Below are 72089 nucleotides of genomic sequence, written 5' to 3'. Positions count from 1 at the left end.
TACCCCCTTTGCTTCTTCTTTTCTTGCATTTTGCAGTAGATTTCCTTCATTTTCTTCATACTTTCTAGCTCGCGCCCTGACTGTTAAATTTGTTAGCGGTGGTTGAATTTTTGATTGCGAATTTATCTGCCGGTAAAACCGAAAAACGTTATGAAAATTTTAAAATAAGTGTGTGCGAATTATCGTGTAGCGACTTCCGCTCTGAATAAACTCTGTGTGCGTGTGGCTCGCCAAGCAGAACTTTCCATAATTCGGGCTTCAAAAAAACTTCACCGAAAAATAAAATAAAAATAAACTTAAAAAAAAATCATTTGAACAAGAAAATCGCGGTAAAACCATTAATGTCTCATGCACGATTGCGGACGCACTCACTAAGAGTCATCACCAGCTCAATGACGTTGATGTTGTTGCTGCTTTGACATTTGAGCTTTTAATAGCACAGCAGCGTTTTAAAGTCATTAGCATCATTTGGTCATAAATTTTAAACGGTTTCGGCAGCACATTCCAGCTTCAAATTCCTGCTCAACTTATAAAGTGCATGTCTACGTTTTTATGCATATAAGTATGTAGATATATACAGGGTTCCCGGAATGATATTGAGGGATATTATTATTGAGATAATTTTTGAGATATTTGATTGTAAATGTTATTTTTCAAAACTAATTTTTTTTTATTTGCTTGTAAGTCCACCTTTTTGAAATATTAGTTGAGTAGGGTCTGATTTGTTTTATGCTTTGAGTTGAAGAGTTTGTGATCTGCTTGTACTAAAAATCATCAACAAACTTTTAATCAAGCCCAGATAGTTAAAAATGGCTGCTTGGTAAGTTTTGAATTTAAGACTTTTCGCTAAGTGCTTCCTACTTCACATTACTAAAGCAGGGAAATTTTGAATGGAAGCTACTCTACAAAGTACATCGAAAGTTACTACCTCTTTTTAGCTATTCAATATTCAAGAAGTAACCCATAGACGTATTGCGAGCTCAACTTTCAGAAGAATTTCATAATCATTGCTTTTCAATTTGACTAGGAATGAATGTGAGTATCAACGCGGATTCCGACCTGGAATTTTTCCTCTCAAAACAGTGCATGGAGAAATGTTTTGAGGACAACATTGGGCTGCACCTGCTGTTTATGGACTTTAAGCAAACTTTCGATAGCATCAACAGGATGGCTATACGCACCATATTTTATAAATGTAAAACCGCAGATAAACTAACAAGAATAGTGATGATGAGTTTGAAAGAATTTATATCAAAAGTGATGGTCCAGGATAATAAATCTGAATACCTCAGAGTTAAAACTGGAGTAGGATAAGGGGATACACTCCCATTAACAGTATTCAACCTTATGCTATGCTGTGCCATCGATGACGTAAGTGACGCATAAAGAATTGGATTAAACAGAACTACACAATTATTCGCATATGCGGATGACATAGCAATTGCCAGCAAAAACATCCAACGCCCTATACAAAACCTTCGCGGATATTGAAATTGCAGCTGGTAGAATTGGCCTTAAAATAAAAGAAGGTAAGTCGAAAGACATAAGTTTGAAGACTGTTAATGGGAGTGTATCCCCTTATCCTACTCCAGTTTTAACTCTGAAGTATTCAGATTTATTATCCTGGACCATCACTTTTGATATAAATTTCTCACTATATATGATGTTGTCTAGACAAAATAAGTCAACATCGGAAAAATTGCAAATTAACGATCTTTCTTTTGAAATCGTCGAATCTTTACCCACTTAGTCTTCAAACTGAGTAGAGACAATTCAACAAGCCTCACCATCGATGAGAGAATCCAAGCAGCTAGCAGATCATACGCGTCACTAACGCAACTCTTCATGGAAACAACTAAATGAAGACAATGCAAATTGATTCTGTACAAAACCATCATTAGACCAGTCTTATGCTATGGAGCTGAATCGTGGACGCTAATTGAAGGAGATAAAGCAAAACTTCAAACTTTCGAATGAAAGATGCTCAGAAATTTTTTTTTTGGAGTAATGAAAGATTACGGCAAGTGGCGTAAAAGATGGAACGGCGAGCTAGATGAGTTTTTGAATGGCGAAAATGTTATACGTTTCATTAAAGTGCACCGGTTAAGCTGGCTGAGTCATATAACAAGAATGAATGGTACGCGGGTGCCGAAGAAAATTGTAGAAGCCAGAGCGTTCTACACTAATGCAAGAGGAAGACCGAGCAAAAGATAGGTCGACGAACATCAATAAACTTGGGATAAGGAACTGGAAAAATGTCGCAAGCAATCGAGATGTATGGAGGTCCCAGGTGCAGCAGGTCAAAACTCGCAAAGAGTTATAGTGCCGAAAGCTGATGATGATGATGGCTGTCAAGATACTGTCGCAGATGTAGAAACCTGTGGGATCCCACGTGCAGTCAAGTGAAAGGAAATAGACTAAGTCTACGACTATTTCAAATCCCCTGGGAACAAAGTAGGCATTCTAAATTTCTGAAAGAGAGTAAACAGATTAGCTCCTTAGCTGAACAAATTTGTAGTCTAGAATTTTTAAGCTTTTCATTTGCCTTCTAGCGATCGCTATGGTCCTTTTTACTGCAAATACCTACTAAATTTTTAACTGCTCCAGCTTTCATGGCGAGCAAAATATCAACGCTCGTATTAAAGTATATTTACCATGCATACGTATATGTACACACAAATGTGCCACAATAAACTTAGGAGCATATTTAATCAAAACCAAAAAACTGCATGATTGAAGTTTTCGAAAAATTCTAGTTTTTCCAACTTTTTTTTTTGTTTAAAATTTTACCATAACATACATGCCCCACCTATTTTTCCATGATGAATATTTTTGCCGAAGACACCATATAGTTGTTGTGAATATTTTACCTCGCATTGTTGCTTTTTGAAAACAATTCACAAAAATCTTAAAAATTATAGGAGAAGGGGAGATGGTGGCGGGTGGAAGTGCAGGTACGAAGTGTGTATGTAGGTTTTTATAGGCAACAACTTTTGCTTGGGCATCAAAGTTCTTGTAAGTCTTTCAAGTTTTAAACTTGCGATACACAAAGCGATTATGACCCCTTCAATGCAATTTGAAAGTAGCTCAGATTTGCTGAAATATAACTTTATTTGGTTCAAATACTGAACACAATTTAACTTCTTTCTTTTATAAATGTCATCGAAAATTACGCCAAATGGACTGTTACTCATGAGCCGGCCATTTACCAGAAATTTATGTTCCATACATCACCTGCCCTTTTTTTCAAGTTTCTCAGAAAAGCGATTCTAATTGAATATCCCCTACATAAGTATACAGTATAGTTCAGTTGCTCTGTATGCGCCGAAGTTCAAATTATTTTCCGTTGTTTCCCTATTCTACCAAAAATTCAATTTCCTTTTCCTTGTTCTCTATTCTACCAAAATTACTTCATTTTTTTTAATAAAATTTTTTTAAATTGCATTTATCAAAGCAATTCGGCCAAATATCGCTAAATGAATAATTTTAAAGTCTGTAGGACAAAATGTTTCGCCAGCTGCAGGAGCTCCGAATACTTCGCATGCTCGCCCTTCAGAAGAATTAGGAAGACTTCATTATAATGAAAAGTGAACAACTTGACCGACATTATATGTCATACGTAATTTTAAATGCCATTTAAGTCTATTGTTTGGAATATAACACACACCCTGTTTATTGTGAAGCAGAGCGTGTGTGCGTGTGTATGATTGCGGCATTGTCGCTTCAATAAATCGTGTCCTCAACACCTTTTGGTGCTGCAGAGTTTTAGTGTCGCCTAAGCGCCTGTTACATTCCCGTTAATGCTTCTCTTCTCTTACATAGTTCGCACTACAGCACGCCAGCAGACGCTATGTCACTTGCCTCTGCTCTACTTGCCGCTCAATGAGCGGAAAGCGCGACAACTTTGCGAATATGCAGTTAAAAAGTTTGCGTAAATTTTTTTTTTTGTGAAGTCTCCCTCGCTGCCCTTCATCTTTTTCATTTTGCAGTGCACCATCGCAATAAATATATGTGGGGTGTTTTACTAAGGCTGCGTCTTTTCAAATAAACGTGAATTTTCGCTAGGTGTTGTTCCACAAATGGGGGGGGCCTACAGTTTTAAGAGGAGGTTAACTATTGGTTGCCGAGGGGCAGCGGCTATGTCATTTGGTGTTTCATGCACGGAGATTCGAACCTACGTACTCCAAATGGTAGTCACGCCCCAACCCAACGGCTACGGCGGCCGCCAGTAGAATAGTGAAAGTCTCACAAAGAAAGTTTGATTGCAAAAAAACATCTTCTCGCCCAAATAGTCGAGAAATTTCAATTATGTAGTTGGATTAATTGAAATTCACCCGAGAGCCAAGATTGCATGAAAGCATTTCAGCAGTTAGGGAGAATGCTAACCAAAATGCTTTCATCTCGATTCGTCATAGTTTTCATCATTTTGAGTCGAATTTTTGTACTACTAAATAGCTAATGACAACAAACAAACTTATAACATTCAATGAGGTGGGAACCTAAGTGTAGGTACCCTCTAGCGTCCAACGCAAGCACGAAGAGTTTTTATTTGGCAAGTATTTTGGTCTCGAAGACCGAATAGACCGTTCATCTCCGAGAATGATATAGGTATTTCGATCATCATAAACACAATTCGTTACGATGAGATGATAAACGAATTCTTCTGGCCTCATGTGGTTGAAATTAATCTCGAAAACATATTGCATAAATTGCCCCACAAAGAACACAAAGAAAAAAAAAGAAAAATTTCATTGTTGAGGAGCAAGGTTAAAGTACGAGTAAAATTGTGAGCACATGAATTGGCCACCAAAGTTATTTGTTTTGACTCCCTGCAATTTGCTGCTCCAGTATTCTTTTTGAAAAGCCAGATGTGTGTACATATGCTAATAACTGAAGAACAATTTTCGAATTGAAAAGCAAAATTCAAACATATTTTTTGTAATTGCCACTATGAAAAAATACCATCGAAAATTAAGCCAAATGGACCATTTTTCATGGGCCGGCCATTTATCAGATATTTAGTTTTCATACATCAACTGCGCTTTTTTTCTTTTCTTTTGTCACGTTTCTAAAGAAGGCGATTCTAATGGAATATCCCATACATATGCATACATTGTCGCTCCTCCAGTTGCTCCTTTATTATGTGCCGAAGTTCAAATTCTTTTCTCTTATTCCACCAACAGTGTTGCTTTTCAGACTAGTGCAAGCGTTGCTCGTAAATCTCGCACTGCAAATTCTTTAGAATAACTTTTAGCGCCACTTTACATATTGACTTTTTCCCATGATTCCTATAACAACTCGTATATAGACTCTCACCTTTTGCACCATCCACCCATTTATGCATACGCGATTCACTCAGGCACACGTTTTTTGTGATATATTGCAGCGTAGCTTTTACATAAATAGATATGTGTGTATGTATGCGGGATATTAAGCGGCTTACATAGTGAGATATTGAATATTTAATGTTTATATATAAAGGTTCGTTTTTGGTGTGGATAAAAGCGGAATTTCAGCAACTATTAAATATAAGTTGGTATATCGGATTTTCTTGAGTCATGAATCTTGTTTGTGTTTTTTTTTTGGATGAAGTTTTGGTAGTTGACCTCAGTTAATTATATTTAAATAGATATTGGTGAAAAATAAATCCATTATTTTTGCGTATATTTTTTGAGAAACTGGCGTAACATAAAATTGTTTCATGGTCAATCTTTAGCTCCTGGACGATGCTATGACTATTAAAATGTCGGTCAACATGGATTCTTTCTGTGATTTTATCGACATTTTTTTCACATCAAAAATGACTCAACAGAATCGATGGCACCATAAGTAGTACCATTCACAATTTCAGCGGTCTGACTTGCATTTTCGCTTTTATCAAAGAAAAACTGTAAAATGTACCGAATTGTCTCTTTTTTTGTCTTCCATTGTTAACGCCCAGTAACTCACAACTGAATGGAACAAACAAAAAAAAAAGCAAAAAGAATGGTTTAGTATGAAATGTCACCTTCACAACGAACATAAACTTTAAATTGTTTGAGCGATACTTAACGAGTTATCAACCACTGCAGTAATCTACCGAGAAAATAATGAATTTATTTTTCCCCAAACTATTGTATTCAATTTTGTTCTATTTATCGTGCGTACGGATGGTCGGACGGACATAAAGGCATGGTGAAATCGTGTTGAATTTTTAAATCGGCGTTGCTCATCACTCTGGTATAAATTTGCCTATATCTATCGCGATTCCGTTACGCTGTAACACACAACCATTAAGCGCATAAGTGCGCGAATCTAATAACTAGTCGTGTTGGGAATATTTTTGAAAAAAACAGAAAATCAACCGAAATGCCATCAAGTTTCAACCGTGGATCTGACTTTATTGCTGACTTCATTTTCATTTGTTTGATTAGATTAAACTTACTGTTTGTCATCCAAACATCCATTTCTACTAATTGGGCTTAAAATATATTTTACAATTTTTTCTTACTTATGCATAATGTTGACATTATTAATATACTTAAAAAAAAACGTTCGAAAGTACCAAAAAAAAAAACGCTTGGCGCTTGATTCCTCTGTTTCCCACCTCATACTTTCTATCCGAATCCTTCCTTGCTATCACATACACAAACTACACACGCATATGCACATGAATTGGGAATCCCAAAATCCTACAGTAAAATTTTAATGAGTAAAGTTTCCTCGCAAGCGAGTATGCATAATTTCAATCGTTTTTTTAACACTTTTTGCTTTTGTCCTCACACTCAATTTCGTTTGGCTTTTGCCGGTTGATGCAGTTTAATGCAACTTCATGTTCAACTTAAGTCAGCTATGCTTGTTGTCGTTGCGGTTTAGCAAAGTTTTGTGCTTTTGTTGTAGTGAGTCACTATAGGGTGTTTCGCTAAGTTCACACATTGCTAAATTTGTATGGAAAAAAAATCTTCTAGTAAAAAGTTTTATTGTTTTCCTTGTACTACAGTGTAGGCAGTGACCTATAAATGGCCACCTTTTTGGCTAAATTTTTGATAATACATACCTATTATGGTATACTTAGGGCCAATTTCATCTGGTTTTTTATGATACTTAGAGATTAAACAGAAGTTCAATAATTGTTCTTGAATTCCTAGCCAAAATACATTTTTCTTTTGAAAAATCCCCTAATAAAAAATAAAAGAAAAATACTAAACAAGCGGTCATAATGGAACACCCTTTGGTATGTGAATTGCTTTCAGCATTGTTGTTCTTACTTAACAAGCCCTCAAACTGTGCAATTTCGAGCCGTTTTTTGTTAGTTTTTCGTGACTTACTTTCTATTTCCAGGATTTGTTTGGCGAAGGATTTTCGGCGCAACTTAATCGCATAAAATATGAGATCTGGGGCATATGTAGAGTTTAAATAGAGGGAGTGTGTTATTGCTTTCGAATGTTTATTTGAGATTTTCGGATTAAGTTTGAAGTTCGGTGTATAATTTTGAATGAAGGTGATAATTAAGAATATTTTTTTAATTCAGACTGGCGGTCAATTATGGCAAAATCTGAAGTATTAAAATACTGGTGGATTTTATAGCTTGATGTTTATGAGTGCAAATATTCGTAATAAAAATAATTGTAATATTGCAATAATAATTGTAATACCGCTTACTGTATAAAAAGTGAAAATTTTGTTATTCACTTATACTTCTATAGAAAAATGCAAAACATGCAAACTTCTATCAACGTCAAAAGAAAGTTTAAACAAGTTTTGAATATTTGTTTCTTAATTTTTAATTATTATTTTACAAAAAAGAGTTTATACTACAACAAAACCCACATAAAGCAAATATTCGAACTTTGTATGAAATTTGCCAAAATTCGGCAAATTTTCAGCAAATTACTCAGAGTTATAAGAAAATGCAAATTTCAAGTGGTTGAAAAATTGCATTGACTTTTGACAATGTTTTCTGCTGGCGGTGTTGGGTGTTTTCTTCCAAATAAAAAAATGTGGCATAGGCGTTAAATGGAGAAAATGCACAAGATCGCGACCAAACAAATTCTCAAAAATCAGTGTGAGGTTTGAACTATTTGCAACTTGCACTCTACTGTAGCAAAATTTATGAGCTATAAAATTGCGAACTAAAATTTTTTTCAGAAATTTTGAGTAAGAAGTTTAAAGGTTTGAACAACAATTGCCAAATTCCTACAAATTTTGCAAAAAGCTTAACACTTTGCTTTCTATGGGTGTTGTTGTAGTATGAACTGTGTTTTTATATAATAATTATTGAAATTAAAAAGTAGATAAGTAAGTACTCAAAGCTTGTAAGTATATGTTGTGCATTTTCTTTTGACGTTGACTGTATCTATGGTTATATCATATTTTTTACAAACAATTATGGATAGCAATAATATGAACTAAACTTAGAAGCGAGTTTTTGTAAAAACAAGAAAAAACGGTTTGTCCAAAGCGAATCGCCTTTGATTGGTGCATCGTGGACAATGCCAAATGAACGATTTCATGCCAAGTGACCAAGTATTTTGACCTAGATCTTAAATATTACTGAAAATTGGTTTATTTATTGTTCTTTAAAAACAAACCATTTTGAAGAATTTTTTTTTAAATAAAAATTGAAAAAAATTTTCCTTTTTTGTTAAAATTTTTTTGGAATTGAAAAAAATAAAATTTGAAAAATTGTTCCTTTCTTGCTATAATTTTTTGGAATTTAAAAAAGGAAAAAAATTTGGAAAGAATCTTCTTTTTTTGTTAAATTTTTTTTTGAAGAAATTTTTTTAAAAAATAAAAATTAAAAAAAAATTTTCCTTTTTTGTTAAAATTTTTTTGGAATTGAAAAAAATAAAATTAAAAATATTTTTCCTTATTTGCTAAAATTTTTTGGAGTTTAAAAAACAGAAAAGTTTGGAAAGAATTTTCCTTTTTTGTTAAAATTTTTTGAACGTAAAAAAAATATTTTGGAAAAAAATGTCCCTTTTTGTTAAAATTGTTTTGTAATTTTTTCTTTGTTATATGTGTAAAACATCTACTTCCCACATTTTTTCTTATTTTTTTCTTTGACATCGATTTGCTTAATTGACGGACGGAGTACTGCTTTTGACAGCTGAATTGGTCTACTATCTTTAAACTGAAGCTGGCGGTATTCTGGCATCTAAGAATGTTGGGGTGAAGATCAAGAAAAATCGTATGATAATTTTAAGATGCGTTTTCCACACCCATAGTCGTTAATTTGATGATGTAGGTGTGCTTGAGATGGCTTCCGCCCTTGCAAAAGGCCTCGCTTTGAATGCGGGCCTCATAACGTCAGGCGTAGACTCTCGCTTGTTTCAGCTGGGTAGATACAGACACATTTAACAATTAGGGGTGACCATATATTAGGAGTATAGAATGGCGGCTCCGAGTGTGAACTCAAATTGGAACTGAAAAATTGTAGAAAAAAATCTGAAAACACTTAAGTCGGCAATTAAGGCGCAAAACAATCACATGCGATAAAGGCTGACTGACTCTTTCATCACGTTGACGAGCTAACATATGCTTAGATTCCCCTGCAGCAAACACTCTCCGTCAGCCTCCGTACAATTCTGAATAGCTCCTTGCGACTTTTTGGCTGTTCTCAAGACTACAAATACCACTACAACGATAAAGAAATTGTAGTGAACTTCTACGATAAAAATGCTTTACCAGAAAACAACTTCAGGGCTGTCTTTGAAAAAGGAAAGGACTAGAGGACTACTTTGTAACAGATCTCCCAGGTTGTTGTTGTTATTGTAGTAGTAGCATGAACATTCGCCATACTACATGTACATATACGGGGAATCCTGCTGAGGTGTCAGTCCTTGGCCGGATATAAATCCGGATCGTTCCGGTTACGTCGAACCGATAGTCGTGGGAACATTCTAGCAGATCTTCATCTTTGGTGTGGAACTAGAATTATCAGTAGTATAATCTCTGCTATCAGCAATACTGAATCAGGCATAGCGTTCTTTCATGTCTTCACTATTCTGCTCATAATAGGTTAGGTAAGGTTAGCCAGGTTAAGACAAAACATTTGGTTGCTTCAAGGTGAATTGTAATACCTGTACGTGATTTCCACCACCTAACTAAGTACTTTAAGCTACTTAGATCTTTTTAAGGAGAAAACTAGTCCCTCCAGTGAGATATTTTGCAAATTTCTTAGGACTTCAAATAAATCATCGCCAAGATATTTGGCACAGCTTCTTTGCAGTGCAGGTAACTCACAGAAGAAGTGTTGTATCGACTCAATTTCTTCTTCATCTGCTGAACTCCTGCAGAATTCATTCATTCACCCATTCTACGGGCTAGGGTGTCAATAGTGCAGATACCCTTTATAACACCTGTGAGGACGCTGGTAGTTGATCAATTAAATCCAAGCAGACATTTTGTCCTTTCCAGATTCAGTTTTGGGCAGAGCGCTTTGGAGACCCCGCAATTAGTAATCACCACCTTCTATTGGTTTCCGTGATTACGCTCAAGTTAATGGCAGTGTAAAGCTCGTTTAGAGGAATGCCTATGTCTTCACTGAAAGTCAAGATCCTTTCCTTGTAAACTCATCCGCTCTTTCATTTTCCACCACTCCGGAGTGGCCGTGAACCCAACAAGGAGTGGTGTTGTGTAGTTGGATAAACGAGAGTGACCCCCTGCATTCTTTTTTGCTCCAATTCTTCTCAAACAAAATTTTGCTAGCGAGTGCAAAAAGCTACTATCCAATCCAACTGGTTGCTGCCCTATGTAATTTATAAACAAAACTTTATTCGACTACATATGTATATATATATAATTGGCGCGTACACCCTTTTTGGGTGTTTGGCCGAGCTCCTCCTCCTATTTGTGGTGTACGTCTTGATGTTGTTCCACAAATGGAGGGACCTACAGGTTCAAGCCGACTTCGAACGGCAGATATTTTTATGAGGAGTTATTTGATGGCAGAAATACACTCGGAGGTTTGTCATTGCCTGCCGAGGGGCGACCACTGTTAGAAAAATGTTTTTCTTAATTTTGGTGTTTCACCGAGATTCGAACCTATGTTCTTTCTATGAATTTCGAATGGTAGTCACGCACCAACCATTCGGCTACGGCGGCCAACTACTATACATTAATTTTCGAATTTATTTTCTTTTCCATCAAATTTAAATACTGAATACCATTTTTGGTATTAATTTTCACATAACTGTATATAGCAGTAGATCAAGTAACAAACATTCCTAACAAAAAACTGAAAGAGTTTCCACCATCTGCTTACACCTCCACGCCTTGATGAAAAACACATTTTTTTTGCTGTAGTGAAGTGTGCTTTTCAGCTGAGTTCCATTTGCATGAGAATGCATGCGAATGAGTTTTGCATATAAAATGCGCTCAAGTTGATAAAGTGAACCAAAAAAAAAAAAGAATCGAAGATACTTTTGCTGTCATACGTTCAAAAGCTATGAAATTTTTATCGACACATGCACACACGCACATGCTTAATAAGTATTGGTAACATTTTCGAACCCTTCAACTTCTTCATTTTTTTATTATGTGAATTCTAGTTTTTTTTTTTTTTTATTTTTTCTTTTTTGTCACCCAACACAAATTACAATACGCAGTTGAGCAGACATGAATCACCACCTACACCTGAATGCAAACAATTTAATCTACGATTGTTTGTTTCTTCTTCGCTCTTCTCAAGCTATTTGTGTTACCTGACTCGACAGAGTCAGTTGAGCAACACCGGCTGCCGCTGCCTGTCACACTGGCGAGCGGCTTGGTGGTAGTGGTGGTAGGCAAATAGATTGGCGCAAGTGTTGCCATTCGTTGCATATGTTTTGGCGCTTGCTGCTTAATGCCATTTTGACATATGTATATGAGCAGCCATTCATCGTTTTTTGCGCCGTTGCTCTTGCATACAAGAAATGTCAATTGCAATAAATAGCAGCTTGAATTCGACAGGAGCAGTCGCTGCTTATAAAAACTGGAAAAGTCGCAAATAAAAACTATGAGCGTGTGTGTGTGTGTATGTATGGTACATGCATGTGGGTCGCAAAAAGCAATTTGTTGACGACGTAAATTTTCGAAGATTTTTCATTTCACTTCAATTTACATTTCCCACTGTACGCGCGCTCGCTCCCCTCTTACAGCCTCATATCGCGCGCTGCTTCCTGCCAAGGAATTCCATTTCATTTTACTTCATTTCACTCCCGCTTCACTTCATTTCATTTCATATGCATATTCGCAAATGCAAATGTGCTTTTCGTTTGCCTTTTTATTTCATTTAACTTCACAATCATATCGCTTTATACATACGTACATGCATACATACATATGTCATTTGCTCATCTTTGGCCTCCTCGTTAGATTCGTGTGTGTTTGCTGTTGTTACTTCCATGAGGACATGACTGCTACTGTTGCTGCTGCTGCTGATGATGATTCAATGAAATTTTGATTTGATTTCATTTCGTCAATATGTTGCAATTCACACCTGTGTACATATTTCGTTATGTTTTTATACACACACATATGCATATATACGATCTCATAAATACACAACTACTCTTGCGCGTGTGTTTGCCTAGTTCCATTTTATTTGCTCATTTTTATCTTTGGCTCTCGAGCTCGTGAATGCATTTAAAGTTAATGGGTAGGCAATACTTGGCAGTTATCATAACGACCACACAACACTACTCGCAACTATATTCGTCAAATGCTTGTCGGTGCTCATCATTACCCAGCAGGGATATTCACTTGTGATGGCGTTGCGCGTTTGATCAAATTGCCGATTTTTCTGTGCAAAAGTGAAAAAATTCAGCGTGTGGATTTGACTACTACTGTTGTTGTTATTTCATTACTTCCAAATAAAGACACATGCTTTTTGTTTATGTTTTTGTAAAGTATCACTGCCGGGCTTAAAATGGAAATGCAGGTGCACACTTACTTTTTGATTCTGTGAAATCGACACTGAAAATTCAGAACGCATTTTTTGGAATGTTCTGCACGAGGTAGAAAAATACTACAGCACCTTGGGGGTATTACCAAGCATTCATATAAATTGTGGAACAATAATGGATCTCTTTATCTCTTTTGGTGGCAGTGGGCAGTAGCCTAATAATAATAATAATAATGAATATATTTTATTGATTATTTTATACTATTACGAGGCGTGCCTTTTGTATTTCGGGATTAGAGAACAAAAACAAATTTTAATCATCGAAAATCACTTTATTGTTTTTCAAAATATTCTCCATGAAGATCTATACACTTTTGCATGCGTTTGAACCAATTGTCGAAGCACTTTTGCCACTCTGAATGAGGTACCTCCAAAACATGCATTCTGAATGCCGCAACCGCTTCTTCAGGTGTCGAAAAACGTTGACCTCTCAGTTTGTTTTTTACGTACGGGAATAAAAAGAAGTCATTCGGTGCCAAGTCAGGACTATACGGCGGATGACCTATTAGTTCGATGTTTTGGGTTCTCAAAAATGCAGTTGTTTGAGCCGATGTGTGAGAGCTCGCATTGTCCTGGTGAAGAGTGATCCGTCTTTGGCGATTGGTTTTCCTAATTTCTTGGAAGACAACTGGCAAACAAATGGCTGTGTACCCCTCAGAATTTACTGTTCTGCGTTGTTCTAGTGGTACAGTTGCGACATGTCCAGTTTTTCCTAAAAAACAGGCGACCATTTGCTTGGAAGTGCTTCATGCGCGAACAATTTTTGTTGGATTTGGCTCAGCTTGAAACACCCATACAGTCGACTGCTGTTTACTTTCGGATTCATACGCGTAAATCCATGATTCATCACCTGTCACAATGTCATAGACGTGTTTCGAAGCCCTGCGATCGTATTTTTTGGGCATTTCCTTCGACCAATCGACACGAGCTTTTTTTTGAGCGATTGACAAATTGTGTGGGATCCACCGCGAATAAATTTTTTTGACAGTCAAATGTTTATGCAATATTGAATGTATGCTGGTCCCACTAATGTCTAAGATTGTCTCAATCTCATGATAGATCACATGACGATCTTGCAATATCAGTTCGCGCACAGCATCAATGGTTTTCGGAACAACAACTGATTTTGGACGACCTTCACGAAATTCGTCTTGGAGTGAACTACGACCACGATTGAAACCACCATACCATCCTTGATGGAGCTTCATCGCCAAAAAATTAATTAAGTTCATCCATGCAATGTTGCTGAGTTAATCCACGTCGAAAGTTGTAAAAAATAATCGCACGAAAATGTTCACGATTTAATTCCATTTTTGGACCGAGATGAATCTTTTAAGTTACTGTAAACAATACAAATAGCGCTGGTATTTCAAAACGTTCTGAGTACGTAAAAGTCAAAAAATGTCAAACTTTGCGATACAGCTGTCAGTTGCCAGATTGCAACACCAGGGTTGCCAAATCCCGACATATAAAAGGCACCCCTCGTATTTATTATATTATGTTAGTAAATATATATGTATATATACCGACGTGTGTAGTCTCGCAGTAATATCAAACTTGCATTAAGGGGTTAGTCACACACACTAAAAAATGATGATTTTCAATATTTTTTTTTCGCTGGTTAATTGCTTTATTTTACGAAAATAAAAACATAGCATTCATAAGTCATGTTTTGATTATAATTGTAAAAGTTATCGCTGTTTGTGTGGAGCCCGTTTCTCCATAGGTCCTTTGCGGTGACCATCTGTCCTTGGAGATTCATCTAAAATCAATCGGACAAGAGAAATTAGTTTTATTAATAGATAATCTTGTGCCAGAGCGCAGATTTTTTTTTTCAAAATTAACAATATGGCCGCCTCATGAAACATTTTTGAGATTTTCAAGAAAAAAACCGACAGTTAATTGTTTAAAAGAAATCGACATTTTTGAAAAATAAAAATCCTTCGATCGGGCCCAATTATTTTATGTTTTTCAAAAGTAGTACTAATTTTTTTGATATCTACCAAGCGGTTTTTAACTTACAGTGATCACCAGTTCAAAAAACATAGTTTTGAGAAAAATGCATTTAAAGTTTTACTATCGATTTATGTAGCTGCTGCTAGCTAGTGGCTCTCGAACGCTCCGGAGCGCCCTTTGTTAATTGTTGAATAACTCGAGAAGCAGTTGCTTGATTCGCTTACAATTTTCACACAATATTTTTCAGATATTATAGTTTAAGAAAATGCAAAAAAATCCAAGTTTTTGCAAATTCTGACTACTCCTAACCCCTTAACAATATTTTAATTTTTACACATTCATTTTACATAAAAGGGGCGATATTTGATTAGAAGTCAATTCTCAAAAACTGCTCCAAAAAAAAATATATATATATAAACAATCCCTCACTTAGCTCTTCTGAAATGCTTCGCAACGTCTTTTCTTTGTGTTCACACATTCACAATCATCTGTAAACCAAAATTTTCAAGCTTATTGGTTTCTTAGCATATCCATGAACCGTTTCTCTTAAAGTTCTGAAAGTTTCAGAAGATCAACCAGGTGGAGCAACGCATTCGTGAAGCTAAGAAGATGCGCTAGTTTGAGCTCAATAATATCGACTGCTACGGCGGCCGCCGTAGCCGAATGGGTTGATGCGTGACTACCATTCGCAATTCATAGAGAAAACGTAGGTTCGAATCTCGGTGAAACACCAAAATTAAGAAAAAAAATTTTCTTACAGCGGTCGCCCCTCGGCAGGCAATGGCAAACCTCCGAGTGTATTTCTGCAATGAAGACGTTCTTCATAAAAAATATCTGCCGTTCGGAGTCGGCTTGAAACTTTAGATCCCTCCATTTGTAGAACAACATCGAGACGCACACCACAAATAGGAGGAGGAGCTCGGCAAAGCACCTAACAGAAGTGTACACGCCAATTATTTATTTTTTATTTATTTAACTACTGTAATGGCTTTCAGGTTGAACTGAAGGCAATAATGAAAGCCGTGATACTGGTACAGTGTGATGCAATACCTGGAGATGATATTTACATTTTCACTGATAGCCAGGCGGCGATGAAATCCCTCACAAAATAGTCGACAGTCTCCAAGGTAGCCATGAAATTGCACGTATCTCTTAACGAGGTGGCTGAGTCCACTTGCAAAATTGTCCGACAGTTGTGGCCTACTCTCAATGCTAATCGCACGGAACTTCTACAAAGAAGAGATAAGCAAGTCTTAACACACTGATTTCAGTTATAACGGGGCACTGCCTAATCGGTAGGCGCGCCCAAAGAATGGATGTGCAAACGTATGACTTCTGCACCTTCTGTGTCACTGTCTTGCTCTATCCAGACATAGGTTCGCCATTTTGGGTAGACAATCCTTTAGTGAATTAGAAGATCTCGGTTTTGTCGGAATTAAGGATTTTTTAAAAGTACACACTGGTTCTAGGAGGGTTAACGGCAAGTTTCCCACGAGGAATCACAATGGGCCATGAGCCTGAGTGTGTACCAAAGTGGAAAACCGCTTCAACCTAACCTAACCTAACCTAACGCGCACTACAGTAGTTGGGAAGCCGAAAACTGAAGGAAATCCCCAGATGCTCGGAGTATACACTTCCGCCCACTCTGCCCTCGAGCCATCTGTGTATATATGGATGGACTCGCCCTGTCTTACCTCGTTCCTTTCCCACTCTTCCCCAGAGGGTAGGAGGGTCGAGAACGTTGTAATGGCAAGTACAGACGGGACTGTATAGTCCACCTGTCCGGGAAGCCCCAAGCTGTCATCCAGGATTTTACCGTGGCCATAGTCTGTGCTTCACCACTTACTTAAAGTGCTCAGTCTTATTGCCGCACTGTGCGCAATGTACCTTGTCTGCTGGTCTACCAGAAGGAAGTTTAATGACACATACAGTGCTTTCGATGGTGTGGTTGACATTGCACCGGTAATAAGAATCTGGCAAGTCTTTGGATCGCGTTTGACCAAGCAAAAACTATGCCATTTTATTAATGAGATGTATAACCTGTTACGAAATGCTGTATATAATTCAGTTATTCCCATATATTCAGAAGTCATCATTGTAATTGCAGGCTTTCGGTGAGCCAGTGCTTCCTTCTCTTCATACGTCTCGGTTTATTGCATGGCTCCTTCTAGCTTTTATGCATAGTAAGTCTTCTTAGATACCATCAATCCATCTTCTGGGGGGTCTTTCGCGTTTTCTGCTGCCCATCACATATCTACCCTTGGATGGATAGATATATAGATAGATGTCCAAACCATCGTGAGACTTAGCAAAGCGCACAATGTTTTGGCCCATTATCAGTTGTTCTATTTCCACACAGCCGCATTGGCTCTTTCCCCAAGCACTCAATCGTTTTTTCCACTTTAATTTATTTGAATGCACTTTCTGCAATTATTTTATCGTTGTATAATTTTCCAATCGTCTTTGGTGCGGCACAACGTCAACTGACTCTTACATTGTGCCTTTTATTCAATTTTAATGCAATTCTTTATACAGAAAATTTTCCTCACTCAGTTATTGTCATTTTTACCACAACAAGATCCCCATTGTTCCGTCTTTGCTTGTACGCACTTTAATGTGGCAGTTCATTTCTCTTATTCGATTAATTTTGCTTGTTGCTCTCGGTGGTTTCATTTTTCGACTTCAGTTCCTTTCTTTAATGCTTTCCTGTTCCTTCATAGCCACCAATGTGGTGAACTGCATTATTTGCATTGCCTGTTTTCCATTCTTTCTGACCTGAGGAGGTTACTGTATTTCCTTTCTTTGAGCTTTGTATAGCATCTTTTTTGCAATTTATTTTCTGTGTTCCCCTGGCCTTCAGTGGCTTATTGTGCTCCTTGCCTTATTTGCAATTCACCTCTTCTTGCATACTCATTTCATTCTTTATTTTGAGACTCCATTTCTTTGTGCCGGGGGTTGTGTAAATAGGAAAATGTTGTTGTCTCAATACAATTCGTTTTATTCGCATTCGCACTGGTATCGCTCCTTTGCGTTTTTTGTTGTTGGGTAACTGTGCACTGGCACTGATATTCCTGCTGCAATTTTTCTTGCACACATCAATCGGTACAGGTTAAGTAAATCGAAGCTTCTGAGGAAATACCTGCTAAATTTGTTGTGTAAATCTTATCCGATATTTGTGCCAACGGCTGTGTTTCATATATGTAAAATAAATAAATAATAATACATCATTCGGTCAGTGCAAAAGGAGGCTCTAGCCGAGTCGGCTCGGATTGTGCGTGACTTTCATTCGGTGGTTCCGTATTTGAAGCCCACTGGGATGCAAAGGCATCTTATAAAGAACTTTCTGTCAGGGATATCATACAGTTGTAGGCATCTCCACTTGGTACGATCATGGCGATCAATTCGTTTAATATAGAGTCTGTGCCAGAAGAAAATAATCGGCTATTTTTGTAACTGCCAGATACATTTCGTTCTGCGTTTTGCTGCGTAATAGTCCCACTCAAGGGCTACGACGCCAGTGCTAACTCAGGTTAATGAGTGAGAAGTACACGAAACGTTTCGAGGCGGTGCTTTTATGCATGCATTCGAAAGGGCAGAAATTAGGGCCCAATTAGGACTGCAAAAGTGAATTAAAAATAGAAAAAATTGATTGCGATGTGGAATCATCGGTATAAGGTGTACAAAAATGTTGATGACTTTTCCGAGCGCGGTTTGAAGCGAGTGACGACAAAAAAGCAGGATAAAGTGATCGTCCAACTTTTTAAGCGGGACTCTTCTTCCTGACTAGGCCAAGCACGATCAGTTCTTGCTAAAAAGGGAATAGATATGAGTATCAACACCATCGAACGTCGGCTGAACGAGGCGAGCATATCCTACCGTCCCACATCATCAAAACCACTGCTCTCAGAAAACACATTGAGAAACAACAAAACAAGAAAATGGCGTCACAGTATTGGACTGGCCTTCCCAGTCCCCAGACGCCAAGACCATTGAACATTTGTTGGGAACTATGAAAACGCATCTGGCCGGAAAGCCAGTCCAAGTTCGTAAAATCTAGTCCTGTTTGTCAACTAGCTACGCAGAAAAGCTGGCTCGAGGCATGAAGAAGATGCCAGGCTATACTCGACGATGAAGACTACACGGCTTATTGAGTAATTGCGACTGGTAGTTTTATACATACTTTCATGTAATATATTTTAAAATATATATCTTTTATACTTCATGAATAATCGAGGTTCCTAACTGCAGCCTTCAGAGAAGAAATGCTGTTATGAGGAGGACAATTTGTTTCACGCTCAACTACGCCGCAACCGTAGTAATCCAGAGGCCTAAGTTGGCGGCTTTAAGTTGAGTGTTATGTTTTCATGGACATTTTTAGCCATTCAATATAGTGTCGCTTTGTGTGAAGGAGCAGGGTCTTGCTGAAAGACGTATGTCACCGCGTACACTATGAATTCAGTATTTAACATTTGTCTCTAGAACCTCGCTATAGGCAGCAGAATTCACTCGAAATCCTTGAGTAAAGAAATGTGGTGGCATGACATATCCCTTGTTGCTCACAACACCTAAACCCGTAACAGAGGCTGGAAACTTCGTGTTCTTGCCAACAGAAACCTCTGTCGGATTGGAACACTGTAATTTCTGTGTTTGATCTTTTAGTTTGGCTCAACATATTTTTCATCAGATATAACAACTCAGTCGCTTCTGGCTGTCGAAATTTGTTTAGTGGACGTTTTGATCGGAGAAGACGTTTTTCTGTTTTCGTATTTGCTCCGACATAAACTGTCCTCTGCGCTTAACGTAGAATTTACATATACCGGAAATCTTCATGAACAACTCGTCAAATAACAAACATTAAGCTCCATCGCTAGGGCCCACACGGATTTTGAAGAGTCCGCATCAATGGTCGTTTGAACTTGAATTTCTACACATCCGACAGTGTCAGAACGTCTGTCGTGGTTTTTGTATTTGCAACAGACTCTGCTTCGCCGTCTGATACTCTCAATGCACGGCGAACCTTCTGAGCGGATGAACGGGTGCACTTATATTAGGAAAATTAAAGATTTGCAAATTGGTGTGATTTGCCAATATGGTATATCGACGATAACTGCTCTTTATGAGATTTCTTGAGTTAAGCTGTAGTCCTCTATCTCTTATCTGAAAAAGAGCAAAAAGAAATATAATGTTTTCGGGAAGTTATAGCTATGTACATATATGCATGTCTGAAAGGTGTGTGTATGATTTAATTCGCACAAATTGACTGAAGAAGAAGACTTGCTTAGAAATCAAAGTTGGAAGGACATCGACAAATCGGACAAAAGAGATAAAAGACTTCTAAACTGCTGATGAAGCAAGGATCTTTATGGCGCATTTGAAGAAAAATCCCTGCGCTGATGACACACATCCACTATGAATTCAGATGGAATACATTTCATTCAGTCAATAAAGCGCCATAAAATTCGTAGTTTTGCCATAAATCTCTTTGCAAAATATCTAATACAGATGCCCTCTTCACAAAGTGCTCTGTTTCAAAAGTCATATTTACGTTGGAACACACCCTGTATTTCAAAAACCGAAACTCGCAAAAATCACCGAAAATGATTTGGGAAAAAATGTTGCCCACAGACAATTAGAAATATACTCAACAAAGCTGATATAAATGGCAGAAGAGCAAGGCATAAACGTCATATCAACGAACGTAATCGGAAAGCAATGCTGCGATTTGCCAAGGAACATTAATATAAAGATTTCTTCTTGGCGGAACGCGCTGTTCACTGATGAAAACAAGTTCCACCTTTTGTTGAGATGGCAGACCCTATATATGGAGTAGATCAAATGAAGCGTTACTTGCCAAAAATTTGACAGGACAATTGCATTTTATTGAAGTTATTATGAATCAGGCTGTGTATCTTAACATTTTAAAAGAAAAATTACCACCTTGTATAGAAAAGCTTGGTCTAGGGGAAGATGTACATTTTTATCAGGACAATTACCCGAAGTCCGCGCGGACTGTAAGCGAATGGTTGCTTTACAATTTTAAAAAAGTATTGTCCCATCCCCCTCAGAACACAGATCACAATCCCAATGGGCACTTGTAGTCCCAAGTAGGCACATTGAAAGATAATTGCGCAAGCGGCAGATTCGTGGTAAAAATGACCTGAAATGAGCCATTGAAAGGATATGGGAAAATATTCCAAGAGATGTGACCAAAACTCTAGTAGACTCCGAGCAGCGACGTCTACAAGCAGTAAGTAGTGCAAAGGAATACTGCATACAAATAGGAAAAGGAGCTCGGCCAAACACTCAAACAGGGTGTACGCGCCAATTATATTATATATATATATGTGTACATACTGCACAAAATGTCGGTTCATCAACTATCTTTTATATCCATATTTTCAATACTGTACCGCTTTATGTTTGAGTTGTAAAATTAAATTATTGTTTTGTTTACTTGAAAACTTTCAAATAATTTAAATAATATATTATTTTCTTTTTTCATAATTAATGACTGAATTGAATACTTTATATTGGCTTTTGCCCTTTGGGAAGTGGTTGGACCGTACTTCAGTTATAAAGGATTGAAGTCAGAACGAACAAGTGCCCCAATTTATTTTTGATTCACTGTATATCACAATATCATAGTGAATATATAGTTTCTTAAAGATCATCAAAGGCCTATCCGCTAGTTTGTCAATTCTTCAATAAATTAAATTTTTCATAGCAATAACTTACTTCAACTAGGTGAATACATACAAACATACTTGTACATGCACATTCACATACATATATATAAGTATATATAGAAATAAAGCGAAGAAAACTGCTTGTCAACACCTTTCTATCCCTCATCAGTTTAAGCAAGTAAATCCATCTATAAAATAAAAACAAACCAAATTTTTCTAACCCCATTTTCGCCTCACCTATAAACTTCTCATCGAAGTTTCAAGAATGTCCTCGAATAAAATTTGCCAAAAATGTAGATACTCAAAAATTACTTTTCAATTTATAAACTTCTTCACATTTACCCAAATTGCTGGACAAATATTTATTTAGGCATAAGCGAATGACCGGAAGTTAAATTAGACAAAACGAGTGCAAGTGTCCACTTCGTTTGTTCCGCCCACACAAATCTACAAAATACTTATTGTCAAATTGTTAAGAATTGACAAAAGTTGCTTAAGTTTAGAGAAAATTTGTAAAGTAAATAGAATGTAAAATACATACATACATATATTAACACACACATACGTTTGTATGCCAAGGGATTACAAATTGCCGATAGCAAAGAAGAATTTGTTAAACTCTGTACGGTACTTCGTGGTGATGCGGGTAATTTGAATAGTTCGTTAGTTGAAAGTCTGCATGAAAAGTTTATTTCTATTGGCTCTGATGAATTTACATGCATACAAACAGACATATATGGTATGAAAGTAAACAAATATCTGTATACTTGAGTATTAGCCATTTAGTGGCTGGAGTATAAGTAGCGGTAGATTTGCTAAACAAATGATTTTCTGTTGTTGTCGTGAAAATTGAGTATTTTAAATAAGTTCTCTTAACTCATTGTTGGTACTGAAAAGCTTGTTTCTGTATAGGGGCTATTTTTCATATAAAAAAGAATGGGCACTGTTTTTTCATCGGAATTATAATCTTAATCTGTTTTAAGACTTTCGCCAAAATAATGCGGAGAAATATTTGTTTTAAATTTATGTTACTTGGATCCTACCTCCAGCTATCTATGTTAAAACTCCAACTAGCCTAAATGATTTAATTGACTGATGCTAATTAGTAGAACCAAAGTGGCTCTTTAGGCGCTATACCGTCCATACAATTTCTGTAAAATCTCTTCATGAACACTCCAATCAAGTTTGATGCGGTGGTTTCTTCTTTTCATCTATTGGGTCTTTCTTTAAGGGGTTATATACCTTGTGTTTTTCAAAAAAATCAAAATAAATTTTATTTCTTTATCGTAAAGTACAATCCCTTGAGAACATTTTCCAAAAATTTCATAGAGATCTGAGCAATAGATCGAAAGTTACAGCGTTTTAAATTGTGCGTCGTCACGTCCTGAGCGTACGGCCTCATGCGGCGCTTGAAACTTTAAACGCGATTATCTCAAAAACGTGTTTTTCCAAAAATGCTTTTGCGGTGGACGCGATTGCAAAAAAAGTATTCAACCGATTTTTATAATTTTTTTTTTAAATTGTTCGTAATTGATGTCGCCTCTTAGTGAACGATCAACTTTTTATGTATAAATTTTTATTTTGCAGATATGAATTTTTTAATGCCAATTTTAGAACTGTAGAAGTGGAGTTTTTTAAAAACTTGTTCCTATTTTCACAAAAATCAAAATATTTAATATATTGATCGTTCACTAAGAAGATATAACCCTATACTAATGAAATCTTTTCGATTTTTTGATTTCAGTTGACTTGGTGGACTTGAATCGCGTCCACCGCAAGCCTCTTCCAAAAAAAGGGTCTTGGGGGAAAACGCCATAACTCCGCCATTTTTAAATATTTTTACACAAACAAAGCCTTTTTTTTTTCTTTAAACATTGTAATATCCAATAATAAAAACTTTTATACAATAAAATTATTGCTACATATCTTTAAAAAAAACCCAACTTTCGCTAATTTCACCGGACCACAAGGTATATAACCCCTTAAGTGCTTGAAAACGTAAAATTATAATACAAAAAGGAAATATATATATTTTTTTATTATAATCCGGTAGATAATTTCATGGCAATATGTAAGACCAGATTTTCTCGAACGTTAGTCGGGAATGTTCTTGCTGTTCCAACATAAAATTCCCATATTTCTCTTAGCAGAGAGGATTTTCTAATGCACTTGATAAGCGAACTATTGTTCAAATTTGTAGTTATAAAAATTTTAACTCAAACGCATAGATACGAACTTTTTAAAAACATAAAAAAATAATTTAAAGAGAAACAAAACTTTGCAATTCAGAAAAAAATAAACAAATCAATTACTACAATATATTTTTGTTTTGGTTTTTTTTTTTACATCCAAAGAATGGAACATTTCAATTGTAATCGCACATAATGACTACAATGGACATTATCCCTGGACAAATTTGAATGCCCACTGAAATGCATATTTACACACCCGCACACAAATACTACATATTTTTTGTTTTCCTTATTTACTGTACCTTATACGAGTATAGCCGCATTGACTCAATTGAAATGACAGCTCAAATGAAAGCAATTTACATATACACCCAGTTACATGTAAGCACGAACCTGTAAGCGAAATAGCAGTCGGTTTGTATGATTGTATTTATGAAGAGCAAATAAAGACTTTGAATTCCTCTAAGAGTCAGCTAGCTACCGATGATGCAGCAGGTGGGGAACGAAATTCCGGATATAAAGTGACAAAAAAGAAGAAGTGAGGAAATGTAAAGAATGTAGGAAGCTGCCAAGAGACTTTAAATAACACACAGGATATGAGTACAATAGTAAATGGGAATGATCACAAGGATCAGAAAAAAATTGTTGTGCGGCGCTTGCATAGAGAGCACAATTTGCGACAGTAGGTGTGTGGAAAAGAGAAAGGAGTAGAAAAAGTGTTCATGTTTCACCTATAAGGCGAGTATTAAAAAAAAGAAAAATAAAAAGAAATCAAGTTGGAACTCAACTTGAGACCATAATAGAGGAAGAAGAAGAGGAAGAAATATGCAAGAAATATTTAAAATCACATCACAACTAGCACACGCCTAAATACTACTTTGCAATATGTAGGGTGTTCCATTACGAGCATCTAATTTGCATAAAAATGGGTATTGTTTTTCCATACAATGCTTTTTACCATGCAATATGTAGAGGAACACCCTATTATGACCATCTAATTTGCATTAACAAAATTTTTGTGTACGGGGTTTCATTAAAACCACCTAACTCACATAAAAATAAGTTTTTTCCATGAAAAATGTAGGGTGTTCCATTAAGACCATCTAATTTGCATGAACAAAATTTTTTTACCATGCAATATGTAGGCCATACTTTGTAGGGTGTTCCATTACGAGCATCTAATTTGCATTAAAAAAAATTTGGTTTCCAAGCAATATGTAGGGTGTTCAATTACGACCATCTAATTTGCATAAAAAAAGTTTCATGCAATATGTAGGGTGTTTCATTAAAACCACCTAATTCACATAAAAACAAGTTTCTTCCATGAAAAATGTAGGGTGTTCCATTAAGACCATCTAATTTGCATGAGCAACATTCTTTTACCATGCAATATGTAGGCCATACTTTGTAGAGTGTTCAATTACGACCATCTAATTTGCATTAAAAAAAATTTTGTTTCCATGCAATATGTAGGGTGTTCAATTACGACCATCTAATTTGCATAAAAAAAGTTTCATGCAATATGTAGGGTGTTTCATTAAAACCTTCGAATTCACATAAAAACAAGTTTCTTGGCATGAAAAATGTAGGGTGTTCCATTAAGACCATCTAATTTGCATGAACAACATTTTTTTGCCATGCAATATGTAGGCCGTACATTGTAGGGTGTTCCATTACGATCATGTAATTTGCTAGGGCATAGTGACATATCAGGGAATTGTAAGGCAGACAAATTAGCGAGAGGAGGCCCTAGCAGTCGCCTCCCTCATGGTATTGAGATTGTAGGCATGCCCCTCTCAACCTACAAACTGCGTGGTGCAAGTAGCATTGGCACTTCAGCCAGCCCGCGATGGGTAGATAGCCATGTAATATAACGCTACAAAAAGAATTTGGCCAAAATGGGACGTCAGGCGCTCAAGGGAAAACGTCTCTATGCTAGTTGCTTTGATCAGAGAACCTTGTCTTATAGGTCGATATGCGCAAAGACTGAACGTACACCATTTCGACTATTGCAAAAGCTGCAAGAATGAGGAGGAGGAAGAGTCTGTCAGACAACTTGTCTGTTATTGTCCTGCGTGGCATACCACTAGGCTTGGATACTTTGGCTCATCGTTCTTGAATGATGCTGGCAACCTTAGCGATATAAGTGTCAGCCAGATCAATGAGCTTTCACTTAAAATGAAATGTTATAACGACTTGCATACAGTCAACTGCTACTGTGATATCACAAGGAATCGGCAACAGTCTAAGTGAGTAGGTTTAGGGACCGACTGCGCTTTCTACTTCCCTACAAACAGACCTACAAACTACCTACCTATAGCATTTTTGATCATTCATCGCATAACTGTGTTTAAAGACACGCAGTTTTATTATTCTCCTCTCTGCCCTGTTTATTCCACATCGTTGCCCATTTGGAGTTTTTCTTATCGTACATTTAAGTATAATTTACTTTTAATTTATCAAATTGCCGCGCAATTATTTTCCCGCTTATATATATTACTTTTCAAATCTTGACGTATTTCAGAAAGCTAAACAAATTTCATTTGCAGACATACTAAATACCTAAGTGATGGCTACTTGTCTCAGCTTAAATGTTCCGGCATGAGTAGGTGGCTGCCTGTTGGGGTGTTGTGAAGTCGCTAGCCTTATTTGCACTTTGCTTTCACACTCTGCTGCCATTAATACTAGCTGTCACTTACCTTGGCTGTTCCCCAGTCTCTCTGCATTCTTTTATAAACTTTTGTGTGACTACTTTCAGCCAAATTAACTAAATTAGCCAAGAGGGCCCTTCTGAGCTTTGACTCACAGACACATAACTGTACATGGTTACCTTTGCTTATACGCCACTCCCATTCATTTCTGCCTAATTTGTTTATATTGTCACTCAATATTGAATACAAAGATACACAGTTTTGTTACTGGGTATTTTTGGCCTTCAGGGTTTTTTATGGACATAGCTTAAAATCCTTGTTCTGAATTAAGGTAAATACATTTTTGAGGAACAGCAAAAATAAAATTTATTAGCGGATTCCACTTCAATCAAATTTGAAAATAAATTTATGAGTTGTTATTTATAGTTTAGTGAGAAAAAATTTAGTAGGAAACATTTGCACGAAGTAGCTGCCGCCACAGCCGAGTTCCATTATGGCGGCTATCCAAATAATTGTAAGCAAAAAGCAAGATGAATGGTAGCTTATAACTTTTAAAGATTATATTTAATATTCCTAATCTATTTCATCATCTTCAAGGCAAAGGCTGATCAATTTAGAACTAACAGATTTTAAATAAAAATGAAACAACGAAAATTCAAATTAATTCGGCAATCTTTAATATTTTCTGTAGATCTTTTCATGATATTTATTAAATTTATTTAAGATAACCCCTTCCAATTGTTGGCCAAAATGCGCGGTAATGCGGCTATCCATAAACACCAATTTTGGATGACTCACTGGAGGGCTTCGTTCGGTATGTCGTGAATAACTTTAGTAATGTTGGCTTCCAATCAAACCAATCGAAGCTAGTTTTTCCACAACAAATTCAGACTTGACATAACCCCACATATAAAAGCACAAAAGTGTGATAACACACGTTCTTGGTGGCCAATCCACTGGTCCGAGACGAGAGACAAATTGCGCACCAAAACGACGACGCAGTAAGTCCATTGTTTCACGGGCTGTATGGCAAGTAGCGTCGTCCGCCGTGTTGTTGGAACTAAATGTTGTGGGGCTTCAATTTTCGGCATCAAAAAGGCGTTTATCATGGCCCGATTGCGTTCGCCATCCACTATTACATTGGCGCCCGACTCGCCTTTGAAGAAATATGTGTCGATGATTTCTCCAGCCCGTAAGCCGCACGTTTTAATGGATGTAATGGTTGTTCTTGAATGGCTTCCGGTTGATCTTCAGGTTGCCAATAAGCCAAAAATGCGCCTCATGAACACCATCAGTTGGCCTGAGCGCGCGACGAACACTTTTCATGGAGCGTCGATTTTTGTAATACGTTTCGATTGTACGCTTTATACACGTTGTTGAGGCGTAAGTCTTTCCATGATGGAATGTCAATGAAAAAAAAAAAATTTATATTTAGTTTGTCAGTAGTCATGCGTGATCTGTCAAAAAAAACAAAAGCCTATTGGAAAAAGTACCAACAATCTGAGCGCAGCACCAATTAAAAAGCGCAGTAATAAGGTTTTTATTTTCTCTTACTTACTTATCTACATCTGTCCTCTTCTCCGCCTCGACATTCCTCCAAATCCAACCTCGTTGTGTACTTCTCTGGCCCGATCCCAGTGCTTTTCGTTTGATATGCGAGCAGGCCACCGTATTTTTAGAATCTGACGCAAGACTTGGATCTTACAATGATCAATCGAACCAGATTCCCTAGCCATAATATTATGAAACATTGACTCCACATTAGCATTGAATATTCGAAGCTTAGTTTTTTTGCTGATTTCACCTGACCGCCATATATTGTACAGCATACGAAATGTGGCTTGGGTCGTAACAATTCTTCGTCGGCGCCACTCCTCTGCATCCAATATTGCAGTTGTGTATGTAATGATAAAGACGACCTCTGCACCGATCCGCATCCACCAGTTATTATTTTGGCTTTTGCAATGCTTAGCATCAAGCCAGCACACTTTGAATTTTTGCTTAAATTTTCTAATTTGCTCTGCAGGCTTATTGTACGTATATCATCAGCATACTCGATTTCCTCCAACTGTGTAAAGGGCGTCCATTGTACCTATACCCTCTCGCCCATTGATTTTCATTTTACTCCGCACTCGTGTCGAAACAGTGTCTGGAAGCATCCTCTTTAATGTAGGGAATAGTCAGAAGTCACAGGGTGCTAGTCACGATATTTGTGAAGCGATAGTTTTTGAATTTTTAGTGATAGACTATCAAAAAAGCAGTGCAGTGGGAGCTGATGAATTATGAAAACGCAAAAACCAATTGTTGTGCACCCATAAATCAGACAATAGAATCTATTCGAAAAAACTCATAGTTACTTAATACTCAAAAAATATTGGCTTGATTTATGAGCGCCAAATCTCTGATCTTCTGCAAAAGTTGATGCTGACGATCGTTAATGGCTGGCTTCGTCTTCAATGCCGTCTTTTTATTGTTTTTTTCTTTATTTTTTATTATTTTTTTCTATGTATTTTGTTTTTTTTTATTATTTTTAATATTTTTTGTTTTATTTTTTTATTATTTTTGTATTATTTATTATTATTTTTTTCTGTTTCCGGCTTTCACTTTCAAATTCCGCCTTACTTTTTAGTCACAGTTTGATTGCATGCCCCTTATAGTCCGGTCAAATTAGGCCAAAACGTAAGGGTGAAGCTACTAAAATTCATAACAAGCTAAAAATGGATGAAATGGTTCAAAACATATATTTATTTATAAAATTTTAAAGCTCCCAATCGATCCGGTCGGGGGAAAAAATTGACTCGAGTTCAAAGGTTAAAAAATGGGGGTTTCGTGAATTTCTCGAAAACGGTCAGTTTTATCGCAAAACTAACTCAAACAAAAATTGTAGATCACAAAATTATCTACAAAAAAGGTATCAATGAATTTTTCCCTAAATACCACCGTTTCTAAGATATAACGAAGTAAAAAGTTGAAAGGGGCATAATATGCATAAGCACGCCACGTATCTACATTTTTGAAGCTGTAATATAAGTAAGTATAATTAACTAAGGTTTAAAATATAAAACATGCACATAAGTATTCTCAGCATATTTGGTATGATGAATTTTAGTAGCCTCGAATGTCTAAATTGACCGGACGATTAACTAATATTTTCGTATCCACTGTATGTATCCAAAAAGTAAATCTTATACGAATACCTAAAATGAATCACTGCTTAAAGGCCCTAAAATTATGCAACGCTATCGGTGAGTAAACAACACCGACTTGTAATTCCCGCCCCCTAACTTTTAAGCATTGTTGTATAGACTTTGTACTTGCTTCACAAAGCTTGCGCCTGTGAGGTATGCAATATTATGCGCTGATCGATGCACAGTTCATGCAAGTATATTTAGAGGTTTGCCTGCACACTGCAATAAATAACTATATAACTAAATAACTATAGCATAGCGGCTTATTGGCAAGTTTTGCCTATTTATTTGTTTCTTACAAGAAACATATTAATTCAAGTTTAAAACTTCGAAACTCAAAATTAAAAAAAAACTACATTTTTCATCCAAAATTTCACACGTTTTAATCAGAATTTTTAGAAAATTTTCTATTATGTAGTTTTGTAACCTATTGAACTTTGACTCAATAAAATTCTAGTTTTAAAGGCTCAAAAATAGCGCTGATTTGTTCTTAATTTTTTAGCTGGCAGCGTTGGGTGATCGATATCTCCTAAAGTATCGGTGAAACAATTTAAAGATGATGTTCGTTGTCTAGGTGACATTTCACACTAGAAAATCTTTTGCAGTTTTTTGTTTGTTCCATTCAGATGTTACAGGCTATTAACAATGGAAGACAACAAAGGGAAAATTCGGTACATTTTACAGGTTTTCTTTGCTAAAGGTGGAAATGCAAGCCAAGTCGCTGGAATTGTGAATGGTGATGTTTAAGATGCAATACCCAATTACGTGCAATTTTGGTTTCGTCGTTTCCTTGCAGGAATTTTCGATGTTAAAAAAAATGTCAATAATGTCGATAAAGTTCCAGAAATAATCGAAGTTGACCGGGATGTTAGTAGTAGCCAAAGATTGACCATAAAACAGTTTTAAACCATTTGCCAAAAAACATTATTGATTGAATTTCCATTTGCGAAGTCTTGACCAAACGGAATAAAATCGATCCACTTTTTAAAAGGCTGGTGAATGGTAATGATAAATGTGTCACATACCACAATATTATGCGAAAACGATGAAGCAGTTCAAACGGTGGCCAACCAGGACTAACGGTAGGAAGGTTCTACTATGTATTTGGTGAAATTTGAAAGGAGTCATTTATTATGAGTTGCTTCCTTATGGCCAAAACCTCAATTCAGATTAATCAGAAAACGTCGATTGACCAGAAACGGCCAGAATTGCTCAACAGAAGAGGTTTTATGTTCCACCAGGGCAACGCAAGGCCACATACATATGTACCTTTGTAGTGACTCGCCAAAGACTCCGGGAGCTTGGTTAGGAAGTTCTTTAGCCCGGATCTGGCACCAAGCGATTACCACCTTTTTCTCTCATTGCAAATCTTTCTGAGTGGTAAGAAATGGATATCAAGAGAAGATTGTGAAAATCGATTACCAGAGTTTTTCTACTTTTGTGAGTGACTCATTATGAAGTTACCTTTAAAATGGCAATAAATTACACAAAACAAAAATGGTGCATGACCCAAATCGGGCAATCCCATAATAACTAAAGTTTTGAATTTTACGCAAAAATAATGGGGTTTTCTTCAAACTAATATTTTCAGTTTTTTGTGATTTTTTATATATTTTAATTTTTTTTTATTTTGTTTTTGTTTTTTATTTTTTTATTTTTTTGTTTCTTTTTTTATTTAATTTAATTTAATTTAATTTAATTTAATTTAATTTAATTTAATTTAATTTAATTTAATTTTATTTTATTTTATTTTATTTTTTATTTTTTTTATTTTTTTATATTTTTTGTAGTATTATTTTTTTTTTTTGTGTACAACCTACACCCACACAGTGACATATTCATCTTACTCGGCGTAAATAAATGTTTTACACTCACTCAATCACTCACTCACTCACTCGCAACGCCACTGATGAATATGCGATATACTTTACTTGAAAATGTGTTTGTATGTGTAACAGCATATCTCCAAAATGTACCGCTGCTGTTACGCACTTGTTTTGCGTGAATTCCATTGCTGCTGACAGCTGGCTGTTAGTGCGCAAATGTCAACGGTCGTATTGCGCGCACTTGCAGGTGAATGTTGACGACTGTCAAGTGAGTAAAAGTTTACGGCAATTTTTTCAGTTTTTTCGCATGCATTTCTTGACACTAAAACAATGCTGAAGTCCCACTGACTACTTCAATTCTCTACTCCAGCTTTGGTTGTTGCCTCATACCGTTCGTTCTTAAAATGTGCTTGCCTTGTGCCAGTTGCTGTGTCGCATTTTGTTATCCTTTCACGTTGACAATTGGCGCGCGCGTGTTTCACATTTGCCACCGTCAACATAACTAACTGTATCCGTTCTTGACGTCACGGTACATTTTCCACTGTCATGTTTACAACTACCAACCGCGGATTACAATTCCATTCACCAACAACAACACATATTCATGTATTTATTATGTATGCATGTGTGTGTGGTTCTTTGAACCTAGACCTTTCTATGGTTTTAGTTTGTATTTGATGTACGCTTATATTTTATGTTAGTGGGAGTGTGTGCGTATTGCAAACTTGACATCGAGTGGCTGCACGTCTAACAGGACCAGGGCAAATGTTTGCATGAATGGGTCACAAACTGCACGTTTCTTTTGCGGAAGTGTGCTTGTTTGTGATTAGGCATCCACACCTGTGTTAAAAATAAATTGAACGCACGGAGTTACTAAGTTTAAAAAATGTTTTTTTATTCATTTGTTTTTATGTTTTTGGGCAAGTGTAGTGCCTTGCACAGCAAAAACCATATAACTCAAAGCTCCAAACTTTGTAAAAGACTCGTAAAGAATTAGAAATTTCAAAAAAAAAAAAAAATCCAAATTTCAAGATTTTTATTAAATTTTTTTAATAAAATAAAATTTCTGGGTATGCCCTTTTTTATTATTTATTCCTAGGATCCCCTTCAATCTATACAAACAGTAAGTATTTAAAAAGGCATTCATAAGCTTAGAAGATTTTTTTCTTCTATTCTTAATTTACCATAACAACCCGTTATCGGGTTACACACTGCTGAATAATGTCTCACCGGTTGTCTCTGTTTTTTCAATTTCTTAAGCCAAGCGAAGCGAGGTGATCTTTAATTTGCTCCTTCTACCGGACACGTGGGCGTCCTCTTCGCCGTCAATATCTGCCAAAAGCTCATCCAGCTCGTAGTTCAATGGAATGTGGAAACTGTACTTTTCTCTCGAATACTTCAAGAGCCACTGCAGCTGACTGTTTAACTGTCCAGACTTTAGCGCCATAGAGAAGCATTGGGATGATGAACGCTTTCTAGGGTGTTTGTTTTCGTTCGTCGAAAGAGGGATTTTCTCTTCAATAATGCACTTAGCCCAAAGTAGCACCTGTTGGCAAGATTTACTCTTCGCTGGTAATAGCGAAACTAAAAGATTTGAAGTCCTTTACCGCATCGAATTTATAGTTGGTAACTTCGTTCTGTCGTTAAAAATGCCGCGAATCCCTACAGGACGCCAGCATATATTTGGTTTTGCCCTCGTTTACCGTTAGACCCAATCATGCGGCAGCACTCGGTGCCATCAGCATAGGCAAGGAGCTGGACACTGTTATAGAAAAAAGTTCCGATTCATTCTACTCCCACCCTGCGAACCACACTCGTCATAAGAAAGTTGAAGATATGGCGTGAACGGTATCAAAGGGTTCGGAAACGTCTTTTCTTATCTTGCGTTTCAACTTGGTCTTCCTTGGGCATGCCTTCTGCTTGTCATATCAAACCTATAAGTCGTTGCATGCCCCTACTAACTTATCTCCTCCAGTTCTAAACAGTTCGTCAGGCAAGCCATCAGCTCCGGGAGCTTTGTTGTGTTTGAGCCGCTGCATTGCACCTTTCACTTCGGCAGGACTTAGGGCAGAATCAGCACTCCATCATCCCTGATTGGGGATTGCGGGATATCAGCTCCGGAAGCAGGATCTTGCGAATCTATTACCAAATCACCATTTTCGTCTCTTGAAATCTTGTGGCATTTTTTGGTAAAATTTTCGTGCGCCATTCCTGTTGTGACTCATCTCGATTTCCTCCCACTCTGCCTTTCATTTTGCCGTTTTTTGGAGCATAGGACGGAAACTACTCTCTTCCAGCGGTTTCTATCATACGAATAGTTCAAGTTTGACTTAAGGAACCGAATTGCTGGCTTTAAGTGCGTTTCGTCCTCATCCACGCCATCTTTGGGTGACCATGACCTTTTTGTGGATTCCATTCACAAGCCATTTGAGCTATTTTGCTGTTGTCTCGAGAAACTTCCTGAGATAAACAAAATTTTAGATCTCGAATCTCGTGACTGCCTTTACAGGACCCTATCCGCGAGGTATGCATGCTTCGATATCCGGCATTACTTCGAGTTACTTTTGCGTCCGCCGTATGGAGTATGAGGCATAATCTTTTCCTTCTCCTTAGATGCCTTGCTCTCGCGGGGCAAAGATTTAGGCATTTTGGCGCTCATTTCTTTGCTAAGCCTCGTGATATGGCAGGTCTTGATATTAATCACCAAGCGTGCAACAAGGTAAACGCGAAATATTATCGGGAAAGTATTCTGGAGGTTGCTTCGATGCCATGGGCAGATAAACATTTCGTTGGACATTTTTACAGGACTCGGCAACGTCTCACAAAGCTCGACTGAACAAAGAATGGCTAAAAAACAACGTTCCGAGCTTCATAACGACCACACAATGACTCTCAACTTTACCAGACGCGAATCCGATGGATTATTCTTTTTGGGCCATTTTAGAGACCAAGGTTCGAACTAAAAGATTCACCAGTCTCGAGGTGCTGAAAAAAGCCACTGTCCGCGAGTGAGCCAAAATACCTGCAAGTCACATTCGGGCAGCTTGCGATTCGTTTCTGGACTGTCTCAAGTCTGAAGTGACCATAGTCAAGGCAAAAGGTGGTCATGTGGAGCAAAAGTAAAGTGATTCTTAATTTTTTTATTATTTTCACACAGTTTTTCCTTTGAATTGAATAAAAGTAGTTTTCCTAACTAAATTTATGGCCTTTTAATTGGTCAACTGGTGATAATTTGTGGTTTTGCAATTGCGGATATTGCGATTTTCTCTACCGACTTTCACATCCGCTAAGAATTATTAAGCCTTTGCAATTAAATGAGTTTCGATTCGTGCTGGGTCACTATTGATGGTGCGTCGTCGCTCAATGCCACAACGATTGCAACATGTCGCGTTGCTGGAGTATTCAAACACAAATACTTATGTACGCAAACAGTTGTGACAGTCGAATGTAATTCTATCTTCTGTTGTCGCTGCACACAAACAAAGTGCCCAACATTTATCTAAAGCTTGCTTGAAACAGTTTTATATTTTTATTCGTTTACACAGCCAACTCTCTACCTCTCCCTGTCACTTTGAGTTTGCAACAGCATTAATGGCGATTTTGTTGTTGTTGTTCTTTGTTTTCCGACACTTATTATTATTTCTTTTTCGTAGCAATCCGCTGCTGCTACGTACGGTGGGTATGTCGGGGTTGTCATTATCCTGTGACGTTGTTGCATACAGACGGGCATTAGATTTCGTTGCCGCAGCTGCCCGCGAACACCATGAGGCGCCCACACATGTAAACAAGCACTCATATACAGACACTTACAAGTATATTTACCTCACTTGTGTTTCTCTAATATTCTGCTTGTAATCAGTTAATTTAGTTTGTAAGTTTGCTGCAAAAACAAAAAAGGAAATCTCAATGTGCCACACAAATAACAATAAATAAATAGATTACTTACAACTTAGTAGCGAGCGTAGAAACGTACATACATACATAAGTACACACATACAACTCAGCAAAACAACTGCAATTTTATATTATTTACTCCGGTAATTCTTTGCTTGCCCTGTCACGGCAGCGAACTTTGTCGGATCCACCTGCGCGCTCAGATTACCAACAAAGTTCTGCGCTTTTGCTTTATTGTCGTTCGGAGTTGCAGGGTGTTGCACGCATGTGTGGCATAATTAGATTTTACTTTGTGTGTGAGACAAGCGCAAAGCACACTGCCAAAACGAATGAAGGCTTGTCAGGGATATCGGGTGGAAAGCGTGGAAGTTGATAATGTTTACTGACATTAAGGTTACTAACTATTATTTATAAGTAGCGAGCGATTATTATGCAATAATTGGATGTTTAGAAATCTATTATAAATAATTTGCACCAAAAGGAAAAAGTTCTCAAAAGAGTGGAAGATTTTATGTGTTAATATAATATTTAGGTTAGCTTAGGTTAGGATGAGTGGCTGTCGTCCGACACACTTATGTAGGTCTGAATATAGTCCCATTGTGATATCACTGGAGGTCGACCCTTGAGTGTTTTCTGAAGCAACTTTTAATAATTTAATTTATTATACAGGGTCCGACACACGAAGTGTAACCAATTAAAAAGGACATAAATTTAGTTTGGAAAATTACTTTTATTCAATTCAAAGTAAAAAATGTGTGAAAATAATACAAAATTAAGAATCACTTTACTTTTGCTCCATCTGACCAAGTTTTGCCTTGATTATGGTCACTTCAGACTTGAGACAGTCCAGAATCGAATCGCAAGCTACCCGAATGTGACTTGCAGATGTTTTGGCCCTATCACGGACAATGGCTTTTTTCAGCGCTTCGAGACTGATGAATCTTTTAGTTCAGACCTTGCTCTCTAAAATGGCCCAAAGAGAATAATCGATCTGATTTGCGTCTGGTCATTTTGTGGACGTTATGAAGTTCAGAACGTTGTTTTTTAGCCTTTCTTGGTTCACTCGAGCATTGTGAGACGTTGCCGAGTCCTCTTAAAACGTCCATGGTCTGCCAATGGAATGTTTGCCTGCCCATGGCTTCAAAGGAACTTCCAGAATACTTTCCCGATAATATTTCGCATTTACTTTGACGCCAGTCTCGATGAAATCGATTGGAGAGCGCCCATCTTCTGTTACAACGGCTCAAATCATTACCTGTGGCGGGTGAGATAGGGTTCAAAATGCCTTCGCACTTACAGCGATCGTCGTCTACTGCGTTGAGTGGTTTGGTCACTAAAACGACACTTCCTCCCCTACGGGGGGACACCCTTCCCGGAACTGATTTCTATATTACTTCGTGAAGGCCCAGAATGGCATCCATAAAGAACCAATTCTATTCACTCACGTCTGGGACCACCATATTTGTACCCTGCTTCCATGCTATAGGCTCGTCTGTCCCTGTCTCTGAGGCTTCACTTTGTTGCACTGTGTTGAGGCTTATCTTTTTCCCCGTAGGACGTTCTCGATGTATCTCTTTAACGCATGCCAGCTGTCCTGGCGTTCGAGCATTTTGCTATTTATGTTGCTCGGCGTGATGTCGCTAATCTGTTTCCTCAGAGCATCTCTTTTCGCGAGATATCTGTCACAATTACAATAAAAAACGTGTGTTCGGCGTCATCGTTCGGCGCTTCGCAGTATATGCTCTTAGAATCGCTTGCCTTGTCCATTCGGTTTAGGTATCTCCGGAAGAATCCATGGACCGAAAGGAACTGAGTTAAGAATTAATTCACTTCCCCGTAATTCTTTTGGACCCATTGGCCTGTTGATGGAATCAGCTTTGCCAGCATCGCCGTTCTGCGATGTTAGTGATTACGTGTTTCTTCTTGGAATCCCACGCATCTATTCGTTCGTGAATTGGTATTTGTACATAATCGGGGTGAATGTTTAGTATTGTGTCTTCCCTTGCATGCTCGTTTGCTTTGCAATTATATTCTATATTTCTATGGCCGTCACCCAGAACAGGTATTTTTTAAAATATTGCGATACTTTACATAATAATTTGTGGCATTCAACTACCGCTTTTGACTAGTACTTTACAGTTTCTAACTATTTCACGGCTGCTTGACGATCCGAGTAAACATATACTACCCTCGTAGTTAGGCGTCTCTCCTTTAAGGGCAATAAACCATCTCTTAAGGCGATAACTTCTACCTGAAATACGCTACAGAGATTAGAGAGCGAAATAATGCACTTATGCTTAGCTTTTCAGAGTGAACTCCTCCACTCTATTTTCGTCATCTAACGTACCACTGTCCCAATCCTCTTTAGAAGGGAATATTGTGATAAAAAGTTTATTAAAATGGAGTTGTACACTGTTACAGAAATCTGTAGCGAGTGCCCTCAGCCTCAATGCTGACTTGGCTATGCTGACTTCAGCTATGTTATATAAAATCTAGTCTAATAGAAGCGTGACCCCATAACCTAGAAACTAGTTGACCAATTCGATTCTAACAAACATGGGCTTATAATATTCATATTAAATGAATATATAGTGGCTGTTGGGAGCAGCACCTAATTTACATGACCTAATTTAAGTATAGAGTTAATTGTATAGTTTTATTTAATAATTTAGTATTGTAGTCTAACTTATAAGATTGTAATATTTTTAACTCGTAACACCTGGTCACCCTAATCCTTGTACTTGTCCTTGAATTATATTAATACACATTATCCTATATTTGTCATTTTCCTAACGTTCGTATCAACGCATTCTATGTACATACATTGTATATAAGCTGTGCTAAGCAAATATTTCGAGACTTGAAGCTCGACATCAGCTGAGGCCGGTGAACTTAACATTTGTAACAAACACACGAACGCGTAAACTCTGTGAAAAATAAATTATAAAGTGGTTTAAAAATAAAAGTGTTTAATTTGAAAACTATTAGCTGCCAAAAAAGCTTGGTGGTTTAACATTTTTGGTGACCCCGACGTGATATTCGTGTGTTCTAATTGTGTAAAATTGAAATTATTATTCAATATAATAACATTTGTTATCCCTTCGAAAATATCGTGTTACGGTAGTTAATTATTGTCGCGTAGTCGTTTTAATACCTACCCAATAAATAAAACCGTTTGTTAACTTTGTGCGGGACTTGTAAAACAAAACAGTTAAAACCGCAACCTATATTTCTATTTACTAACTTTTTCAACGGTTTCCGTGTACATAGAACCGTGCCTATAAATTCGTGCGCTATCAATATAACCGGTCAGTTAATTTTAAAAGTCGAACGTTCAACATGTCGCTCAGTCCAGGTAATGGTACCTTCATTAGAGGCGATTCACCAATTACTGCACCAACGAGTGGGCAACCGTCTTCAGATCGCGTGTCGTTTTTAAAGCTGAAAACAAGGTCAGTCTTTAATCGACTTCAGCATACAGCAGCAGAGATGAACAACGAAATGCTACAAGGCATGGATGAGTACGGCTTGGCAGCAATCATGGAATCAGTGGGAGATTTGAAAGCAACATTCACCGCCGCTCACACCAGTTTGGAGGAAATGGACTTTGAGTCTATCGCCAGTGACCTGCCCTGCAAATTCGATGCTACATTGGTGAAACTTAAGGCGAACCTGCAACGAGAGATTGGGAGACGTAGCACAGGTCAGCACTGCTCGACATTCAGAGCGAACACTGGTGACTCGCAGTCGATCATCGTGAATGCCAATCGTTCTCGCTTGCCTTTGCTAATGCTACCTAAATTTAGTGGCGCGTATACCGAGTGGAGCAACTTTTTCTCGATGTTCACCTCCGTCATTGACAACGATGGCGACCTGACGCAAAGCGATAAGCTGCAATACCTGCGTTCCTGCTTGAGTGGTGCTGCTTTGGATACTATCCAATCTCTGGAGATAAATGAAAATAATTATAAAAATGCATTAGATTTACTCAAAAAACGTTTTGATAACAAGCGAATTATATTTCAGGCACACATCAGACAGATCTTTGGGCTGGACAGGGCAGATGCATCCGCAAGCAAGTTGCGGAGTTTGACGGACAAGGTTACATCACACATACGCGCGTTGCAGTCGCTTGGGTCACAAGAACAAATCGCTGACTGCATTATAGTTGAACTACTAATCCAGAAGTTGGACAAGGCTACTCAATCCAAGTGGGAAGAAAATTCATCTAGCAACGAACTGCCGTCGTGGGATCAGTTAGCTGCATTTTTGGAAAAGCGGTGTCGTACCCTCGAAAATGTGGAGCATGCCATACAAACCCAAACGGATCAAGTTGACAGAAACGGTAAAACTGTAAGTACAAATATAAGAAAATCATTTGTCGTTTGGAATGCCTCAGTAGGTGGTTGCGCGTTTTGTCGGTGCCCAGATCATAGAATTTACCACTGTCAGCAATTCTCCACTCTTTCTCCAAACCTTCGCCAAAAAGAAGCCAAGAAGCTCTCGCTTTGCCTTAACTGTCTTAAGGGTGGCCATCAGATGAGGGATTGCAAATCTGGATCCTGTAGAGCTTGTCAATTGAAACACCATACGCTTTTGCATTTTGACCGCACATCTTCTGCTTCAACTTCTATATCAGGCCCAGTCACGCAACCACCCACATTGAAATCAAACACCATAGCTGCAACATCATCTGTCCCTGGCCATGCCCTCACTTCGAGATCTCCATCTGATGCTGTGCTTCTAGCCACTGCAGTCATTTTTGTCAAAAATCGTGCTGGTACCTTCGTGCCATGTCGGGCGCTTTTGGATTCGGGTTCCCAGCTTCACTTTATTACAAATCGTTTTACTAATCAATTACAACTTCGTAGGACCAAATATTCGGCGGCAGTTTCGGGCATCGGGGATGCCAACCTGTCAACTGAAGGCTATTCGGTCAATGTCGTACTGAAGTCGCGGACTTCAGATTTCTCAACGCACATCACTTCCGTCGTTGTTCAAACAATCACTGACAATCAGCCTGGTTTTTCAGTGAGCATCGCGGACTGGAACGTCCCTTCGAACATCCAACTAGCTCATCCCAATTTCAACATACCTCAGCGTATTGACTTGCTTATCGGAGCAGGACTATTTTTCGAACTTCTCTGCGTTGGGCAGATACAGTTGGCGCCCGGATTTCCAGTTCTTCAAAAAACTCTTCTCGGTTGGGTGATATCAGGTGGTGGTCAACAGACTTCTAAGCTTTCGTCATTTGTGGCCAATCAAAGGTCTTCGAGAGACATCGACTCTGATACCCGACGAGACGATTTGGTACGTCGCTTCTGGGAAGTAGATCACGTTTTTGAGCTAATCACTAAAACAGCAAGGGAGGAGCTCGACTGCAAGGCGCATTTTCAGCAAAATGTTTCGCGTTTACCTTCAGGCGAGTACTCGGTTCGCTTACCTTGGAAACTCGGCACAGAATCATTAGGCGAATCATACACACAAGCAAAGCGACGATTTGAGAGCCTTGAGCGCAAGGAAGATAGCTCCACAACAAAGCTCAGGGTCGTTTTTGATGGTTCTGCTGTCACAACTTCGGGCCTCTCATTAAACGAGATTCTAATGGCGAGGCCGACCATACAACCCAAACTTTTTGATATTCTTATTCGCTTTCGTACGTTTCCCGTTGCACTTATTGGAGACATTTGTAAGATGTATCGTTGCGTTCGCGTATCTGCAGCCGATAACATTTTCCAGTGCATTTTGTGGCGGGACCTTCATCACATTTCTGATGCAGAAAGGGATACCTTCCTTAAATTCGATGACGCGCGACACCTTAGAGGCACCAGAAATTCTAAACGGTCTGCACTATCAACAATAGCTCGAAAACCTTTTGAGCACATCATGGCTGATTTGCCTAAGAAGAAATGTTATATCAGCGTCTTCATCTGTTTCGCAACCAAGGCCGTATGGAGAGAGCTAGTGAAGGACCTTCCAACAGGTGCTTTTTTGGAAGCTCTCAAGCTATTTACGACAACACGCGCCATGCCAAGCTGTATTTGGTCAGACAACGCAACCAATTTCGTAGGCGCTAAGAACGAGTTGAGAGACCTAAAACGCCTACTCCTAAGCCAAGAGCACCGCAGTAAGGTTCACGTTCACTACCTCAACAATGGTTTTGACTTGCGATTCATACCACCTCGTTCACCACATTTCGGCGACTTGTGCGAAGCCGCAGTAAAAATGGCTAAACAGCACCTGTACCGCACTCTTGGCTCTGCAATTCTTGGTTTCGATGAACTGCGTACATTGGTATGCCAAATCTCTGCTATAGTTAACCTCTTGTACATCTTTCAGAAAATCCAGAAGACCTTGATGTTTTAACTCCAGGTCATTTTCTTATTGGCGGCCCGCTTACAGCTGCTCCTGAGCCTAACATCACGCATTTGAATTACAATCCACTCGGTCACTGGCAGCGTGTCACATACTTCTAACAACTATTTTGGAAACGGTGGAGCGAAGAATACCTCACTCTTTTTCAACAAAGAGCAAAATGGCGCACCCCTCACCCCAATGTGCAAATCAACGATATTGTATGCATTAAAGATGAAAATTCAGCGCCTCTTAAGTGGCCTCTTGCGCGCGTCATCGAAGTCATTACTGGTGAGGACGGTGTTGCACGAGTAGCTGTTCTACGTACATCCACTGGCCTTACACGTCGAGCTGTTACTAAATTGTGCCTCCTTCCGACTAAGGAATCAGTTGAAAGCCCTGAACTTTCAACGGAGGGGAGGATGTTGGGAGCAGCACCTAATTTACATGACCTAATTTAAGTATAGAGTTAATTGTATAGTTTTATTTAATAATTTAGTATTGTAGTCTAACTTATAAGATTGTAATATTTTTAACTCGTAACACCTGGTCACCCTAATCCTTGTACTTGTCCTTGAATTATATTAATACACATTATCCTATATTTGTCATTTTCCTAACGTTCGTATCAACGCATTCTATGTACATACATTGTATATAAGCTGTGCTAAGCAAATATTTCGAGACTTGAAGCTCGACATCAGCTGAGGCCGGTGAACTTAACATTTGTAACAAACACACGAACGCGTAAACTCTGTGAAAAATAAATTATAAAGTGGTTTAAAAATAAAAGTGTTTAATTTGAAAACTATTAGCTGCCAAAAAAGCTTGGTGGTTTAACAGTGGCTTTTTTAGTGAGCCAGAAAACCAATAGTTATTCAATTTAATATTAAAAAAATGTTCAAAAAATTCAATGTAATGAATAAAATCTATAGTCACCACCATTAGCTATAAGAGCTGCACATATTCGAATCATATTTTGAAGGTAATCGTCTCCAAATCTGCTTGGTAACTATTTGACCGTCCTTAGTTGTTTTCCTTTGAGTTTTTGCTTGACTCTTGCCCAAACATTTTCAATATGGTTGGCATCAGGTGACTGTGAAGGCCAATCCGTCTTCTCAGTCCCATTTTGCTGTTTCCACCCTACTCATGTTCGGCTTCGAGCGCTCCGGAGCCGATAGCAAAACTTTAAATGAATTTTTCTCCAAACTATGTTTTTTGAACTGGTGATCACTGTAACTTAAAAACCCCTTGGTAGATTTCAACAAAATGTGTACTGCTTTTGAAAAAGATAAAAACTCGTGCCTGATCGAAGCATTTTTTTTCTCAAAAATTTCGACTTTTTTTAAACAATTAATTACCGGTTTTTTCTTTCTCGAAAATCCGACAAATATTTCCTGAGGCCGCCATATTGTTAGTTTCGAAAAACAAGCTTCGATCAGGCACAAGATTATCTATTAATAAAACTAACTTCTCTAGTCCGATTGAGTTTAGATGAATCTCGAAGGACTTGTGAGGATCACCACAACGGGCTTCTGAAGGAACGGGCTCCCCACAAGCAGCGATAACTTTTTCAATTATCAATTTTTTAGTTTAAATTTTGCTAATGTCAAGTCGAAATGTGATGTATTAATGGTATGTTTTTATTTTTGTAAAATAAAGCAATTGACTAGCAAAAAAAATTTATTGAAAATCATCATTTTTTAAGGCCTCTAACCCTTAATAATTCGTTTTTTATTTCATAATATATGTAACTTTTTCAAAAGAACAGTTGGTAAAAATTATTGCTTAGACACCTTCAAGACGATATGTTTTCTAGCTATGGAGTTTACTAAGTATATGAAACATTGCAATAGTTGACTAAGGACTTTTTTGTTATTTTTTTTAATGTGCACGCAAGCACTTCGCCTTTGATGACAACACTCAGCAATTAAATATTAAATTGAAATCGCACTAGAATTCTAAGGAGCAATGCGAAGCCAACTTCTCCGGAAAATAATAATAGTATAATTCTTTAATAGCGAGCAATTTGAGTGCATTTATCCCTTTACCATAGCTCACCTAGGGGTAATTAAAGTCAATTGCAATACTTTTCAAAGTACAAAATGGCTCAATTATTCGCACAGCGCTAATTAGGGTTATAAGTGGAGGTGCTGCCGCCGAGACTGCTGCTACAGCAAAATTTACTACTTATGCTCAATTTAGCGTACAACAAAGGTCTTGCAACATTTACTTTATCCTTTAGACTTCAGCCTTCTAACTCTGCCCTCTCCGGCTTGACTACCTTGAGGCAAAGAAGTATGGTATGCAGGATGAATGTATCTTCGCACAAGTCTGTATTATTCACTTGGCACTTTTGAGCGACAAGGCAGGCAGTTAAAGCGTATTAAGCAAAAAGTTTCAAAACTAAAATTGCAATACAATAATAAAAACTGAGTGAGTGGGAGTGCGGTTGATGTCTAAAGTGGATGATGAGAGGCCGAATGAGGAAGGAGTCAATGCAATTAAGCGGAACTATTTGCGAATTTTTTACTGTTGCTTACAGCTTATCCTTTATTTTGTTCACTTTTTGGAATGTATTATTTAGGGAGAAGAGAACGTTAAAACCGACACACAGTTTAAAATATGCAAGACCAGAAAGAAATTGACAAAGCGTATCGTTTATAGGGGAGCATTTTTTTTTAATTTATGCGCTTTATTTAATGTACAAGTCGAGTATGCGAGATCAAATAAATGCATTTTCCATCATTCAAAATGGATCGAGAAATTCGAGTGTTACTTTGAATCCTTTAGTACGCAAGAAATAAAGAACACTTACGAAAAAAATATTCAGTTTTGTATTTTCCTTAAGTATATATAAGAGCCTTTCCCTGAAAAAAAAAATGTTTTTAATGAAATTCTTTAAAAATATAAATATTCTGGTCTTTTATTCCAACTTTTGGTACACCTCTTGACAGCTTTTCTTTTTTAATATTCTGAGAATACTACTCCAAGTTCTCCACAGTTTTCGTTGAGTTCATTCGCACTTCAGTTGGCTTCAGACTATTTCCTGACGAGTTCATTATGAGCCAGAAAACCTCTCAAAAGTGCCGAAAATATCAAACCATTACTCGATTTTGGTGATTGAAACTTTGGAGGAAAAGATTTTCGGGATGCTGATTATGTTACAGACAGTTAGTACAATATTTCAAAATTGAAAATGGCGGACCACTTTTAAAAATAGTCCTCCGGTTTCAATAAAAGTTCGTATAGAGGAGTTTTTGAGGCCCCTGAAAATAAAAATATCGGACCCAATATTTCAGACGATTTTTAAGAACTAACGTACGATTTTAATAAAACTTTGTATAGGAGGGTTTTTGGTGTCGTTTCTTATAAGAGTGAAATACATTTTATTCAAATAATAAACAAGCCAATTGTAATTCGATTTTAATGAAACTTCGTACAGTGGGGTTTTAGAGACACTCATTACAAATCCGAAATTTAAAATGAAAATAAATCATTTTAAGCTTAACGACATAAAGAACGAAACATAAAATATCTACGTAAATATAAAAATAACGGAAAAAAATAAAATTATCAGAATAAACTAAAAATATTATATATTAAAAATGCAAAATGGATGCAGAAATGGCACCCCAATCTCCTCGTGTTGGACCTTGCAAACTTACGTTTGTCGATTGCGGGTTTCAGCGTTACGGAGAAAAATAAAGTTGACTTTAGATTTTTACCTTTTTTTATATTTGAAGTTGAAGTTAGTTAAAAAAATAAAAGTGCGGGTTCGGAAATGGCCGACTACTCTTAAAAATAGTCATCGGATTTTACTAAAATTTCGCATAGTTTTTTTTATAAAGTTAAGTTAAAATTAAACAAACGAAACACAAAAAAAATAAAGCATAAAAAAATTAATAGGAGTTAAAAGAATATATTTATATAACAATTCAAAAGGGATCCAAAAAATATAAATGTATATAAAATATTTAAAAGAAAATAAATTAAGAAAAAAAATTTTATTGAAAAAAAAGAAATCAAAAAAAGTTTTTTATTAAAAAATTAAAAAATAAAAATGCATAAAAAATTAATAAGAATTAAAAAATCAAGATAAATTACAAATAAGAAAAATGCATCAAAACACTTTCAATATTTAAAGAAAAAAAGTAGAAAAAAATTATAAAAATACTAAAGGGATCCAACAATGGGACTCCATAAATAAAATATCTACAAATATATTAAAAAAGTACAAAAATTAAAATAAAAATTATATGATTTAATTTTTTTCAAAAGAGGTTGTAAAACTTTAAAAAATTAAAATCAATTATAAAAACAAGAATAAATTAAGAAGAAAATGCTATTAAAAACCAAATTAATTTTTTTTATTAAAAATTAAAGATAAATTAAAATATGAAAATTCATAAAAAATTAATAAGAGTTAAAAAATAAAAGTGCATACAAAATTTTAAATAATAAAAAAAAATACAAATAAATAACAATAAACTAGGAATAAATAATAAAAATACAAAAGGGATCCAACAAAGGCACTTCAATTTTTTCGTGGTGGTTTCCCTAAACTACATGGATTGCGAACTGGAAAAACAAAACTGAGTTTGAATTTTTAAATAGTACAGATGAAGTAGAACAAATTTTTTATGTAAATTGTAAAATTTCAGAAAGTGGCATATATTCCCTATTCTATACACTCTAAAAAACAAAATGACCCCAATACCATTTATATAGAGTAGTTAATGGAGGTTATCGGCTATTTATTAGGACTTTGCCTTTCAAATAATTGTTCCCATTAAAAACTCTGCACACTAAAAGCTTTCTTGTAGGCTTTCAACTGCGAACTGTTCACAACAAGTTTTTGCTAATCGACCTTCTCGTTGCTTGTCTGCTTAAAATGTGCAAATTTCATTATTACCAACTTTTTAGAGTTTAAAATAAGTGTCTCCAGTAGCTCAAAATTAGCATTGCATTTAGTCAGAGCGCATAATCATGGTTGTCTTCTTGTACATATCTACTGTATTTGAAGTGTTCAGGAAAAAACAAGAATACAGGATAGAATGTGGAAGGCTGGTGGCGGTCCGGGTGTGAGTGCAAAAAGCGGATCTCCGTGGCAAAGCTGTCTACGGCAGTGGCACGCACATGCGCATACACATTTAATGATGCTGAAAATGTATGATGAAGATGAATTGGTTGAAAGGATTTGCGTTTTTTTTCTTGTTTGCCTGCAGTGCATTGCATGTCGGTTGCTGCAAATGTGTGTGCGTGTGTGACGGTGCCTCTATGAATGAACAAATCCAGGCATGAATGAAGACATTACAGATACACAAACACACACTCACATGTAAGCATGTGGTAACCGCAAAATTACCGCAAATGCAGTACCCATTGCTCATTGTGCTCTTCGTCATTCAAGTTTTATCACATTCTTTGTTGTTATTATTGTTAACATTACGTGTTTTTTTCGGTTTTTTGGAAGTGGTGTGTAATGTGCTTTGCTTTGTTGCGAGATTGACATGCCACTCTGACATTTTGCAACATTAACTGCATATGCGAAAGACAAAAAAGAGGTGAAATTAAGATGCCACGGAAAATGAGCTGACGAACGGACGATGTGTGCTGAAGTAGTAAAATGTTAAGGATGTTAGAGTGTACTGGGCGTATGCGTAACCTACACATGCGACTGGATGAGTGGCTTGGTTGGAGAAAATGCACTCACATTTGTACACTTGCGGCCAATAAAAATGAATCACCATCTATAAGGCATACAACTTGGGATGAAACATAACGCGATTTTAGACAATTTTGAATATTTTGCCTTTTCATTGTTTGACTTCGATTGATTTTTTTTTAAGTAACCTCATTGTATAGCAAAAAGATATGGATGAAAGATTTAAAATTGTATATAAACATTCGAAAAATTCACAAACTTCTTATAGCTTATTTAGTTTTAGAATAATAAAGTGAAAGTTTGAGACGACTAACAATTCTCTTTGATTTTTTATATTTTTTTTTCTTTTCATTGGGCATTTTCTTCATATAAAAACGAAATATTATTGGTTGGTTATGAAAATGCCATTTTTGCTGCCATGCGGGGCCATAACGAACGGTTCGTCGGTAGTTGATTTGACTCTCGTATTCAAACATTCGGTACCTGTTATCTCCATATGTCCGGGAATCCAATAATATTAATTTTTTGGCTGTTCTTCAATAAAATATGTCTTATAGCGTTTATCAAAAAGTGATTGTTGCTTTTATTGGGTAATAGTGCAATGCGACCTCAAATATGGTCTACTGTGCTTGATTGCGAATCTGATGAATAATTGTGAGTGCCTCTAATGAATTTTAGCACTTTCCAGGTTTTTTGATCCATAACAACAGCGGATGCAGAATCGCACCACCTAAATAGGTGGACGAAAATTCACCTGGCTTAGAAGCCTTGAAGCTTTTTGAAAAGAAAGGGTGAATTGTTTTGCTTGCCTGTTTTCTGGGCTTTCTATTCTATTGTTGATAACTTCTTTTATGTGGGCTTTGATAAACCTGAAAAAAGGTTATGGTCTATGGAATTTTGAAATATCAGTAAATTACAATATATTATAAAAAATGTTTTGCGTCGTCAAATTAAATTAAGTCACATCTGTAGTACCTTTATCTAAATTATTATTAATTATTATTTGCTTGGACTTAAGACCACATAAAATAAACATTTGTTCTACCCTCTCCCCATTTCAGCGTTATTGAAAGTTGCGAAATTTGAGAAAAAATATTTTGTAATAGTACCTAAATAATTCATATGTTAAAAAATATCTTAACGATTAAAATTGTTTGGCCCACAAAATCTCATTTTGCCGTGGCATACATGTTTCGCTATGTAGTGTTAAAGCACCACTTAATTTTTTATCACATAAGGAATAATAAATAATCGACATAATCAACCGAGCAAGGGAACTTTTTCCAACTAAAATCAAAGTGACTCTATTTTATTGACCGCCAGTGTAAATGATATGAAAAGCGCATGCACCACTATCCTCCTCTTTTCATGTGCAACATTTTATGTTGCGAAATCTCTGGACTGCCGATATTTTGCTGCAAGCTTTTTGGTGCTTTCCTTAGTTAGCTGACGGTGTTGCCAACTGTGATGAAGACAAAGTACTGACCCATATTATGAACAGTAAGAGAAGACTGTTATAAATTTTTATAAAGACTATAGTTCTATACAATATTCAGACTGTAAATGAGAATTAAAGATTTATCGAAGGTGAAAAAGTAAATTATCATTTGTTTTGTAACTTCATACAACTTCTAGAGTTCACATTAATCTAGAAAAAATGATTAAAAATTAAATTATTTGGTTGAGAAGAAGTAAACGGAAAAAACTGTGAACTAAATTTAATAATTTTTGGATTCAATGCAAATAATTTTCGTATAAATTTCTTTTACGGAACGAAACATTTATTTTGTTATGCTTGGCAAATATGTATTCCCAAAAACTTGGAACAAATTATACAAGTCTTTTCAAAATTAAAAAAAAAATATTTGTTTCCAAACAAGCAAAAAAAAAATTTTTACCACAATTTTCAACGCTGAATAGATCTTAAAATTATGAGAATTTTATTTTTTATTTGTTTTTTATTTATGAAAGAAAGGTAACAAACAATATGATTTGTTTCCAAAAGAAAATTTTTTTAAAGTATATTTTTATCCTAAAAATTAAAAATATAAAAACGACTTAAAAGAAAAATCAACACCACAATTTTTAAAATTAAATATACTTTAAATTTAAGAAATTCAAAAAAAATTTCAACAAAATAATAACATTTTTTTCTAAAAAAAAAGCCTTAAGGGTATTTTATCCTAAAAATAAGGAGTAAAAAAATAAAAAAAAATTAAAAAATAGAAATTTTCCAAATTTCCAAATCGACTAGATTCCAAAATTATATAACTTTTTTCAAAACCCAAAAAAATTTAAATTTGTTTTCCAGAAAAGGATATCTTATACTAAAAAATATAAAGAAAAAAATTATAATAATTTTACTCAAAGTTAAAAAAATTAAAACATCGAAATATTTTTTTCCAAAAAAAGTATAAAATAAAGTATATTTCATCCTAAAAAATAAAGAAAGACAAAAAAAGCGCGCTAGAATTTTTAACATTGAATAGATAGAAAATTGTGATTTTTTTTTCTAAATGAACAACAACAATATAATTTGTTTCGCAAAATTCAAAAAAAAAATTTGAACAAAGAAATATAATGGGTTTCAAATACATCTTTTTAAGTATATTTTATCCTATAAAATAAAAATAAAATAAAAAATTAAAAAAAAATCTGTACCACAATTTTGATCATTTAATAAATCTTAGAACTAATATATAATTGTTTTTCTTTTCAGAATTCAAAAAAAAAAAATACAATATTTTTTTTTAAACATTTGTTTTTAAAGTATATTTCATTCTAAAACATAAAAATATAAAAAAATTGAAAATTGCAGCACTATTTTCAACATTAATAAATCTCAAAATCACGAAATTTTTTTGAAAATTCAGCAAAATTATAGTTTTTTTTTCTTAAATGAAAGAAAGTGTAAGAAGGGCGGCCGCCGTAGCCGACTGTGTTGGTGCGTGACTACCATTCGGAGTTCACAGAGAGAACGGTGTTTCGAATCTAGGTGAAACACCAACATTAAGAAAAACATTTTTCTAATGACAAACCTCCGAGTGTATTTCTGCCATGAAAAACCTCCTCATAAAAATATCTGCCGTTCGGAGTCGGCTTGAAGCTGTAGGTCCCTCCATTTGTGCAACAACATCAAGACGCACACCACAAATAGGAGAAGGAGCTCGGTCAAACACCCAAAAAGGGTGTACCTACGCGCCAATTATATATATATATAAGAAGTCAAAAAATGAAAATAAATCTCTACCAAATTTTCAAAATTGAGTAAATGCGAAAGTATATAATTTTTTTCAAAACTAAAAAAAAATATTTAAAAAAGAAAATAATTTTTTTCCAAGAAAACATATTTTTTAAAAAAATTAATAAAAAAATTGAATAAAAATATAGATATAGATATTTCTTCCAAAAAAGTATAAAAGAGAGCATATTTTATCGGAAAAAATTAAAAAATATTTTAAAATATCTCAACCAAAATTGAACAAATCTCAAAATAGCAATTTTTCTTTTTAAAATATTTTAATTTATACTCAAGCCTACTAATAATCCAATTTAGAGAAGAATTGCTGAGAATGTTTAAAATACTTGGATCACTAGACATGGAATCTCTCAACTTTAGCAAGATCACAATTTTAGGGATTTTATTTCCACTTCACACCAAATTTTTTTCATTTCCGAAAACGTTGCTGGAGCTACTTACTTTACGTATTGCTTCACTGATCAGCTGCGCGGGCAATCGTTTCAGTCATTGTATATTAATTATTTTTCATAATAGTGTGAAATGTAAGTTTCAACGCAAAGCTGAAAATGTATTTATTGATAGCAATAATGTGTCATATTTCCAAATAAGCCCGATGACATGGATGTTTTCTTTAAAGTGGATGTATTTATGTGTATTTAAAGTTATTTTATCTCAGCAAATTCAAGCGAAATTGATAAAAAAAATGGCAATTGATTTCCTGAGAATAAAATTTCAAGGACGTCATCGCGGAAACATTTTTTTCGCTTTATTAATAAGAAATGCAAAATGCTTGTCAAGTGAAAACATTCGAACGCTGCTTTAGGCAAATTTTTTACAAAAAAAAAAAATATTGTAGTGTGAAAAGAGGCACTTTATTAACATTGTAATGCTTATGCATTTGAAGGTAATTCCATGTTTTACCGCCACGGTAAGCAATTATTGTGATACTCAACCGCTAGCTCTCACCTTTTCTTCTACGTATTTTATATTATGGCCTGGCCACCATTCGAGGCACTGATTGGTTTATGCAAGGTGGTGCCCCAACAAATTAATCCAAATAAATGGTAATCTTTTTGAAACAATTCTCTAGCTTCAGACTGCGTAAAGCCCCTGTTTGCTGCGCTTCAGGTAAAAATATTAAGGAAGAATGGTAGATGACCATGGATTGATGGCGGCTTATGCATAAGCAATTCATGGCGATTAGATATGAAAAACACTTTGATTTAAAATCTGTTGGGAGCATTCGATGGCAAACGGTAATTTGCGAATGCTAGTATATTTGTCTGCCCTATTTTTTCGGTCAACGCCTTCTAAATTTATTAAACTTTAAGATGCAATATGATTATTTTTTTAGTACCATTATTTAGTCGCTTTTTTAATAGGTTATCAAAAATGTGAACGATTTACTTAGCTGCCAGTTATGTTCTTTATTAGCTATTGCCACATTTTTAATATTATATTTGATGAATTTCAAAATTCTGAGGCACCAGTGATTAGATATCTAAATTTTTTCCACTTTCACGATTTCGGGTCAAGTATCGGGATTTATATACCCATTATTTTCAAATTTATGAGTTATCAACGCTGAGATATTCGATTTTTTTTATCTCGGGCTTTCGGGACTAGTCCCGGGATTCAGATATTCATTATTTCGCAAAACCTTACTCGAAGCTAATTACATCAGTATTGTTAGAGAAGCTCTCCTAAGATAAAATAAATAAAATTAAATGGGTTTTAAATTCACTACCTTGATCAAAAAGTTCCTGGAACAACCGGCGGGTGACGCTTTATGTCAAATGATTTGAGTTCTGTTATTTTCTTGTTAGGTTTCCACATTAAGATTCCTACTAAACTTGTGTTGTCATTACATGACATTTGTAAAATTTACGCCGGTTTGAGAAAAATATGTTACCTCTGCACATGTTTTCGATTTTTTGCAGTTTTCAAAATGGATTTGAATTTGCAACAAGTTTGTATTAAATTTTGGGTAAAAAATTAGATCAATGGTGCAAAAACTTTAGAAATGTTAGGAAACTTTTTCGGTGTTTCGGCAATGATACTCTAAAGAAAACAGCCATTTACGAGTGGCATGAAGGCTTCATAAAAGATGGTGAGTCCATCTACAAAGAAGATTGTAGTGGCGGGGCGTCGACAGCAGAGAGGTGGCAGAGGACTTGAACATTGCTTATGTATGCGTTCAGGACATCGTAGTTAATGATTAGAGTTCGCGCCGTGTTGCTGCAAAGTTTGTCCCAATATCCTAAATTTAATGCAAAATAGTGGCGCGTTGAAATCGCCAAAGACATGATTTCCATGACTGTATCCGACCAAACATTTATCAAACGCATCACGAGTACGACGCGCAATCCTGACATCAGGCGAGTGAGTGGAGAGCTCCAAATGAATGAACCAAAACATGTCGTTTTCAAGATTCGGTTTAGTTTTTATGGATCACAACGGATTACACCACAAATATTTCCGGAAGGTCACACAGTTTGGCATTTCGCCAAAAAGGAAAGCATTTGTGGAAAAATAACTCGTGCATTTTACACCATAATAACATGCCGTCGCTCAGTGCCATCCTTACCCGTAAATTTTTTACCAAGAATGAAACGAATACCATCAAACAGCCATCGAATTCAGTTGATGGAGATCCCTGCAATTTTTTCCTCTTGTCTGATTGAGCCCAAAAACATTTTTTATTTCATTATTATTTTATTATTATTATTTTCATTAGCAGAAAAAAGGCAATTGTTAAATTTGCACGCATGTAATAATACTTTCGTGTTTTCATATCTAATAAACTAACGGAAAGAAGCTCAATGCAAAAACACTTAAAAACTGAGGAGTCTGCTAACTCCGCTTTGTGCTGACCAAAATCGGAGTTATAGATTCGGATCTCAGATTTACTGTTAATATTTTTACAAACCTGAAGAGGATACAAACCGCTCACTTTATTTAAACGTTATTTAATACAACACGAATATTAATATTTCAGTCATATGAAAAGTTAAAATTTGAAACTCAACTGATTTCTTCCCCAAAACTGTTGTAAACGCAAAATTCTTGTCATTGTTACTTTTTAGAGAGGACTTTTCTGTCATTCCATACGCTTTGTAAGAAATTAAAAACTTTTGGAAAATAGTCCCGGAATTTTCGGGACCAAAAAACAGCGATATTTCGGGATTCCGGAAATCTTATGCCTCGTAAGAAATTAAAAATTTTTGGAAAATAGTCCCGTAATTCAGGACTTAAAAATACCGATATTGTGGGATCCCGGGACTGGCATCTCTAGTAGCACTTCTATACGAACATTGAATATTCAAGTTGAATGAGGATGAAAGAGAAGTGAAATTGAATGGTATTAGAATTCAGCACCAACGCTCATGATCTGGTTTCCATGTGGCTTAACGAATATCTACTGCGTTTACTCTTTTCCGCCCCAAAGAATGTCGCTTCTATTAAAGAATTCAAGAAATGCGGAAGTTATGAAAATGAAACGTTTATAATTACATACTTCTTTTTTCTTTTAGACTTTTGTTATTCTCCCTGAAGAGAAATTCTAAACTAGCCACCCACTACACTTTGCAAGTGCTTTTATAATTTTGAATTTTCTTAATTCTTATAATGAATTCTCTTCTTCTGTCTTTGCAGGTATGTAACGAAATATGTGTCAAAGAAATTAAAGTAACTGAGCAGCTGGAAATAAATATGTATGTATGTATGAATAAAGTAGCTTATTAACGATATAAGTGGGTAAGTACAAGCTGATAAAAACATTATTTTTAATTAACTGAGTGCGAGTTTCAGCTTTCAGAAAATTGACAGATGCCAGAATGCAAAGAAAACACATTAAGTGGCGGGCATAAAATGCGGTCATCCAATTAAAAGCAGTTTTTCTTATTTATTTTTGTAAGCTTTTTCACAACAGATATTGTGATTATATATTTATTTTATTTATTTATTTATTTGAGAAATAAAGCTGCATCGGTTAGACTTTTCAGTCTTTTATAATGCAACGCTTTTGGAAGTAACAAGTTTCGAAATCAATTATTTTTGTGCAGTGTAATTTAGAAAATGTTAATACTTAATTTTAATTGTAAATAAAATGAAATAGTTTAAGTAGTCTTTAAGCATGAGTATTGTGCGGCACGTAGCGCCGTCTTGTTGAAAATAAATGTTGTCCAGATCAATACCATCCAATTCCGGTCATAAAAAATGGTTATTCATCTATCGATAGCGCAACCCATTCACCTGTAACACCTGTTATTGGAAAACCCTTTACATACAAATGGCATGTTACAACAACAGCGATACGTAAACTAGAAAGAACCCACTCAACTGGCTAACGAGCAGTTAAATTAGATTAAGATTTGAAAATAATAGTTTTCTATGAGGCTTAAGTCTACTTCTAAGCGATTCAGTAAATAAACCAAAAAGAGAAATAGGTACCTTAGCAGAAACACAGCTGCATACTTTTATAAATCGGCATTGTTATACGGTACTGTGGCGCTTGGTGTTCATCCCCCACTTGTAAAAAACTTTTCAAAAAACATTTCAAAACATAATAGAAAATCATCTCTATAATTGGTTTAGTTAAATGAGATAAGAAGTGAATCCAGGTGATAAAGCAGCTCACCTTTCAGTTAATTTTCGTATTTTTCTTAGCATTCAGATTTCTTTATTACCTGCACGGATTTTTGTCCCACTCCACCGTATCTTAATGTGGTTTAAGTATATATGATAAGGAGGGAGAACTTTAGTTAGCGATCAAGCGCAAAGAACCATTCACGCGTGCAATTGACAAGTTGATGAGTTCAACACAGAAATTACTACTCAAACGGTTGAGGTGCAATTAAGTATATATTTGTGTAATCAAAAAGGTGGTTCAAGAGATGAAACAGCAGAAACTAATTCAAATTGTATGCTAAGTTCATTAAAGTTATTTTATGAATTTATTTTCTTAAAAAAAAGTAGATGTTGATAAGCAAACTTCCAAAGTCAAAGCTTTGCCGTTTAATGGTCATATGAGTGCGCTGACTGCATATAATACATATATACACGCATACATTAATACATATACATATACATAAATACCGTTGCACACTGTTGCAATATAGCAATCGACTTACATCAGCCAACTGCTGAGAGCGAGCAAAATGATTTTAGCTACTGATGTTGCAAGCAACTAACCAATTTTGCAAACTCGATCAATGTGGCCCATACTACTTACGTATTTGTACATAAGTGATACCGCAAATAAAGCAGCTGTTTGTAGTATTGAAGCATTGATTCATTGATTACTTAATTTTCGAAAAGTTGAAAGTGAACAAAAAATGCCAACCGACGAGTAAGCGGCTCAGCGGCTAGCCAAGTGCAAAAATATACTAATGGGCTGCCAACTTTTACGCCAGATCTCCTTCTAATTTGATGTCTTTCAACGTATTTCTTTATCCCAAACAAGTTTGTGCCGGTTTGTGCAACACAATTCCAAATTAAGTAGCTGCCACTTTACTTGCTGATTATGAGTGCGCGTAAGTTTGCCGTCCGCTTGCATCAGCCGAATTGTTGTAATGCACATTTTAAGGTTTATTATATTTTCTATTATCGGGCACTAAGACGTAATAAAATTTTGTGGATAAGAACGTCTGCAGCGCATAATGAGCGATCCGTTTTGACCAGCATTCGGTTGGCGGAAGCGCACGAGGTCGCCTGCGCACATTTGAAAGCTTGCTTGTATGTATGGGTGTTTGTCTGCTGTTTGAGATTTGCAAACTTCGCTCGCTTTTTTGCTGCTGCCCATTTGTGGTTTCATTCCTATTTTGATAAATTTTATTGCGCCTAAATTTACTTCTGCCGTAATCCTTTTCGCATAAAAACTTACAATTTGCTTCTGAAAGAATTCGTGTTTAGGTAATCAGCGCGTGACTCATGAACGTAACGATAAATGGGTCAAACCCAAGCTGAGTGCCGCTTCTGCATTGAGTGAATGCCTAAGTTGCCTGTTTGCATTTTTAAAGTAAAAAAAAATATAATACAGGGTAATTGATACATTTTGTGAAACTCAAATAACCCTTGGAAAGAAAAAAAAAATAAATATAAAAAATTTATTAAAATTAAAAAGAAAGCAAATGAATTGTCAAACTTTTCAATAAGTCTCTGGGCTATATGTAGTTACTTAATGCACTATACAACGTTATCGGTAAAGTCGTCTTGGAAGACCTTAAAAACTCAACATAAAAATAGTATCGAAATCTAAAAGTTCGAGTGTAATACAAAGCAAACAGCAAAGACTAAATAGCTGCTATTCCAGTGCTAATTACATTGCTAGATTTTCTTATTTAACGAAAAATATGGGAAAGCACGCTGGAGCAGTAGGGGAATCAGACTGCAACTAGTTTTTATCTTGCTTGATGAGATGGAAGGTCCTGATGGGCCAACAAATAAGTACCAAATTTTTGAAAAAAAAAATAAAAGCCACATTTTAACAGCTGGTATTGAACTTTTTGCCAAAAACTTAAATATATAAAAAGCATGCAATATTCTTATGAAGGAGGGGCTGAGGACTTTAAGGATATCGAACATTTTTAACTGAAGTAATATTTTTGGTTGACTTTTTAATTTTGGAAAAAAAACTATGATAACTGTATTAGGATATCATGTTTCATGACCTAAGTTTCTTTCAACTGGACCTCAGTTGAGGGAGTAACAGGGTTTCCCAATACTTCCATCTCAAATAGCCAGCTCTACTTATGTATATTACATAAGTTCAGGGGCAACCGCTCCCAGTTTGCATATTTTTACTTAACTTTTCATAGAATTCCATACATCAAAAGCAAAAGAAAAATATTTATGCTTATTTGAGTTACTTAAAAAAAGTTTGTATTTGTATTTCTAAAAGCGGTCGCTCTTTAGCAAGCAATGGCAAACCTCCGAGTGCATTTCTGCCATGAAAAAGTCCTCATAAAAACATTTGCCGTTTGGAGTCGGCTTGAAACTGTAGGTCTCTCCATTTGTGGAACAACATCGGCCAAACACCTAATTGAATGTACGCGCCAATTATATATATACATATATATATATATATATTTGGCCCACCCTTTACATGCATTATGGTTTTAAGTACATTGGCAAAAGTCAAAATATTTTTCTGTTTTATTCCAAATGAGTTCTTAAAATTAAGCGATAAGTTTCGAGCTGCGTTCGCAATTTAAATAAAAGTAAATAAAAAGGCTGTAAATAAGAATATTAAGCAGGAGAGAAAAGAATGGGGAAATAAAGTCAGCCCCGAAGAGTTCATTATTTATTTGAAGCAAAAAAAAAGTTTAACATTTTTCTTATTTATGTTTTGTTTATTTACTTAAAATGTAATATAAATAATCAATTACAGAATCAAAGCAACTAGCAGCAGAGGCTATCGGCCTTTTCCATTTCCAACTAATTATAAATTAACTTTGAACCCGAATGCGATCTGTTGCTCGAAAGCTTCTATTTTTTCTCTGATTTTAATATACTTGAAATATTTACTCTCTTGTTTTACTTTTATTTTTAGACATCAAGCATATTGAGCGCATTTGATTATCTTTTGAAGGCTTGAATTTCGAAATCAGTCTACTGTCGCGCGACCCAGACAAAATGCACTAAATATGATAATGATAATGGCAATAAACTAGCAAATTACAAGCCTACTGCGCTAATACTGTGACGCACATTTTCGCAATCCTAACTTCGCAGACTAAGCGCAAATTCGATTAGAATTTTCAAAACGCAGTTAAATTAATCAGTTTTGTGTAGTTCAGTACATTTTTCAAAAGCCCCAGCGATAATCAATTGACCGACACCGAGACATTTACGACTCCATAAATGCAAAAATAAATATCATTTATATCAATTGAAAAATAAAGAAAAAAAAAAACAAAAATAAAAAATCAAATATAAACTTAATTTTATTAATCGCTTACGCTCCAAGTATCAAAGAAAGCATTAAAGGGCTTAGAGGCTCGCTTGTGCAACAAAAAATAGTAGCATATGGTACAGGGTCTCCCATTACGGCTGACTAATTTGAAATTTGAAATAAACGTAGCGTTGTTTTTATTATTATAATAGAGAGTGTTGATATGGAGGTTTCGAGTCTGGTATGATATGTGGAAATTTAAATTGTCGAAACTAAAAACACCGGAAAAATGTGTAAAAATATTTACTATTTCGATGAATTGATTTATTTAAGTTAAGAGTTGTTTTCTACACATATTCTTCTGAGAAATATATAGTTCATTCTATAACGAAGTCCATACTGATCGAAGCTTGAAACTTTGTATACAAATTCTATAAATTTCCATCAAAATTTAAAAATTTCTATTGAGAATTAAAAAAGACTTCGAGTAGACAATTTTATAGCCCAATAAATTATAGTAGAGCGCGCTATCTTTTAAACGGACAGCTAAGAGACTGAAAAAAGTGTCCGCTTTTTAGAAAAGTGTTGCATAAGAAATAAATTTCAAAAAAATTCTTAAGGATTTATGGTATGCACTGAAAAAAAGTGTTCGCTTATGTGAGATGTCCGTTTAAGAGAAGTACCCGTTAGGAGAGAGCACTCTGCATAATAAAAAGCAAGTTTGAAGTGGCTCGAAAATCCGGTTGATTTTTGGCAATTTTTCGCCTGACGGTGTTGCCTAGTTTTTCCATAAACATAAAATCAAAGCTATCGGAGTTTCGTTAAATGGACTAATACGAAAAAAATTATCCACAGGGCTTTCTAAAAACTTCAAGCTCTTCTCTTTATTATACTAACATTTAAGGGATTATTTTATGATACACACAGCTTTTTTTAAATATGATTAAACATTTTGAAAATTCTATGAAAATTTGTTCAATTTGTCGCAGTTTTTTAATTTTTCTATGAAGTATGAAATCTGAATTTATATGACTTTTGTTAGACAATAAGCTATACTTTTATAAAAATTTACGAAAATTAAAAATAGAAGTAAAAAACAAAAAAATAATAGTCCAAACTTGTAAAAATTTTGGGGGGCTGTAGAGATTCTGAGGGCTGTAATTCACTTAATGTTTCGTGCTTAGTTTATAACTACTCTGTAGTTGTATCCTGCTGAAGCGTGCGTGACTCAGAATCAAATTGCTTTTTTATCTACGATAACGGATCAGCTCCCGATAGAATTGCATTGCATTCCAATTGAAGTGCATTCACGAAGCTTACGCTCATCATTTTAGAAATTTCAATTCGATGGGCGTACCCCTAATTCTACGTGACCAAATTGCACTACAGCTGCCACACAGCTACAATAGTTCCACACAACAGCGTGAGACAGAGGCAAGAAAGAACGTAGCGCTAAATTCCAAAACCGTGGTCTTCATGGGACACCCTTTATATAATACTATTCTAAAATTTATCGCCTTTCTTTTCACATAATTGTGTGGTAAAAGAAATCGCAGACACACTAATCCGGTTATAAATGAAGAAATGACGTTGCTGCTCGCTACAAAGGCGAACTATTCGAGGCGATAAAGAAGCAGGAAAAACTCGGTATATATATTTACGTATATGCATTATATTATACCCGTACATATATGTACATATGTGTTGGTGCATATGTGTATCTGCCACAACATTAATCTGTAATAATGCTCTTGCGTTAATATTTATATCGCTCATTAAATATGAGCGCTGAATCGTCATTTACAATCTGCAAACGGAAGTAAAACAAATTTTACTATTTTTAAATGCAGCTTTAGTTGGTCAGTGTCGTGCAGAAAATGCGTTTTACTTAAAAGTTGGAATGTGGGCAATTAGGTAAAGGATACGAGAAGGCTATTTTTATGCACTGAACGAAATTTGTAGTTACGAACATAGAAAGCTGGGTAATTTACACTTTTTATTTGGACAAAAGCTTGACATTTCCTTTTACATTACTAAATAAAACAATAAAACAAAAAAGAAACAATTATTGCGCTCTACAGAAATGCACACATTAAGGACGATAGCGGGAAAAACGAGGTGGGATTGCTGTAGAATTCAGATGAACACCGATGACATTGTCAAATTTATAAGATCAAGAAGACGCGCATGGAACGAGCATGTTTCAAGAGCCTCCAACAACCGATTAATTAAGACTGCATGTGACGGAATTCCAGTGGGAAGGCGACGTCCTGGAAGACCACCGAAAATATGGGCGCAAAGCTGGATATCATCCTCAATAGAAAATTAATATCAGTTATGTATTTAAATATTACATATGTATATAATTCAGTATTATTAATACGATAAATTATAAAATTTGGTATCTCAGAAATTGTGTAAAGAAAAACAGGCATGTTCTAAATAAAAGAAGAAGAAGAAGGAGAAATAAAACTAATGGAATAAAATTCCAGCATCAGCCTTTATTTATTTACCTTAACAGTTTTAGATATTACACAATTTTAATAGCAAATAATTGACAAAAATATTTTGTATGGAGGCTTTTTCTATAATGCCCGTTTTGCTCTGCAACATTGAATTTACATAACAGTGTAATATTAGTGCCGCAACATCATTTACCAAACTACCATTGATTTTGGGTCCTCCTTTTACTTTACTTTACAACATAACAAACTTTACGTAACATAGCATAACACAACAAAACAAACTTGCCTTAACTGGACATAACACTAAATAGCATAGCATAATACTACATAACATAATATAACATAAAATATTACATAACAAAAATATCTTAAAATATTACATAACATAACAAAGCATAACATAACATAGCATAGAATAACATAACACAACGTAGCAACAAACTTGCCTTAACTGGACATAACACTAAATAACATAGCATAATACTACATAACATAATATAACATAAAATATTACATAACAAAAATATCTTAAAATATTACATAACATAACAAAGCATAACATAACATAGCATAACATAATACAACGTAGCATAACATAACATAATATAACATAACATAAAATAAATATGTACATAATAGCTGAAAAGAACAGAGCAGGACATAACATGAACAGAACATATCATAGCATACTTAACGAAACATAACATGGCATAACAAAACATACCAGAGCAGAACAAAATCAAACTCGTATATATTTATAATAAATCAATTTGCCTAAACTGTGTATTCGGCTGCCGTAGCCGAATGGGTTGGTGCGCGACTACCATTCGGAGTTCACAGAGAGAACGTCGGTTCGAATCTCGGTGAAAACACCAAGATTAAGAAAAACATTTTTCTAACAGCGGTCGGCCCTCGGCAGGCAATGGCAAACCTCCGAGTGTATTTTTGCCATGAAAAAGCTCCTCATAAAAATATTTGTCGTTCGGAGTCGGCTTGAAACTGTAGGTCGCTTCATTTGTGGAACAACATCAAGGCGCACACCACAAATACGAGGAGGAGCTCGGCCAAACACCCAAAAAGGGTGTACGCGCCAATTATATATATATATATTATGGCGGGTCGATTTAAAAATCGGTTATTGCTCTGTGAAAATCGTATTCTAGGAATCAAAATAAGAAACTTTGTCGAAGGAACCATACCCCTAAAACGAATTCTGATGTCCCCCAATTTGGGTCGAACGAAAAATCCCACTTTGACCCATTTAGAGTGCTCCAATCGAGTCCAAATGTATGATCGACCCCCACTAACTTTGGGCGGCCGATCCACCCATGCCAGTGGCACACCCCCTGGAACTCCCCTGGGGGGTTCCCCTTACAATCATTTCAAAATATCACCATTTTTGGCCTTTACATGAGAAAAGAAACTAAAAAGTTCGTCCAAAATTGGCGGACATCAGAATTCGTTTAAGAGGTATGGTTCCTTCCGCAAAGTTTCTTATTTTGATCCCTAGAATATGATTTTCACAGAGCAATGGGCGATTTTTTTGCCTTCCCACAAATATATGTATTCATACAAATATACAAAAAATATACGTACTAAGTACATGTCGTACCCCTTATGCCAGAAACATGAATTTGTAAAAATGAAAATTTTGGAAATGCAAGTTTGTAACTTTATTGCCTTATGAAAATTGAAAGGCTTAGGACGATAGCTAAAGGCTGATATAAAAAATTATATCTGGCTTCCTTGTACGCATTGTATTCTGAATTTTGGGTATAACACTTCATTCAAAGGTTAATCGTTAACTCGAAATTCCAAAATTTGCACAATCAAGCTTTTGGCATAAAGTCTGCTGTTTCTGATGACACCACGAGCGCACAGAGTCGTGTGGGAAAATGCGGTCATCTGCTTGCGAAATTATCAATTTTTTCTCTTCTTCCATTGGTACTTGAGTAAGCGAAAATTACTCCCAGACCATTTTCCAATCCCCGTCTTAACCGATCTACTGTATGTTGAAACGCTCATCCATCTGTGAGAATTATTTTTCTTATTCCAGTTGAGTCAAGTTATGCCGCCCTGTTATCTGTTACAGCAGCTTTGTATGCATTTTTCTACAAAAAGCTGAATTTTTTCCAGATCGTCAAACGCTGAAACTGCACGGCTCTCGCTACAAATTTAATTTGAATGTTTTTTATTAACACTCTTCTAATGTTTTATTAATACTATTCTAAATGTTTCCGATAATCAATCTTTCCACCTTCTTTGCCATTATCCATTTTTCTCGGCAAATCTTAACTTTTTTATAACTACTTTTCAAACGAATTAAATTTAGAATGGTGTTGGCTTTGCACTGAAAATGTAATGTATGTTTCTGCCTAAATACCTTAAATAAAAATAAATTGGATTCAATTACATATTTTTATATTTTTTATGTTTTACTTTTTTTCTAATACCTTACAATTTCTTCAATGGAATGAAAGCGGTGAGCAGCTAAAACCTTTTAGTGAGGCCAGTTACTAATAAACTTTTGCACTTTTTCGTCAAGTCTCTGAAATACTAGAAGAGAAACCGTTTAGTTATCACTGACACCTAAATATAATTATTAGCGGAAAAATTCTGTATTTAAATTTATTAAGATTTATTACAGATTTGGGCTAAGTTTGAAATTTAATTCCTTAAATAGTTCAGTAGAGCAGGATGCAGCGCCGTACTTACCTTACTATTTAGAATAATTAAGCGCAAGTTGATTTGAGTGCTAATCATGTAAATGCGTAAAAGTTGACAAATTGCACAACAAATATGATAAGCGGAATGCAACACGTGCTGCGATAGATTCAACCGCAATTTGCGGTGCGCCACACAACTCAGCGCCAAGTGAATTGCAAGCAGGCTACCGCAACACGCTCCAAACCCACTGAGCTCATTCATAAGACGCCTAAATCGACTGAGGAACTTAATCGCTTGCGTTCGCTGAACCCTGGACCAAAACAGCCAGCGACTGGCGCGATAGTGGCCAGTACAAATTCCAAATAAATTCTCACTAGTTTTGTACACACTCTCACATATTCACATACGTATGTGTAGGTAGATAGTACTTATACATGTATATTTAAAAATTCATTCCTTTCTTTCTTTTTTCCCCTGTTTACTTATCGCCAAGTGTAGTTTACTTGTAATTTACTATATTTTTTGATTTAAAAATAAAACTAACGAAATTCTCTGTAATTTCCAGTTAGGTTTAACATCAAAGTCTGGCCGCATTTCATTACTTTTTATTAATTTTTTATTTTTATTTTTCATTAGCTTATTAATTTTTTATTTAATTTGTTTTTGTTTTTTTTTAAATTTTGTATTTACTTTTTATTAGTTTTTTATTAATTTTTTATTTATTTTTCATTCCTAGTATTCTGACATTAGAACTTATTTTAATATTTTCCATTGTTTTGATTTAAAAATCTTTTGTATAGGCGATTTCAGAAAAAAGGGTTATCAAATTGCCCTCAAGTTCATTTTTTGCTTCTGCAATTTTTGTCACACACTCCGTTAATTAACTACAGCACTTGATCTTGTTTACAACTTTTGATCATTAATTGATTTACTATTTCATTTCAATAATTTTTCCATATAATTCCAAGTCTAGATTTCTGAGAAAATTAAAAAGAATAAAGTAAAAATTCCACAAGTTTCTCAATTTTTAATCAGAATTTCTGGAAAAATTTCAAAGAGGTTTTAGTTTTATAACCCATTGAATTTCGGTATAATAAAGTACAAGTTTTAAATGTCTCGAAAATAGCTCCGATTTTTGCTAGTTTTTCTCCTTGACGGTGTTGCCTACTTTCATTACGTAATGAAAAAACTATCGTGCCTCTTATGTGAAAAAATGTGAAAAATTACAAAAAAAACGATGGAATTTTTAAATAACGGATGCACGAAATTTTTTGTTTATGTGGAGAAAATCGAAACTTTTTGTTGTTGTTGTTGTTGTATATGCACGTGGAATGCTGCTGACGTGGCAGTCATTGGCCGTATATAAATCAGGGTCCTTCCGTAACTTAGCACCGACTGCTGTGGCATCGAAAATGAAAATCTTGGTTGTTAGCGCCTAATCTAAGTTTAGTGTAAAACTCGTTATACCAATAAACAATAATATTATCAATATTTTTATAAAAAAAATAGTTGAAATTTAAAAATAAATAATCATTACTTGTCACTTTAAGGTAGTGCTATAATTTTCCAATGAAGACCTTCAGCTGCTAGTGCTAGAAATTGTAGTTAAAATTTGTAATTTATTTACTTTTCCTAATAAATAATAATAATAATAATGTAAATATGAAATGTAATCAAAAATTAGCGGCTGCCGTGGCCGAATGGGTTGGTGCGTGACTACCATACGGAATTCACAGAGAGAACGTTGGTTCGAATCTAGGTGAAACCCCAAAATTAAGAAAAACATTTTTCTAATAGCGGTCGCCCCTCGGCAGGCAATGGCAAACCTCCGAGTGTATTTTTGCCATGAAAAAGCTCCTCATAAAAATATCTGCCGTTTGGAGTCGGCTTGAAACTGTAGGTCCCTCCATTTGTGGAACAACATCAAGGCGCACAACATCAAGACAGTCACCCAAAAAGGGTGTACGCACCAATTACACAGGGTGGGCCATATAGCGTTTGCTTTTTGAACCACCTATTTTTTTGAGAATGGTAACACAAATGGCATGTCAAATGTGTTCATAATTTACTTAAAGCTTGACATTTATGAAATGGGACGCTATACGCTTGAACAAAATTGGGAAATATTGAAAATCTATTTCCAAAGTGGTGAATCTTCTTCTTCTTCCGCGGTTACAGTAAATGGCGAGCGTTACCGTGACATGCTCAACGAGTGTTTGTTTCCAAAAATTTAAGAGGGTGACATGGACGACATTTGGTTTCAACAGGACGGTGCAACTTGTCACACTGCCAAAGTTATACTCGTACTTTTGACTATCGCTTTTGAAAACCGAATAATCAGCCGAAATTCCGATATCAATTGGCCGCCTCGGAGCTGCGATTTAAGCCCGTTAGACTATTTTTTGTGGGGAGCCGTTAAGGACAAATGCTATGCGAACCATCCAGAGACGACTGATGCCTTAAAACACGAAATCGAAATTGCCATTCATGAAATTGGAGCCCAAACAATCGAAAATGTGCTTAAAAATTGGGTTGATCGAATGGCCTACTGTAAAGCCAGTCGTGGCAGTCATTTGAACGACATAAATGACAATGTTCAATCTTCAAAATAAATAAAAAAGTTTAAAAAAATATTGATTAGTTTTTTTTTATAGCCGATTCAAAAAGCAAAGTTTCCATGGCCCACCCTATATATATATATATAATAAAAAATTGCACCTGAATAAGTTATAGTCAAAACTACTTTTGGAGGTTGCGGTGCTGCAGAAGGTATCGAATTTCCTTTTTTTTTGTTCGCCTTTATTCTGAAACGCTGGAACGCACAACTGGCTCCACCAAATACAGAAATCCCAAAGATTTTTTTGTTTTGTTTTTTTAGAAGATAATGCCACCTTTACAGTTTCACATTGTTAGTATGACCTGAAAAATATACATGTTAAAGGTCTCACTAAAAATATTTATCTTGCCGCATATGAGCAGCAGTTTTAACTTCACTTAATGTTATTTGGTTTACTAAATTAACTTCTTTAAAATTTTCACCTACCGACAGAGCGCTAAAAAATACTCTCATCCTCCATTCACATACAGATTTTCTCACAAGCGCGCACCTGGGCCCGTGTCACAGCTATTTCCATAATTCATTGAATCTCTTTACTCAGCGCATATGAAAATGGTTCGATCAGTTATCTGATGGAATTACAGGATGCTGAATGACTTTCAATGCAACTGCAACACTAATTGAGTCAATTCAACAATCAACAGACAGAAAAAGTTGGCTTGATGAAAAAGTGTACAGGTAGAAAATGTTCATGGGTGAGACAGACTATCTAGAAGTGCGAGTAATTGATATTGGTGGTAGTGTTGTTGTAATCATGCAATGATGCCGCCCAATGCGCTTTGTCACTGTTACGTCAGTTTGAGCTACTTTTTTTGATTTTTTTTTTTTTTGTTAATTGAGCGATCTGCTGGTAGTGATGCTTACTTCCATATCATTAAATCCTCGCATAAAATAACTATGGCACGGTTTTGACAACTGATTTGTTTCTTATTTAATTTTAATATTATTTATGAAAATATAGTTATTTCTTCATATAAATTCAAGTCTAAAACTTTGAAGAAATTCAAAAAAAAGAAGAGAAAAAAATGCAGAAGTTTCGCAACTTTCAATCAGAATTTTTGGGAAAACTTCGAGCTTTCGAGTTTTATAGCACATTCAATTTTCATATAATAAAGTTTGAAGTGACTCAAAAATCGGGCTGATTTTAAACAATTTTTTCCTTGATGGGTTTCTTATTTTCTTTACACCAAAACAAAAAATGAAAAATTCGTGTCTTTTATATGGAGAAATATTAAAGAAAATATAAAAACTCAATGGGATAGAATTTCTCTTAGTTTAGTTTTGTACAAAATTATATAAATCCAAAAGTGTGATTTTTGGGCAAATTAACAAAAAAACAAGAAATTTCCATGAAAACTTCAAACTTTTTAATTAGAATTTTTAGAAAAATTTCGAGTATGGCTCAAAATTTCAGGTGATTTGTGAAACTTTGTTTTATATGCTGTTTGTTTTTCGCCATAAAACTCCATAAACCAAATTTTTTTTTCTAAAAATTCTTATTGAAAAGTGTGAAATTTTGATGGAAACTTATTCAATTTTGCTTGTTTTTAATTTCCGCAGAATTTGAAACTTAGATCTACATTATTTCTAAAAAAGAATTAAATAGGTTGAAGGTTTGATGAAGATTTGCTGATTTTTTTTAAATTTTGCATAAAGTTTGAGATTTGATTTATGTTGTTTTTGAGCGAAATTTCACTAAATTTTTATAAAAACTCGGTAACATTTTTTTAAGGAACAAACAGATTTTCAAAACTTTCCAAGGAGCCTCCGTATATAGTTATGCAAGTACGAGTTTAATGCAAATGGCGCAGAATAAATGATTTATCGGATTTTAATTTCTACTGGTGGCGGCGCATAATGGGGATTTTTTGATAAATTTTTTTTTATAAGCCCCAGAAAAGGGGGATAAATCTTAACCAATTCAAACAATCTTTTTTCATAAAATGTTTGTTAATGATTTTGGAAGAGATTATCTATTCCCGAATTTAATTTTTTTACTATATCAAAATACACCCTTGAATAAGGGTATTTTTTTGAAGAATTCAAAAATACTATAAAAATAAAAAATTTGAATGTACTTTTGTTTTATTGCACTTCAATCAACGGTAATACATCCCTGCAAGTACGCAAATTTTCAACCCCCCTTAAGAGGTGAAATCATCCCCTAACTACCTAAAAACTTAAAAACTAATTTTTTTTAAGGACAAACCTAGAAAATTCACAGGAAAAATTAAAAAAAATTAGTATAAACGCTTTTGGGGCTACTAAGTCCGAATTCGTTATCCATTTGTCCTTGCAGGGTCAAATCGAGCGTCACTTCAAGGTCAAACACAGAATATTCATCGGAAAAATTAAAAAAACCAAAAAAAAATCGATAAACATGTTTTTGGGCTCTCTGAGTCCGAATTCGGTGTCAGTTTGTACTTCGAGGTCAAATTGAAGGCCACTTCAATACGTAAATGTCAAAATAATGATAGCCATCATTCAAGATAATTTTTTCTTTAGTGAAAAATGTATTGAAAAATAAAATTGGATGATTAATTTTGAATAATACGATGCATTCGTTCTGCTTAGTTGACCAACAAATTTAAAGAAACTGATTTGTTTGTAGCCATTTTGCAGTCATCGGCTCACCTTCTCTGGCCTGTCCTTGCCATGCCTTGCCCCCCTTGCTCTTCGCTTCATCCCTTCTCTTTTCCATTCTCTGGCATTTCGTCGCTTTATAGTCTTATTTTTTCATATAAAGGGTGGTCCGAATAAATCTTTCTTTATAGAAATATAATAATATTAAATTTATTCGGCTCAATTATTTTTATATGGAGTAGCAAACATTCGGTGTGCCAGTTTAGGCGTGACTATCATTCGCTGGTAATTATAAAAAACATACTTTTTAATACTTATAAAACTTAAGAGTCCATTCGCCTTTAATATTACATCCGACGCTTCTTAAATATTTCGCTTTGCACAACCTTCAATTTCAACCCTTTCACCTCATCTAAAATTCTTTGCCACATTTACTTTGGAGTCCAACTAATATGAGTGCATTACGTAAGTGCATAAATGCAGGCGCATTACATTGACACATTTTCGAACCTCCGCCATTCGTCGTCACCCTCCATTCTGCGCGCAAAGTGTTTGGCAATTTCTTAATGCTGTATACAACGGCACTAAGTACAAGGCAAGACAATCTTCAGCCTCATTGAGCGCTCTTGGCACTCGGCGACCAATGAACTTGATAAATTTCCACACGACGGTCGCCCAACATTTACACCACTACATACGCATACATACTACATTCAGGAAAATTCAAAATCAACGAAAACATATTTGTACGACGCTGAGGCGCGAATAAGTTTGCGCGCCGAAAAGTAGGCTACGTCGCATGACGTTTAATAATGCATTTTCCATTTTTTCTTGTTTATGCGGCGCTTATGTAAGTGTGCGTTATGCTGTTATTGTTTCCTATTTTTATTTATTTTTATTTATTCAACATTGTCGGGCGTTCCTAGGTGTATTGCGTTTGTGTGTGTGCTTGTGCTGCGTGTGGGTGCACTCGTGTGTTATGCCTTGGCATAATGCAAAGCAGAAAGCATTAAGCAAACTTATGGGTGTATGTGTGTGTTTTCAACTTTTCGGCCGTCATGACCTTGTACATTGCAACTACTATATACAGCATAATTTTAAGGATATAACTAGCATTGTGCGGGTGTGTATGTGTGTGTGGGAATTGCAGCGCCACCTTTGCCGCCATTTCCGCTTGTTACCAACGCTTTTTAACTTTTTTCTTCCCAAACTTCTTGCCTTGCGTTTTGTTCTTGTTGCCTTACGATTTTTGCGTATGTTTTTTTTCTGATTCTACATTTTCTTTAGCACTTAGTCTTCGTGTTTGTTTGTTTGTCTTATTTGCATTATGCCTACTTACTTATGCTTGTTTGTGAATATAAAAGACGATATTTACAAAAATATACAGGCATACAACCTGGCAATAATACAAATGGAATTACATACTAAGAGATGTTGCAAGAATCTCATCTGCATTTAGAATGTCACTGACCGACCCAGTTCTTGGTTAGTATGTTAGGAACCTTGTTCAAAATTATGCTATGCCGTCAGTCAAGTCCCACGATGCCTTCTCCATACGTTCTCCCGACAGTCTGTTCTACGATACCAGACATATACCCAAGAACGTTCACTTCAGCAGATGTGAATATTTATTCACTCATATTCACTATTCACTTCTCAAACATGTATGGGAATGGTAATTGTTTTCTAGACAACGACCCTTAGCGCTGCAGAATAACAGTACAAAAAATAGTACTACTGATTCTAGGGCTTAAATAGTAGGTTTGTACTATTTCAGTAGTACACCCGGATAAATTACAGTAGAATGAATAGAGAGACAGGATAGATACTAATATGAATGGTAAAACTTTGGTTTGAGGGCACTCTTCCTCGAATTCATTGATGAAAATTAAAAATCAGAAAGAGGAAGAATATGAACTTTATCCACACCCAAAACAACGCCCACAGCTACAGAGAAAATACTCTGCAGTGTCATCATGCTCAAGACCGGATAGGCATATTGGGTGTTCTGAGATTACACCCCTTCAGTACTCTCAGAACCTTCCTAACAAGTTTTAAGAGAAAGGTTGCTAATTTTCTGGTTCTTTCACAAAGCGCTTGGCTACCCTGAAGGAGTCCAACTCAGACCTCATGAAGTTGTCACTTTGCCAATTCGTAGTTGAAGCGATGCAAAATTGACACCTAGAAAGGGTTCAGGTCCTAGTGGTATGCTTACAAAGCGTTCATTAGCCAGTTGGTCAGCCAACTCATTCCCTGCAATAATGTCCAGGTACTCAAATAAGTTTAACCTTGTTGTGTTTTACAGCACTGTTCAGTTTTGCTTTACATTAACCGACTAATTTCGGAGAGCAGCGTGGGTTAGCAAGTTGGGCTTAGCTCTTGACAAAAAATATTTCACAGATCAGTCATACCATATTCAATAATGGCTTTCAAGTGATCTGTTTATCAAAGAGGTAGCTTCTCAGAGTTTGTCGAGACTAGCGGAAGAAGAATTTTGAAGAACTTTCTAAGAATGGGAGCTTGAACTTGATCATATTACATACTTCTTCAAATTTCGGTCGTCGCGGACAGAGTCCAACATCTCATTAGGAATGTTCATGCGATGCTGCTTTTGGTGGAAAATAATCAGTTTTAGTACGAATTTTGCGACGACTCGCCCCATGCCCAAATCATTGAAAAAAAAAAAATGGAAGAGCACGAGCCAATCGATATATCTAGGTCCTCAACAACTTCTCGAACGGTGATTCGACGATTGACCAAAACCATTTTCTTCACTTCATCAATTTTTTCGTCTATTGTTGAAGTGCTCGGGCGTCCGGCACGCTTTTCGTCGTTCACATCTTCTCGGCCTTCTGTCAACAATTAACTGAACATTCAAAATTGCCGAACTAGTCGGCATGATTGAGAGACATGAGTACCAACATATCGCCATAAAAAATCGAAATTCGAATATTCGTAACCTACGAAAATTCAAAATTCCCTATACTTTTTGAACACACCTCGTATATCTGCCAAAAAATTCTCTTCATCAAAGAATTTAAAATTTTGTTTCTATAAAGATGATCATTTCAGTTATCTGGATTCCAGGACATAGGAACATAGATGGAAATTAAATTGCTGAGGAACTCACCAGAAAAGAGCCAACTGAATTGGTCTCACAGATGTCTTACTTGGTCATCGGTACGCAGCTGGCTGTTGTTAAAGGGGAATATCACAACTTATTTCTCAAGAAAGCGCAGGAAAGATGGAGTTCCATTTTTTGCGTGCCGTTTCGAAAGCCCT

The 72089-nt window shown here is 35.8% G+C and overlaps 1 protein-coding gene and 1 long non-coding RNA gene across 2 annotated transcripts; one reads left to right on the top strand and one right to left on the bottom strand.

Annotated features, from left to right (window-relative positions):
* Nucleotides 1–38657: 38657 nt before the first annotated feature.
* LOC128865111 (uncharacterized) lies at nt 38658–41794 on the top strand. The gene is made up of 2 exons (XM_054105134.1): nt 38658–41604; nt 41658–41794. Exons 1-2 carry the CDS (start codon nt 38658–38660, stop codon nt 41792–41794), a joined length of 3084 nt encoding a protein of 1027 aa, XP_053961109.1.
* Nucleotides 41795–62643: 20849 nt separating this feature from the next.
* On the bottom strand, nt 62644–63824 carry LOC128871698 (uncharacterized). The gene is made up of 3 exons (XR_008456057.1): nt 63656–63824; nt 63394–63496; nt 62644–63323 (listed from the first exon to the last, which is right to left on the bottom strand). It is a non-coding gene; the product is annotated as an uncharacterized LOC128871698 (long non-coding RNA).
* Nucleotides 63825–72089: the final 8265 nt, after the last annotated feature.

The sequence above is a fragment of the Anastrepha ludens genome, chromosome 2, assembly GCF_028408465.1.
Source record: "Anastrepha ludens isolate Willacy chromosome 2, idAnaLude1.1, whole genome shotgun sequence".
In the NCBI taxonomy this organism is placed as follows: Eukaryota; Metazoa; Arthropoda; class Insecta; order Diptera; family Tephritidae; genus Anastrepha; species Anastrepha ludens.
This window is presented reverse-complemented; position numbering and strand designations above follow the sequence as displayed.

What these genes read in the sequence shown, in the direction of transcription:
- LOC128865111 (XM_054105134.1), top strand. Translation starts at nt 38,658, where the DNA reads ATGTCGCTCAGTCCAGGTAATGGTACCTTCATTAGAGGCGATTCACCA. An exon ending in TCTTGGTTTCGATGAACTGC is followed by an intron (nt 41,605 to 41,657) that starts GTACATTGGTAT and finishes TACATCTTTCAG; the next exon opens with AAAATCCAGAAGACCTTGAT.